This window comes from Phalangium opilio, unplaced genomic scaffold (genome assembly GCF_054372755.1).
Source record: "Phalangium opilio isolate 3A_F unplaced genomic scaffold, DU_Popi_V2 ptg000091l_1, whole genome shotgun sequence".
In the NCBI taxonomy this organism is placed as follows: domain Eukaryota; kingdom Metazoa; phylum Arthropoda; class Arachnida; order Opiliones; family Phalangiidae; genus Phalangium; species Phalangium opilio.
The window spans coordinates 1,812,380-1,884,468 of record NW_028324196.1 but is presented as its reverse complement, the minus strand read 5'-3'; the positions used below and the strand labels follow the sequence as shown (position 1 = coordinate 1,884,468).

General features: G+C 36.8%; 1 protein-coding gene and 3 long non-coding RNA genes across 6 annotated transcripts; 2 read left to right on the top strand and 2 right to left on the bottom strand.

Annotated features, from left to right (window-relative positions):
• Positions 1-25,042: 25,042 nt before the first annotated feature.
• LOC149644107 (uncharacterized) lies at positions 25,043-26,910 on the top strand. Its single transcript, XM_089850513.1, has 5 exons — positions 25,043-25,775; positions 25,838-26,017; positions 26,073-26,144; positions 26,360-26,503; positions 26,566-26,910. Exons 1-5 carry the CDS (start codon positions 25,723-25,725, stop codon positions 26,828-26,830), a joined length of 714 nt encoding a protein of 237 aa, XP_089706639.1. The 5' UTR covers positions 25,043-25,722; the 3' UTR covers positions 26,831-26,910.
• A 16,512-nt stretch (positions 26,911-43,422) lies between these two features.
• On the bottom strand, positions 43,423-47,775 carry LOC149644106 (uncharacterized). 2 transcript variants are annotated; one of them, XR_016372064.1, is made up of 2 exons: positions 47,641-47,775; positions 43,423-47,484 (listed from the first exon to the last, which is right to left on the bottom strand). It is a non-coding gene; the product is annotated as an uncharacterized LOC149644106 (long non-coding RNA). The 2 variants fall into 2 exon arrangements; XR_016372063.1 differs by having other exon boundaries at positions 43,423-47,507; positions 47,641-47,770.
• LOC149644105 (uncharacterized) lies at positions 47,501-47,794 on the top strand. The gene is made up of 2 exons (XR_016372065.1): positions 47,501-47,628; positions 47,697-47,794. It is a non-coding gene; the product is annotated as an uncharacterized LOC149644105 (long non-coding RNA).
• Positions 47,795-54,573: 6,779 nt separating this feature from the next.
• LOC149644104 (uncharacterized) lies at positions 54,574-55,617 on the bottom strand. 2 transcript variants are annotated; one of them, XR_016372052.1, is made up of 2 exons: positions 55,262-55,617; positions 54,574-55,186 (listed from the first exon to the last, which is right to left on the bottom strand). It is a non-coding gene; the product is annotated as an uncharacterized LOC149644104 (long non-coding RNA). The 2 variants fall into 2 exon arrangements; XR_016372053.1 differs by having other exon boundaries at positions 55,267-55,617.
• Between the last annotated feature and the right edge of the window lie 16,472 nt (positions 55,618-72,089).

Genomic DNA, 72,089 nt, shown 5'->3' with positions numbered 1-72,089 from the left:
TTTTAAAAAATTATCACGTTTTTACAACTACAAGTCATCGCTTCCTTCAAACCTTTCCGCAAACCCCGTTTCTTTGCGAGTGTTGCGCGCTTCAACTGATTTAGCTTAATTTTGTAAAAATTCCTAACTGCTTTGCCCCGGCAATTAAAAAAAGTATCATACAACATCTTTTTAACTTTCCCTCTAGACTTAAAAATGTCACCGCCACCCCCATAACATGTCAAAATATTTACTAGCTTCACTGCTTTGAAGCTCATTTCCCAAGATAGTTTTTCTATCAACGTTTTTAACTGATTTTTCAAAATGAGACTTACAAATATTGTTTATTAAATCAAACATTCTATAAGCATTTGTAGTTAAATACATCAAACCTCCACGGCTTAAGAGATAAGACCAATAAGCAAATGATCGCTCTGGAATATCATAGTTCACTTTTTTGACAGAATTTTCAAAGAGCTCCAGAAGTTGCGTATCATCATATTTTTTGGCCATTTTACATAAAATATAACCTCTTATATGATGAACAACCCAAGTTTCTTTCTGAGAAATCTTTTCTTTGGATAAGTGTTTACTAGACTGCTCTAAATCTAATTTTTCAGCATTTGGGTCGATGTGATCTGGCTTTAAACGCACCCACTGTACTAAAACCATAGCTATCAATCTACGTAGCCATTTACAGACTATTAACTGTTGCGAATTTATGGTTAAGTTTGTAAAATTCTCAAATACGTTAAATGCAACCAAAAACTCATCTATTAAATCTGAATCTAGCCTCAATTTCTTTGCGTGTGTTTCAAAAGATATTTTATCATCTATATTATTGCCGTTTGAAGTAGAAAGCTTTTTGATAACTTCATCTGAAAATCGTATACTCTGCGGATTCTTTACAATATCTGCAATTGCCACATTTTCGCCATTGGTAGTAAATATAGAATTTTCCATAAACTCGCAGGTATTTATTATTAAAATTTCTTCTTGAATGATGAAGAAAGCTTCGTTTAAATCAAGGAAATAATTTATGTTTAACTGATTTTAATTTCATCAAAGTCGTTTATATCAATTTAATTTCATCGTGAGGGCTCAAAGTTTCTTGAAATATACAGTTTTGGAAGTTTAGGCTTTTCAATTTTTATATCAGCTTTTATTGCAGTTTCTTGGAATTTTGGCTTCGATAAATCCAAAGGAATGTTTATCGGAATATTTTTAAATGCTTCTCTAGCCTACTTTATGACGTTTCTACCAACTCTTTTCTCTACGCTTATGCTTGCAGATTCTTTCTTAGAGTTATTATTTTCAATTTTTGCCCTCTTCATTGAAGAGATAGGGCCCCAGTAGCACAAGCCTTCCGCATAACAGTCGGTTAAAGGTCGAATAGTCGGTTTACGGTCCAGTCGGCTGTACCATGCTTATTCCGACACTTTTCCGACTCATGAAGCCGACTGCTTCTTTTAGTTGGCAATTCCGACATTTATCTGACAGTTGGAACTGAGATGATTTAAAGTAGGTTTGCCTACAGTCTAGAAAATTCCAACTTATTTTTTGCCAATTAATTACCGACTCTCTCGCGCTAGTCGGTATTGTGACGTTTAAGAAGAGTAAAATTAAAAGCAAAGTTATGCTTCGGCCGTTTAGTAACCGACATTTATCCGACAGTTGGAACTGAGATGGTTTAAAGTAGGCTTGCCTACCGTCTAGAAAATTCCAACTTATTTTTTGCCAATTGATTACCGACTCTCTCGTGCTAGTCGGTATTGTGACGTTTAAGAAGAGAGCTTGCCTACCGTCCTAAACATGTAACCCATTTTTGCCAATTGATTCGGTATTGTCACGTTTAAAAAGAATAAAATGAAAAACGAAGTTGTTTGTAGGCCTTCTTTTTCCGTGGGACGGTTTTTTTTACTTTTACTATTCCGCATATGCCACCAAATTTTTTTTCTTATATATTTAACTTATACTATATTTCGACCCACAAGCAGAAGTTGATAATACTATACTTTTGGCAACACTAGAAACTTAACGTTACAAAAAACTGCAAAGCAAGAAAACACATCTGATTTTCTAGTTTGAATTTTCTCTCCTGTAATTTCTCGGGTCAGGTGACACGCCTCTGTTCTATTGGCGTAACTAAGGTAACGCCATGCACGTCATCATCGAAGAGGGCGCTGCTAGTGCGAAAGCAAGTCAGCCTTTCCAGTATCTCTGACGCGGCTGGGTCGTTAGAATGTTTAAACGAGATTTTTGTGGTCGAAAATGATTAGTTCTAGGCTTGCTAACTTCATCGCTAAGGTTCTTTGTCACACTATATAAACTATAAACGTCTTCGTTTGTCACGTAAGGTTTGAATTTTGTTATTGAATTATCAATTTATCTACCTCTTAGAGCCAGTTTTATGCATAAGCTTTTGCTTTTTACCTAGCTTCTCATCTGCTGGGAACCACACCCCTATAAAGTGAAACCAAAACTTAAACGTTTATGTATACCTTCAGTTTCTTTGATTGAAGCAGGAGCAGATGACAAAGGAGTCTCGGACGCTAGCTTCCATAATGTAGAGGGCAATGGGATGCGCGATCGTCACGGTTATTAACAAAAATCATTACGCCAGTGCCCCCTCTCGTAGGAAATTTGAGCTTTATTTTCCAACCAATAGCGTGGCTGCAAAGTCTCGAAAGGAGATCTGGGAAATCGCGTCTGGAGCCTCTCTTTAAAAATACGTATCGTCTGCTTATAATTAGCCTAGGCTTAACGAGTATTAGAGTTTAAAATGGATTTCAACGGCTTTTTAATCTTTTTTTTAGACTAAAATTGATAATGAAAAGCCCAGCGAGTAACGTATGTACACTATTAAAAAACTAAAATGTGTTTCAGTGCCAATTTTTTCTTAATTTCGTCTTGAATTAAATGATAGCTACAAGAGGTTGGGAAAAGAAATCACTCACGATCTTTTAAAACCCAAAAAGTAAGAGACTGATTTCGTTTCCAACCTCTTGTAGCAGTCAATTAATTCAAAAACATACGGAATATTTTGGCCCTAAAACACATATATAACATTGTGTTTCGGCATCTTTTAAAACCTTGCTTTATAATTTGAAAACCCGAGCCCAATCATTCCAGTGGGCACAAATTGTTAATTAAGCCTTGGCTTACCTGGGTTTCTCTGCTAGTTTGGACTTAATTTACTATTTAGTAGGTTTAAAGTCACAAAATGTAGGCCTAGTCTTATCTTTTATCTTAATACCAACGGTTACAGCTGTTTGAATAAAGTATAATTATATTGTGTATATTTATGTCGCGATCGGATAAGACGAACCTCAGTAGCCACCGTTAGTCCGTTATTACAAAACAAATTCCCAGCAGACTTTGGTGCCAGATATAATCCACCAAAAGCATCGTCTGCTATAATGTCTGATAGCGCGCCTATGGCAAACGATACCGCTACAGCTGTGACGTACGCGGGTGCCATTGCCTTTTATATTGTGGAAGCTAGCGTCCGAGACTCCTTTGTCATCTGCTCCTGATTGAATATAAAAGAAGCAAGTGCTTTGGGGCACTCTGAATTCAAAAACCTTATATATTAAAGATTTTTGGTTGTGAAAATAATACTGAATTCCAAAATAGATCTCAATTTGTTTTAGTTAACGAATGTTTTTGCCGTTTCAAACATTTTAAGAGAAAAATGTGTGAAATAATACCCTTAAAAAATCTGTAAGTGTATATCAGGGTTGCCACAGTACCTGGAAATCCTGGAGAAGTCAGGGAATTTAAAAATGGGCGAAAAGGTCAGGGAAAAGTCTGGGAATTTTAAAAATTTTACCAAATTCAGGGAATTTGATTTTAGTTGGTAAAAGTATTTATTGAAAGAGTAATGAAAGTTTCTCCTTAACCTCTCTTAACAGTTAACACAGAAAACTCCATGAGCAATTCTTAAAAATGTCTAGAATTTTTTTATAAAGTAAATGCCTTCAAAAAAGCTCTTCTGAAAATTCCGTGGCAACCCTGTATATTTTTCATTAAGATTTTTGTAATTTAAGAGATAGTAACTGGCCACATCGAAGATATTAACAATGAATATTAATAAATGCTTTAATTGATGTAAATATTATACTCGCCCTGAAAAATTTAACGTTTTGTTAAAACCAATTAGCTAGGCAGCTAATATTTCCATTCGACTAGTCGTGTAATATCGAATGCATTGTTTAATATTTGAAATTGTTAAAATTGACTTGCATGTTACTTGAAATATTCAAAGTACAAATTCTTAAGTGTTGTTCATTGAAAATGTATTAAAGAAATTTCAATACTAGGTATCAGTATCCTTTACTATAAGCGAATGAAGCCTCGAGTTAAGGCTTGATCGTGGCAAAAGCGTCGGACCTCTTCCTGACAGGCGGTTAAGTCGACCCTCAAACGTGTTGGATGAGGGTCGAATTTCATTCGTGTCGTAACAGTCGGTGAACCAGTGGGCCGTCGTCCCACCGGGCGGACATTTCGATTCTCAAACCCTTACTCTACCTGCCCTTTACCGACGATTTACCGTTCCTATACTAAAAAGCCGCGAAATCGTCGGATTGAGCGCGGTTTTAGGTAGGCATAATGACGCCGACATATAGTCGGCCAACAGTCGTTTTATAGTCGCCTCCTAAGAGTCGGAAAACCGGCGGGCCGTCGTCCCGCCGGGCGGACATTTCGACTCTCAAACCGTTTCTCTACCAGCCCTTTACCGACGATTTACCGTTCCTATACTAAAAAGCCGCGAAATCGTCGGATTGAGCGCGGCTTTATGTAGGCATAATGACGCCGACATAAAGTCGGCCAACAGTCGTTTTATAGTAGCCTCAAAACAGTAGGAAAACCGGCGGGCCGTCGTCCCTCCAGGCGGACATTTCGACTTTCAAACCATTACTATCCCGACTTATTAGTGACTTTTTACCAACTCGTCGGTGACACGCAAAGCCGAACATGTAGGCCCTACGTCGGCAGTGCTACTAGGGAATCACAAATCTGGATCTCCAACGAACCCAAGTAGACGACATTTTTGAAACCGTAGATGGAATGGAATTTCAAGTACTAGAAACGCAATCCCAAAACGATCCTTCAACATCAGTGCTTCCTGAGACATCAGCACAAATCATTAGACTGTTAGATCCGCAGCCATCCACTTCTTCAGGTTTTCGTGGTATTTTAACTTATCGAAGAAAAATTAATCTGGAAAATGTGAAAAAAAAGAAAAAAACAGAGACTCCCCAACATCTAACCAGTGTGGAATTCCTGGAGCATTTGAAAAGAAAAGAACAAGAGAAAGAAAAAATAGAGCAAGAAAAACAAAACCGAAAAGATATTAGGTTGGCAAAACAGAGAGAAAAAGAATTAGTGAAAAAAAGGGCTCCCAAAAGGAAAAAAACTTAGGGTAGCCATAATACAGCAATGGCTTCAGCAATCCCCGGGGAAAACTGTGACTCGCAGTCGCAAAACCTTGTGGGCATAAATTCTGGCAACACATTTGTGCGACCATTGAAAAAGAAATTTGTGCCACCGTTCAAAAAGAACTTGGAGACATAATTTTCCAAAAATATTTGAATCTGCGTTTGTCTACCTTATGATAACACTGTACTTATATACCCAATATGGTTTTTCATTAAAATTTGTTTCATGAGTTTTCGTTGTCAAACTCCTATTTTTCGTATTTATATTAGGGTGTTCCAAATTAGGACGGGGTGTTCCAATTTAGGACGGACCGTTCCAAGTTAGGGCTGAAATCGACCTTTTTTAAAACCCATTTTGTAGGAAAAGTACACGTCTTAGCAATCTGAAAATGGGTGCAATCGATCGGCAATAGTTCAAACTTATTTAATTGGTCTGCTTTTTAACTTCAGTAACTTATTTGGTACTGGAAAGTCTGACTTTCCAAAGAACTTGAGAAAAAGTTCCAAGATAGGGCTACTGACCATACATACCTAATTAAGCTACTCTACAGTCATAAAATAGCTATCTAACAGATAGAAAACAGAGGGGAAACAGTAATTCCCGTATGAAATCAGGTTGTTTGAAGGCTTATTACAGGTACCTTTCAGATTTTTTATATGTATGTTACAATCAGAAAGAGGTAAGTTTGTAGGATAATTGCAGGCGCGTTTCAGATACTTTGTAGGATAATTGCAGATGCATTTCAGATTCTTTGTAGGATAATTGCAGATGCATTTCAGATACTTTGTAGCATCGTTGCAGGTGCGTTTCAGATACTTTGTAGGATCGTTGCAGGTGCGTTTCAGATACTTTGTAGGGTCATTGCAGGTGCGTTTCAGATACTTTGTAGGGTCATTGCAGGTGCATTTCAGATACTTTGCGGCATCATTGCAGGAGAATTTCAGATACTTTGTAGGGTAGTTGCAGGCGCGTTTCAGATACTATGTGGGATAATTGCAGGTGCGTTTCAGATACTTTGTAGGATCATTGCAGCCGCGTTTCAGATACTTTGTAGGATAATTAGAGGCGCGTTTCAGGTACTTTGTAGGATAATTGCAGACGCGTTTCAGATACTTTGTAGGATGATTGCAGACTCGTTTCAGATACTTTGTAGGATGATTGCAGACGCGTTTCAGATACTTTGTAGGATGATTGCAGACGCGTTTCAGATACTTTGTAGGATAATTGCAGCCACGTTTCAGATACTTTGTAGGGTCATTGCTGGTGAATTTCAGATACTTTACAGGCGCGTTTCAGATACTATGTAGGATCATTGCAGCCGCGTTTCAGATGCTTTATAGGATAATTGCAGCCAGGTTTCAGATACTTTGTAGGGTCATTGCAGGTGCATTTCAGATACTTTGCAGCATCACTGCAGGTGAATTTCAGATACTTTGCAGGTGCGTTTCAGATACTTTGTAGGATCATTGCAGGCGCCATTTAGATACTTTGTAGGATAATTGCAGATGTGTTTCAGATACTTTGTAGGGTCATTGCAGGCGCGTTTCAGATACTTTGAAAATTGCAGGCGCGATTTAGATACTTTGTAGGATAATTGCATATGCATTTCAGATACTTTGTAGCATCGTTGCAGGTGCGTTTCAGATACTTTGTAGGATCGTTGCAGGTGCGTTTCAGATACTTTGTAGGGTCATTGCAGGTGCGTTTAAGATACTTTGTAGGGTCATTGCAGGTGCATTTCAGATACTTTGCGGCATCATTGCAGGAGAATTTCAGATACTTTGTAGGGTAGTTGCAGGCGCGTTTCAGATACTATGTGGGATAATTGCAGGTGCGTTTGAGATACTTTGTAGGATCATTGCAGCCGCGTTTCAGATACTTTGTAGGATAATTGCAGGCGCGTTTCAGATACTATGTAGGATAATTGCAGACGCGTTTCAGATACTTTGTAGGATGATTGCAGACGCGTTTCAGATACTTTGTAGGATGATTGCAGACGCGTTTCAGATACTTTGTAGGATAATTGCAGCCACGTTTCAGATACTTTGTAGGGTCATTGCTGGTGAATTTCAGATACTTTGCAGGCGCGTTTCAGATACTATGTAGGATCATTGCAGCCGCGTTTCAGATGCTTTATAGGATAATTGCAGCCAGGTTTGAGATACTTTGTAGGGTCATTGCAGGTGCATTTCAGATAATTTGCAGCATCACTGCAGGTGAATTTCAGATACTTTGCAGGTGCGTTTCAGATACTTTGTAGGATCATTGCAGGCGCCATTTAGATACTTTGTAGGATAATTGCAGATGTGTTTCAGATACTTTGTAGGGTCATTGCAGGCGCGTTTCAGATACTTTGAAAATTGCAGGCGCGATTTAGATACTTTGTAGGATAATTGCATATGCGTTTCAGATACTTTGTAGGATAATTGCAGACGCGTCTCAGATACTTTGCAGCATCAATGCAGGTGAATTTCAGATACTTTGTAGGGTAGTTGCAGGCGCGTTTCAGATACTATGTGGGATAATTGCAGGTGCGTTTCAGATACTTTGCAGGATCATTGCAGGCGCGTTTCAAATGCTTTGCAGGGTCATTGCGGGTTTTCTTATCAAGTATTGCGAATCGGTCGCCTTATATACCCTAAATTTCCAAAAAATGTTAAAGAGGCTTAGGCTTGAGTTCAAACGTCAACAATAGCTATGTTTAAAATGATTTTAGGAATAAAGTTTCTTAAAACGATTTAACTAGAATTAAGGTAAATTAATGACGATTAAATTAATAAATATCAATTGTATTTATTTAAATATTTAACAATAGCCTCTAAATTGCGTCTCAACTTGAAGAGGTTTATTTTGGATTCTCAACTTGTACACATCCCTTACAAAAATATTAAGCTGTAATTCATCTGCATACAAGCTTTTTTATCGCTACCACGCTCTAATATGTATACATTAAGGCAAAATTTTCTGCAGCTCAAAAACGGGAAAAATTCACAGCATTTCTAGAACTGCAAATTGACTGCCGTTTTTACATTTTCATTTTGTTAGCTGTTAACTGCCTAGCCTGGCAGAAATATGCAGCGCAATTCTGCAAACGCTATGCAAAAGTAGAAATACCAGCTGCTAGTTTAAAACTGTAATTTGTCCGTTTTTATAGACATGTTACAAGTCTGCAAAAGTGATGGAAATGTAGAAATCCAGCTGCTAATTTAGAACTGTAATTTGACCATTTTAATAGACATGTTACAGGTCTGCATACGTGAAAGAAAAGTATAAATCCAGCTGCTAATTTAAAACTGCGATTTGACCACATTTATAGACATGTTTCAGGTCTGCAAAAGTGATGGAAAAGTAGAAATGCAACTGTTAGTTTAGAACTGTAATTTGACCATTTTTATAGACATGTTATAGGCCTGCAAAAGTGATAGAAAAGTAGAAATCCAGCTGCTAATTTAAAACTGCAATTTGACCATTTTTATAGACATGTTACAGGTCTGCAAAAGTGATAGAAAAGTAGAAATCCAGCTGCCAATTTAATACTGCAATTTGACCCCATTTATAGACATGTTACAGGTCTGAAAGAGTGATGGAACAGTAGAAATCCAGCTGCTAATTTAAAACTGCAATTTGACCACATTTATAGACATGTTACAGGTCCGAAAGAGTGATGGAAAAGTAGAAATCCAGCTGCTAATTTAAAACTGCAATTTGACTACATTTAAAGACATGTTACAGGTCTGCAAAAGTGATGGAAAAGTACAAATGCAGCTGCTAATTTAAAAGCAATTTGACTACATTTATAGATATGTTACAGGTCTGCAAAAGTGATGGAAAAGTAGAAATCCAGCTGCTAATTTAAAACTGCAATTTGACTACATTTAAAGACATGTTACAGGTCTGCAAAAGTGATGGAAAAGTACAAATGCAGCTGCTAATTTGAAAGCAATTTGACTACATTTATAGATATGTTACAGGTCTGCAAAAGTGATGGAAAAGTAGAAATCCAGCTGCTAATTTAAAACTGCAATTTGACTACATTTAAAGACATGTTACAGGTCTCCAAAAGTGATGGAAAAGTAGAAATGCAGCTGCTAATTTAAAAGCAATTTGACTACATTTATAGATATGTTACAGGTCTACAAAAGTGATGGAAAAATAGAAATTCAGCTGCCAATTTAAAACTGTAAATTGACCACATTTTGAGCCATATTGCAGGTATTCAAAAGTAGGACATTTTACTTGAATTGAATACCTGCAATGTGTCTATAAATGTGGAATAGTTACAGTTTTAAATTTTAAGCTAGATTTCAACTTTCCATCACTTTTGCAGACCTGTAACATGTCAATAAATATGGTCAAATTACAGTTTTAATTTGGCAGCTGGAATTCTATTTTTGCATCACTTTTTCAGACCTGTAGCATGTCTATAACTGTGGTCAAATTACAGTTTTAAACTAGCAGCTGTTTTTTCTACTTTTGCATCGCGTTTTCAGAATCGCGCTGCATATTTCTGCCAGTACAGACAATGAACAGTTAATAAACAGAAAATGAAGAAACGGCAGACAATTTGCAGTTCTGGAATTGCTGTGAAATTTTCGTGTTTTTCGAGCTGCAGAAAATGTAGCCTTAATGTATACATATTACAGCGTGGTAGCGATAAAAAAGCGCGTATGCAGATGAATTACAGCTTAAAATTTTTGTACGGGTTCATAGCTTCACAGAGCTATATTTTATTGTAGAAATTATTTTCATTTTTAAACAGAAAGCGAATTTACAATTTTATTTCATATTTTACCACAAAAGTGGTATTATGTTACACTTTCAAGTCTCTACTTTCAAAATATCAAGTTTTTAATATAATTGAACCAAAGTTTCTATTTTTAAAATCCATTGAAATATCACGAAAACTCAGTTTCGATATATCAATAATTTTGCCTTGTCGAGCTTAATTGCCCGTTTTATGACATCACTATGACGTGAGGAAAAATAGCGCGGAAATCCTATACGTGTTTCGAGCTTCTCGCCAGTCTAAACTCTGGGTCTGATAGCGGAGAGAGTGGCAACATCTCACGAGAAAAATATATCTGAGACGTCGGCCTACGGGAAACTTTTTAGCCTTTCATAAAAAGATGATTTCAAATAATTTCATATGAAGCATTTTCAAATGCATATTGCAAAATAACCAGACATCAGAGAAATAAAAGCAAATATACTTTTGAATTCACATTCTCTTTATACTCAAAACTGTAAGTTTCACGATTATTTCATTTTACAGCGTTGTTATCGAAGATTTTACGATTGAAGAAGTTTTGGATTCGTAATTTGACGCAGAATTGCCCAGAGTATGTCCCAAAACATTTGAAATTGAACCCTACTTTTAAGATTCGATAAACAGTTTACCTTCATACTCAGGATACTGATGTGCTTTTGTATCCGATGATGATGGCGATTTGTGAAAAACGGGTAAAAAATGGGATTATCGCTCACTCCTTTCCACTAATATTCGAACCAGTTATCATGATATCTGGAACTCCTGAGGCAAAATCGGTCTCTTCGGGGCAGCTTTTTGAAACAGATCAATACGTATGTACCATAACACTAAATTAGATTCTATATTTTTTAGCGGTAGTTTATTTTAACTTATCGCCGTTTTAAGATTTTTAAGTGAAGTTCGCTATTAATTTAAGATTAATTAAATATCTTGTTCGGTCTGAACTACGAATATGAGGTTTAAAAAATTTTTGCAATGTCTGGTGTTACGTTAAATTATTGGTTGGACCCAGGGTTTATGTTCTTAATTTTTGGACTTTCTGGAGGAATGGAATGTCTCAGGTTACACGAAAACTACTCAACCATCCAGCAACAGTAGGATTAATAGGCCGACAGATTGCTCGGGAAAAGGCCAAATCGGGGTCTGAAACGCCCTCCACCCCCGCTGGGGGTTCGGTGGCACGTGGCACCCAGTTGAAGAGGCCTAGAACGGAGGACTCGACTCCCTCGCCCAGCACCTCGCAGGCGGCGGCAAAAAGGGCTAAGTCCTATAGTGACGCCGCCAGCGCAGAAAAGATGACCATCGTTAAAAAAGGCTATCCGAAGGCGGTCATCACGGAGGAAGACGTGGGTCCAATCCAGAAGGCGATTCTAGGGGTGCTGGATGGGATACCTTCGGGGAGCCGTCTACCGCGCCTTGCGCATTTTAGCCTGACGGCCGGGGCCCTGGTATACTCCTGTGAGGATACGTTCACTGGTCAATGGCTGAAGGAGAACACAGCCAACTCGGTGGTGGGGGATGCGGTGCTCTCAGTAATGAGACCTAGCGAACTCCCTAAGCCAGTTAAGGTAATGTTCCGCACCAGGGACCAGATCACCAAAGAGCCGGCGGTGCTGTTCCGGCGCCTAAAGGCCCTTAACGATGGCTTTGCAACCGAATATTGGAAATGCATTCGGACATACGTGGACAGGGCCGTGCGGTACTGGGTACTGTCCATCGATGGCTCCTCGCTGGAAGCCATTAAGAATGCTGGTTTCGTGGGCTTCACTGGAGTGGACAAGGGTTCCTTCAAACTCCTACAGCACACGGAAACCACCAAAACCACTGCAGCCGAGTCTACGGCAGGGGGTGGGACTAGCGAGATGGGGGATCTCGCTGTGGAGCTCTCTGGCGTCGCTCTAGGCACAGAGGGGGAGGGGGGGCTCATTCGGAAGTTTGTTCTTCCATGGATGAGTCCACCCTACTGGAAGAATCGGATGGGACCCTTCGGGGTTCAGCCGATGAGCGTTCTAGTGGTCCTGGTGAGGGGGAGGATCTTGGGACTGGGAGCTTGCCTGTCAGGGGGGGAGGTGCCACTGGCCCTCTCGGGACTGATGAGGTGTAGCTAGGTCCCTTCTGAACCCCTCTCTTAGGGACCATGGGGACGCTACGTGCGATTCAAATCAATCTGCACCATAGTAAGGCGGCCTCTGCGGTACTCTGCAGGAGGTTTGCTATAGAGGGTCTTGATCTGGCCCTCATACAAGAACCGTGGATATGCCATGGCAAAATCCTCGGTCTTGACGCGGCAGGGTCACTATTTTATGACCATACTGCTGCTAGACCTAGGGCGTGTATTCTGGTTCGGAGGGATCTTTGCTGTATCTCTCTACCGCTGTACACGTCCCAGGACACGGCGGCCGTGAAGCTAGTCCTGGCCACTGGGAATGCCAAGTTGACTATCACGGCCGCCTCTGCTTACTTTGCCCACGACGCGGACTCTCTCCCGACAATTGAGGTGATCAATTTGGTCGATCAATGTGAAAGGAGAGGGGACAAACTAATCATTGGCTGCGACGCCAACGCTCATCACATCACGTGGGGCAGTTCTGACTGCAACAGGAGAGGTGATGATTTACTAGAATATTTAGTTGGTTGTAAACTCCATATTCTTAATCAAAACAATGAACCCACTTTTGTTACTTCTAATAGAAGGGAGGTCATTGACCTCACGCTAGCCACGGAAAACCTCGCGTCTTCCGTGTCTAACTGGCATGTGTCTACTGAGCCGTCTCTGTCGGATCATAGGCACATCTGCTTTACTGTCGCGACTACCTCTGTCCCGGCGGGGACGGAGGTACGCAATCCAAAACGGACCAATTGGACCGGCTATAAGGAAGACCTTATCCTACGCTACGGAGATGGTCACACCCCTAAACTCACTTCACCTTACGAACTTGATAGGGCTGCTGGTGACTTAGAGAGCTCTATCATTGAGTCGTTTCACCGGAACTGCCCACTCAAGACCGTTAACCGCTCGAGGCTTGTCCCTTGGTGGAATGCGGATCTCAGCCGGCTTCGGAAATACACGCGCAGGCTCTTCAACAAAGCCAAGCGCACGGGAGACTGGACTGGATACAGGCAGTCCCTTAATACCTACAACAGGGCCATTAGAGCTGCTAAGAAGGACTCTTGGCGGACCTTCTGTGAGCAAGTCTCCAATGTCCCTGCCACGGCTAGGGTCATGAAGATCCTAGCGCACGACAACACACATCGTCTTAACACTATTAAGTTGCAGGAGGGTGTGTACACTAAGTCTGGGGCTGAGACTCTCAAGCATATGCTGGAGGTCCACTTCCCTGACTCCACTCCAATCAATCCAACAAACCCTGACTCTCTATACCCTGTTCTGCACAGGGCGAAGAGAGAGGACTGGCTTGTAGCCAGGCAGGTTGTTACGATTCCCAAGCTTCGTTGGGCTGTCAACTGTTTTGAGCCCTACAAGTCTCCGGGACCCGATGGGGTCTTCCCTCGGCTTTTGCAGGAGGGCTTAGACCACATCGCCTCTCCGTTATACAAAATCTATAGACTTTGCACTGCTCTCGGTCACATACCTTGTGATTGGAAGCGATCTAGGGTCATCTTTATTCCCAAGCCCGGGAAGGTTTCCTACCTCGAGGCGAAGGCATTTAGGCCCATATGCCTGACCTCCTTCTTCCTCAAAATCCTGGAGAAGCTGGTGGACAGGTACATTAGAGACGAGGTACTTTCGGTAACTCCTCTCTCTTCTTCACAATTTGCTTACCAAAAAGGTAAATCAACTGAGACGGCCCTTCACGGCCTCACGAATTGCCTGGACAGGGCATTCGAGTTTCAGGAAATTTCACTGGCCGTCTTCCTCGATATTGAGGGGGCCTTTGACAAGGTCTCTAGCTCGGTTATTACTGAAGCTGTTAAGAGATTTGGCATCAGCGACACTCTTGGCCGTTGGATCAAGTCCATGCTTACCGACCGCGAGGTGTCGGCGTCCCTCCTTGGGGACTCTCTAGGGGTGACTACCAGCCGGGGCTGCCCTCAGGGTGGAGTGCTCTCCCCCCTGTTGTGGTGCCTGGTGGTGGACGAACTCTTGGAGAGACTCGGGGGTGCTGGGGGCTGTAGCTGCTTCGGGTATGCGGACGATGTAGCAATAGTCTTTACCGGGAAGTTCCCGGATACTGTCACCACACTTATGAGATCTGCTCTCTCTAGCGTGGAGCAATGGTGTCAGGCGGTTATCCTTTCCGTTAATCCTGATAAAACTGTCCTTGTTCCGTTTACGAGGAAGAATACTAAGGATCTGTTCAATGATATCTCCTTCTTTGGCCAGGTCCTGACAAAGTCCTCCGAGGTAAAATACCTGGGGGTGACCTTTGACTGCAGACTCACATGGAAGCCGCATCTTGATCGATGTATCAAGAAGGCCAAGATGCTTTTCTGGAGGACCAGGAGCTCAGTCGGCCAGACTTGGGGCCTCAACCCCAAGGCTGTACACTGGCTCTATACTGGGATCATCAGACCCATACTATCTTACGGGGCACTTGTCTGGTGGACAAGGGTCCGGCTGAAGACGGTGCAGGCTGCCCTGCGCAAGCTTCAAAGGCTTGCCTGCATTGGTGTTACAGGGGCCATGAGATCGACCCCAACTGCTTCCCTGGAGGTGCTTCTTGACATGCTACCTCTTCATCTTTTCATTGAGGAGGAGGCTGTCATGGGGGCCTACAGGCTCCACGTTAATGGCTGTTGGGTTCCAAGACTTTGGGATTACAGCCATACGAAGCTCTTTCGGGAGTACGCTGCACTTGAGCCGTCGTTAACGATGTGCTCTGACAAAACCGTTACCAGCTTTGATTTCACTAAGCCATTCAGCATCCACTTTCCCAGTCGGGCCGAGTGGACTAACCTGCTGCCTCTTGGCACTGGGGGTGAAACTATTTGGTTCACCGATGGTTCCAAGACTGATTCCGGCGCTGGCGCCGGCTATTACTGCCAAACTACAAGGGTCGGTTTTTCTGCTTGCCTGGGCACCTTTGCTAGTGTGTTCCAAGCGGAAATTGCCGCGATCTGTTATTGCGCAGACTACTGCATTAACAAAGGGTATAACGGACGGACTGTGAGGATCTATTCTGACAGTCAGGCCGCCCTGAATGCGCTGGACCAGTGTCAGATTACCTCTCAACTGGTGCGTAGCTGCCTTGATCTGCTAGCGCAACTGGCGTCCTGCAACAGGGTTCTGTTGTACTGGGTGCCAGGGCATAGCGGTTATTATGGCAATGAGCAACCCGATAGATTTGCGAAAAGGGGCGCGGAGGCCAAGCTCTTGGGGCCGGAGCCGGCCGTCCCCATCCCCTACGGGCATGTCAAACGGAGCCTGCATGACAGGATGACTGTCATACAAAACCAGCTCTGGCATGACATGGATGGCCAGAGACAGACAAAACAGTTAGTCAATGGTCCCTGCAGGTCTCGTGCTAGAGACCTAATTTCGCTCAGCAGATGGGATATTAGGCTGGCCACCGGTCTTCTGACCGGACACTGTCGGCTAAATAGGCACCTCCATCTGATGGGTCTTGCTGACGACCCCCTCTGCAGGTCGTGCCAGGAGAAGGAAGAAACATCCGCTCACGTACTTTGCGAGTGCGACTTCTTCGCCTCGCTTAGACTAGAACATTTTGATTCACACACTGTGGAGCCCTCGCGGGTCTCCTCTTTTACGGTGGAGCGAATTCTTCGCTACGCTGCGGCTACGGGCCTATTCAAGGCCTGATTATGAGGTTGCACAATATGCCTTTGGCATCGGTGCTAGGGCGTGAGCCCCGCCTCATCAATAATAATAATAATAATGCTACAAACAAGTTTGAAATTGACAATCTCGGATCGTCTTTATGAAATTTTAAGGATATCCGAATTTCATATTGGGATTATGACAATTTTGAGCTAAATGTTAAACGGACATAAATCAGCATTTTTAAAAATTTTGTAAAATTGTCAATTTGGTCCTATTTCTGGAATTTTTAGGGGGGCGCCTCGCGTTTCAATAAATGATTGTAAAAAATTGTATTATGTTAATTACAATAAGAATACAAACTTTTAATGATTTACGTTTTTTTGAAGTATCATTATAAATAAATGTCTGATTGAGCTAAAGTTATGGTCCCCTATATATATATATATATATATATATATATATATATATATATATTCCACTACATTCCTAAACATGAGATGGCATTTAAAGTCGTTCTCAAGTTTGACGTTGGTTGTGGCAGTTTTTAATCGAGCCGAGCCGCCGTTTTTTTGACTCGAGCCGAGCCGAGCTTTTAAAAAGCTCGCTCAACTCGGCTCGTGAACAGTCCTAGAAGCAAGGTCTAAAAATAACTTCTCCCCGTCCTCTACCCACTAAAGTACCTAGGATCTCCGAATTGAATAATTAAAATTTTGCCATTAACGCCTCGCTTTCAATTAAGCACGCCCACTAGTCACACTCGAGTTTAGTCTAGTCCTGATATAGTCAATGTCGAGTTATATTCAAACATTTTAACAGTAATAAAATTAATTTGTGTGATGCGAAAGCTTTGGTGATAAAACGTGCGTTCAGTCCTTAATTATTTTTCCTTATTTTATTACTCTAATGTTCGCCTTATAGACAAGAGGGTGTCGTGATAAAAATGATGTGTTTAGAAAAATTGGAAACACAATACCTTAGGGAGGGCTTAAGCCCCCCAAAATCGAGACCCTGGCGACGCCACTGAAGGTTTACAGCACATTTTAAGAGCTTATAATAAAATAAACTCGATAAACATTACGCTTTCCAATGTATTTGTTGCACCAAAATGAATAAGAATCATTTTAACTATAAATAACAAACTAAGAGATTTTTTTAAGGTATTTACTTTATGAAAACAATTCTAGACAGCAGTTTTAAGGATTGCTCTAGAGTTCACTCTGTGTTAAGAAGAGAGGATGAGGAGAAACTTTCATTACTCTTTCAATCAAGACTTCTCCCCAGAAATTTTACGCACTAAAATCAAATTCCCTGACTTTCCTGAAACTTTTAAAATACCCGACTTTTTCAGGTTTTCCAGGATTTCCAGGAATTGTGGCAACCCTGTACTATGAAATAATTATTTTCAATAAAGTCTTAGGCATTTTCAGCCAGAATGCTAGGGGTGATAATGTAGTCAGCCGCCTGTTGCTTAAAATTTCAATTTTACAAAATTAATTGGAAGCACGGTTAATGACTTTGGTGTTATTTTAACAATGTAAATTATTTAACGTTGACGCTTGTCTGACCATTTTACGCTGGCCTTGAGAGATTTCCTCAAAACAGTCGTCGTCTTGACCTCGAATTATTTTTTTCATACATTGACGAATTTGCTTTGGGAACACATAATTGCTTGGCTCGCGGTCAATCTTGCACAAACACAGTTGGATCTTTCGTCTGCGTCCAAGATAACTTTTAGAACAACCCGATTATCAATGCCCAGCCGGCTTCGAGTATCATCCTTTACGAGACAAAGATGGTAAGTTAAAGGCCGACTTCCATCGAAAAAGAGTTCTAGCGAACTAAAAAGCGAGCATCGAGACTAACAATGGAGTAGCGACCGTGCCGATTTTCGAAGCCCCGCTGGGTCAAAAGTTCGAACTGTTCTAGCTAAATTAAAGCCGTGCAATATGGTTCTAGCACGGAGCTTTTGTTAACAGGGAGAGGAAACTTCCTTCGCCTCTAGAACTGTAAACGCTCTTCGGAAACGTAGACACTATTTGTTCAAAAAATGTGGAACGTATTTTAACCCTCCTCGGTTTTCGCCGGTAAAAAAGGGAGCCTATGTAAACAACAAAGATGGCCGCCTTCACTCGTTCGTTAAAAGGCATAAGCCTTGGTGTTTTAAAGGTTTAATTTTTAAATTTTGAATGAACTGCGATTCCAGTCTAATAGTTAGCTCAAGGGGGAAGGAGGAGAAATGTGTATACCGTAGCTGCATAAGCGATTCACGGTACAAATAATCTATTAATGGCAAGGAATTGAAGTTCCACCAAGAAAATAACGTCAGACTTTGTTTACGTGGGCTCGGGGTGCGCGCGATTAGCGAAAGCGTTGCGCAGAACCGAGGTACGCTAAGGGCTAGGGGGGAAAGTCCGAGTTTCCTCTCCCTGTAAATAGAAGCTCCGTGGTTCTAGCGAACTGAAGATGAACAATAGAGAATTTCTTTCAGGGGAAAACAAAAATTCGAGGGGAAATAAATTTAAAAGGATTTCTATTGTTCATCTTCATTGCACGGCTTTCAGTTTGCGAGAACCCATCCATCTTTTGCCTCCCAGCGGGGCTTCGAAAACCGGCACTCGATGCTCGCTTTTTAGTTTGCTAGAATCCTTCTCGCTGCTGAAAGTCGGCCTTTAAAATCAGAACCTAATTTGAATTAAGAAATCATTCCAAAGTATATTCTGAATTTTTGGCTATGCAGAAGAATTAATAGAAGAATCGATAAAAAATCACTTAATTTTCTACTTCACCCTCCTTTGTTTATAGCATTTTTATCGAGAAAATAACATAAAAACCTTTAGGTTTGGGTTGCTTGTTGCTATTATAGTAATCGTATTGAATCGATTAATTTAATCATTAAATTTTAATTGGCATTAACTTAAACGTGCCAAATGGAGGGGGGACTCTTCGTATCATATCCAGGCTAAGCTAAGGTAAAAGGTACGCGTCTTTCAAGTGGTTTGTTGTTTTCGTTGACTACCTGTCCTATCTTCAAAATTGATAAGCGGAATTAAACTCAAAAATGTTTCGTATCTGATTAATTCTTGGGAAGAATGACCTTCTTCAGTTTTGGAAAGGTGAAGGATTAAAAACGATAACACCATCAGAGAGAATTTACGATAACACCATCAGAGAGAATTTACGATAACACCATCAGAGAGAATTTACGATAACACCATCAGAGAGAATTTACGATAACACCATCAGAGAGAATTTACGATAACACCATCAGAGAGAATTTATAATAGGGAGTGCAAACTGAGGAATATTATGTATCTAAAAAATCACGTGATCAAAAATTTGTGGCCAGGTCTATTTCCGGTACTATTTTTTTGGTCCATCGATAACACTTAAAACCTCCCTTCGAAGCGATGGCGACAGTCTCCTCGTAGATTTCAATTGTAAAATACGATTTCATCAATTTTAACTTGATTTAATCAATTTTAATTTGGTTTAATCAATTTTAATTTGGTTTAATCAATTTTAATTTGGTTTAATCAATTTTAATTTGGTTTAATCAATTTTAATTTGATTTAATCAATTTTAATTTGATTTAATCAATTTTAATTTGATTTAATCAATTTTAATTTGATTTAATCAATTTTAATTTGATTTAATCAATTTTAATTTGATTTAATCAATTTTAATTTGATTTAATCAATTTTAATTTGGTTTAATCAATTTTAATTTGGTTTAATCAATTTTAATTTGATTTAATCAATTTTAATTTGATTTAATCAATTTTAATTTGGTTTAATCAATTTTAATTTGGTTTAATCAATTTTAATTTGGTTTAATCAATTTTAATTTGATTCAATGAGTTTTAATTTTAATTAATCAATTTTTATTTTAATTAATCAATTTTTATATTAGTTACTCAATTTTATAATATTTTTCAAAAGCAATTTTTTTTGTGTTTTTCCTTTTTCCATTGAAATAACATTACCCGCCTTTGGCTTCATTGGCTTTTCTTAAACAATCTTTTGGACGTTAGGCTTAATTTGTGACCAAAATCCAGTCACATTTTACGCCATAACTTTTGAACGGCTGAACCGATTTTAAAATTTCAAAAAGGGTTCGTTTCCAAATGACGCGAGCTATGTGATGCATCTAAAAAATGTCACGTGACGCGAGGATTTTGATTGGTCGAAAAGTGATTTTTTGGTTTTTTAGTAGTCACGAGCCCAATAATTTTCTGATTTTCAAAAACAAGGTGTTGACCTATTCTTAACATTCACACTTAACTAATAATGTCAAAAATTTTGCGATACGACGATCCATCATGAAAATATCGTCGATTGAAAATGATCCGAAACTTATTTCCGCGACTGTACTTTGAAAAATATTACAAAAGGTTTGATATTGTCCTAAAACCGTCAAAAAAGTTTTGATAAACTAAACTCTTTTGATTATCATATTAATTCTATGAAAAATAAGAAACACATAACTTTGTCTGCCTAAAATAGTGACCCGAAAAGTACAAAAAAAAAATTTCTTCTTCATGGAACAACGAGGGGTCGGACGTTTGTCAAAGTCCCGTACAGTTCGTTTGAAATCTATTTAAAATCTCTCTCGAAAATCTCGAAATCCCGAAATCTTACCCATAAAATCTCAAAATCCCGAACTCTCACGTCAAAATCTAAAAATCCCAAAATCCTCGCCTTAAAATCTGAAAATCTCGAAATCTTTACCTAAAATCCCGAAATATCACATTAAAATCTAGAAATTCTGAAATCTTAACGCAAAATCCCGAAATCTCAGCCTAAATATCAAAATCTGAAAACCCCCACGCTTATAATACACGTTTTGCATAAAATTAAGAGGGAAACACACGGGGGTAAAACTCTGCCTTCCATCTCGCTTTTTAGCGCCTGCGCTATATAAGAGTACTGTATTACAAATTAGACTATTTTTGTCGATTTTTCTCCAGTATTCATTACGGTAAATTAAAACCAATTTATAGTCTAAAACCTAAACGTATATTTCAAAATCTCGAAATATCCTTTGAACACCGGAAGTTAATAGTAAATCTTGATATCCCCTGCAAATACCCAAAATTTCATCAAAAATCCGAAAATTTCCTCAAAATCTGAAAATCTCCTTCAAAATCCCGAAATCTGATTCGAAATCTGGAAATCGCGTTCAAAATCTGAAAATCTCATTGAAAATCCCGAAATCTTAAAATCTTGAACTAGATTTCAAGATTTCTAAAATCTCAGTCAGAATCTCAAAATCTGGGGAAAATCTCAAAATCTTGAGATGTCAAAATCCCGTACACTAAAATGCCGAACGTCCGACCCCTCAACGGCCATGCAAGTAGTAAGTTACCACACTTTTAGGCATGCAAATTAGCCGAAAATGATCCAAATTTGCATAATTCAGAAATCCCACTTTTGACTATGCAAATTAGGATCTAAATTTGTATAATTCAGAGATCCGACCTTAAACCATGCAAATGAAGCGAAAATGATTATAATTTGCATAATTCAGAATCCCACGCCTGTCAATCAAATGCGAGTCACGTGTGAGTCACGTGTGGTGTTGTGACGTAGGTAAAATTTGTAAGATATATCAGCAACAGGGTTTGAAATTATATTAGTTCGGGACAAAACGTAAAGCTATAATGAACTGGGAAAAACTACGGCTCGAAACTTTTAAAGATTACCCCGTTAGTAATATAAGACCGTCAGAGTTTGCGAAACATGGTTTTTATTATTTAAAGAAAGGCGACGCCGTTAAATGTTTTTATTGCGATATAACATTACATAGTTGGAAAGCTAATGATAAAGTAAATGAGGAGCATCGGAAATATTCCCCGGAATGCCCAATTGTGAAAGGGTTTTCGACATGCAACATACCTATACATTGTTCTATCGATGAGATAGGTAGAGATGTACCACCAACGGAGAAATACGTTTCAACTACAAGCAAACCCAAGACTGAAGAATATTGTAATAATAGATGTTGTATATTACGGGGTTTTGAGGTTGCAATTTCATATTCTTTTAGAGTTGGTACATTTCTTGTTTTTTTACCTATAACTATACCTATTGGGTTAATTACAGCATTGTGGACAAGGAATGACAGCTATGCGATATTAGGTTTATACCCTTTAATGTTACCATATATACTACCGGATTTATTTTTAATAAGATCAGGATTGTGTCTATATTGTAAAAAACAAATCAACAAGATTAATTTTTAAAAAAGGATTGTGTCAATGGTGTAAAAAAGAAATCAAAGGATGAAATAAATTTTTTAAAAAACAATGTTTATTTGTATTGATTACATCACGATTAAATTCTGCGATAAACATTCCAAAAATTTGGAAATAAATTTAAAAAGCGTGTTTCCATCTGTTCCAAGTCTTGACGATGATAATAATCAACAGCGTCTTTTGAAAACACATTAAAAGTGGGGTCATACGCTAATATTAGGTGTCCATCTCTATCTCTACCTTCCAAAATATCTGGAAGATATGGAGATCTTGTAATGAGAGTAAATTTATTTTTAAATTTTTCGAAAGTGAAAGTTAAAAACATTAAAGAATACCTATATCTATGCAATTCTTCAATAACTACGTTAATATATAATAACTTTAACAAATTAATAGTATAACTAATAGGTGTAATAATATATATATTCCAGGGGGTGTCATTGTGTTGTCTGTTCTTTATGATCAAACTAGTGTTGAATTCATACAAAAGTTTTATAATTGCAGTATTTAATACCGATTCAACACTAGCTTGATCGTGACAAACGTATCCTAGAACGTGCGCTGCTGCATTCGAATCTTGACATTGATCAAGTTCATTAGGGTCGTATTTATGTATACTTCCTAGTTTACATTCCGTACTAAAAACGTAGCGTCCACAATTTCTGGTGTCGATAGAGGCCAATTCCGCCCATTCACCACCATCATTTCGTGTGCGATAATATACACTTCGGTAGTAAGATACTTTAACGGTGTTGATAGTCCACAAGTTTTTAAACATTTCGCGACGTACAAGTTGATTAATAACATGCTTTGATATTTGATTGTTTCCTTCAAACTTTATACGATTGTTCTCAATTTCGATCAAACATAATGTACCTAATCGAGGTATCGCGTTTGCACCTTCTGATTTAATACTAATAGGTTTGTAACACACGTAACTCGAAAACCGATGATTTACATTTTTACGTGATTCAACAGCAAAAACGTTCGGTACGTCCATTTTGAATTTTTATTTCACCAAAAGGTTCACTATCTTGTAAAGTATAATTGACAGCGTTCTTTCTGGGGTTAAATTCTGTGAAAATAATTCCAAAAACTTGGAAATGAATATAACAGTTTTTGTTCTATTTTTTGCAACTCTAGGCGTGCATAATCAATAGCGTCTTTTGAAAATACTTTAAAAGTGGGGTCATATATTAAACCGATTTTATCTCTCAAAATTCTTGGAATATTTTTAGATTCTGTAAAGAGATTAAATTTTATTTTCATTTTTTCGAAAGTGAAAGTTAAATCCATTAACGAATGATTAAAGTTATGCAATTCTTCAATAACTACGTTAATATATAATAACTTTATCACATTAACAGTATAACTAATACGGGGATCACCATTAATATAATAGAAGTAATCATAATTGCCATTTTTATCCTTTATGATCAAACGAGTGTTAAATTCATACAAAAGTTTTATAATTGCTGTGTTTAATACCGATTCAACACTCGCTTGATCGTGACACACATACCCTAAAACGTACGCTGCTTGACTCGAATGTTGACATTGATCAAGTTCATGAGGGTAGTATTTATGTAAACGTCCTAGTTTACACTCCGTAGTCAAGATGTAACGTCCGCAATCCCTGGTATCGATCGAGACTACATCTCTCCAAAAATCATATCGGTTACGAGATACTTTAACAATGTTGTTGGTCCACAAGTTTTTTAACATTTCACTGTGTACAAGTTGAGCAATAGCATACTTCGATATTAGATTGTTTCCTTCAAACTTTTTACGATTGTCCTCAATTTCGATCAGGCATAACGTACCTAACCGAGGTATCGCGTTCGCAGCTTGTGATTTAATACAAAAAGCTTCGCCACACGCGTAACTCGAAAATCGATAATTTATATTGTTACTTGAACCAAAAACCATGTGATGCATGCATTCTCCAACCCCGGAATCCATTTTTTGAATTTTTATTTCACTAAAAGGTAAATGATGGTTCACTATCTTGCAAATCCTTACCAATCCCAATCTTCACCTTCAAGTTCTAGGAAAGATGGATTGGCATTTTGAAAATCTTCGTAAGATTTATTGCTGGCATTCTTTGAAAAAATCACTTCAGACACGTTATCAAGTGTTTCTTCGTCACAAAATTCATCGTTTATAAAAATACAGTATCGAGTCAAATAAAATTTCCTCTTAAATGTAGACAAGTTATCTGATAAGGATGATAATGAGTAATTGCCGAACCGTAAAGAATTGATTACAACTTTTATATATAACAGCTTCATGAAATTTGTGGTGAAGCTGTTAGATGTTGCGTAATTCCTACGAAATGGGTTTTTATACGTCAGCGTAGAGTTGAATTCGTAAGTGATTTTAACAATAGCCGTGTTAAGCACTGCTTGAACAGCGTCGCTGTCGTGACAAACGTATCCCAGAACGTAGGCCGCCTCTTCACGATGTTGACAACGCCAGTTTTGTTTTTTATAGTACTTGTGAATCCGACCTAATTTACATGTAGTAGTCGGTACGTGCTGACCACAATTTACTGTATCAATTGGTTTTAGAAATGTCCAAGCATATCTATAAGAATACCAAGATAGTTCTACAACATAACACTCAAACTTGTTTTTCAAAATTTCTTCGCAAACGAGTTTTCTAATCACGGTATGGGTTATTTTATACTTTTGCGCAAATTTCTGACGATTGTCTTCAATTTCGATTAAACATAATGTACCCAACCGAGGAACAATAGTTTTGCAATCGTTATCGACTTTTAAAATGTTTGATAGGTTGAACGAACAAATTTCCTTCATTTGTGTTTACGGAAAGAGCAGAGATAGTAATTTGGTTCCTCTTCACTATCCCAATATGAACACTCTTTTTCTTGACGTTGGTTTTTGTAACAAAACTGATTACAGTTTATACAAAAAAAACTATTGTCCAAAATCGCGTAAGCGTTTTCAATATTGCTAATTAACACTTTACCGTACTGTTTGTATATAGCCCGTTTAAATTTAACGCACTCGGTATTCACACAGTAATGAATTTCACCACCAATAGATGAGAAACTAGCAATATCGTCTTTTTCACAAAAAAGACAGTTTAGATCCTGACCACTCTGTAACTCAGTTTGGCCTGTGGTATTTAATTCCGAAAATTGTTTTTCATTCAAGTCTGAAAAGTAATAATATCTTATAAGAAACACGCACGTTGTGAGGGCCTCTTTTAAAATTATACATTTATAATATGCACCCTTCTTAAAACGACTGATAAATATTTTTCGATAGGGACGCTCATTAATATGGACCCTTCTTTAAAGTCGTTAATACATAAAAAACCAACAGTTAAATATTTTTCTAAGAAAACCAGGGATGACCTCGACGCTCATTACAAATTCCTAACTAGACTTCTTAAGCTAACAACCTTGAAAATTTCATATATAAACTGAACGGATTTCAAAGTTTCACATCATAACGCAAAAAAACTTTAAGTTTGAAAATATCTTCAAAGTCTAGAGTACTACTAGAAAAAATGTGTCCAGCAAAATCTTTTGACTCAAACGCTGTTCAACCGGCTGAGGAATTGTAAGTTATTTTAGCTAACAAGTTAAAATTATTTTTTAATACCGGATCTATTTTATATATAGCGCTCTACCCCAACTCTGGGATATCGATGATGAATTGGAAGTTGATCCAATCATCATCCTCGAGGAAGATGATATCCCAGATGGAGTGGAGGAGGAAATAAACGAATTAATCGCGAGTATTGATATGTTCGCCGAAGCGGACGACCCGGATGTGGTCTCTACGGAATCATCTGAAGAAACGTAAGTTTTTTTGTCTTATATCTAGCAAGATATATACTAATACTGTTTTATATAGCGCATCCGAAAGTGATGACGAGAATGAAAATGCATTTTATTCAGATACCGAAGATGTAGAAATTAATTTAGAGTAAGCTAAAAAACTATTTTGTTAATTTTAATCGAAATTAATATAGATTTTTACAGCGCCATGTATTCTTATATTACTCCCTGTTCATCCAGTAACCACTTCCAATATAATTTTCGTACCTTTTCCGGAATAATAAATACTAATACTATATCCTTTAAATTATTTTACTGCATGAACCACAACTGTATTCTCTACCATACATTAATTTGTCTCAGCTGGATGGAAGGACAATTCCATCCAGTTAATATCTATCAAACATCCACTAACTCTTACTACATTAACAACGCCCATCTTCCTAAATCCTACAATTACTTTCTACAAGAAGACCTACACGCCACGGATGACGAAATTGATCTAAAGTAAGTTAAAAAACCTTTTTTGTTTTAAAAAACCGATTTTACTTATATATTTTTTATTATAGCTACATGTACTCTCGAATCACCCCCTGTCCTCGCTGTAAAAACTACTCTCCAACGAACTATTCTCTGTCAATCCAATATCAACTTCAAACTACGCACTACAAGCTCTACTTCTGCAACCACGAAGACTGTCCTCTCTATCAATCAATTATCTGTCTCAACTACTATGAATATTACTTGCCTATTGACCTTCTTCTCAATTCTAGATTCGCTTCACCTCTCTATCTTAGAAATATTCCTAATTATGTCTATCAAATAAATGAATAAAATATATATATAAGTTTTTAAGAAAAAATGTCTCGTCATTTATATGAAGCTTAAACATTCTATTAAAAATCCCCACTAAAATACGAACACTGTAACTAATGTTTTTCAAGAGCCTCTCGAATATCAAAAATTAAAGCTAGGAAAGTTGTTATCCTTGACAACGCCTTATAATAATTCTTTAAATAGTAGAAATCTAGGGGAAAACTTTATCATTTTCTTTTAACGCTTCATCCGAGAAAGTCTTAAAAAACATGGGTATCCCAGAAGATAATCCTCAGCCGCAGTTACAGGAGATGGACTCTCTGTAAGCTAAAAGTTTACTAGTTGTTTTTAAGCTTCTAGTTTCTTAAGAGTGTTTTTTTATAGAACCCAAATACCGTTAGAAATTACCGCAGCTTTAGCGGTAGAAAGGGCATCTGCAGGGTAAGTGATATTTGTACCATTAAAAACTATAGTTAAGTAAAAGTAGCTATGTATTTTAGAATCTTCGAAACTCATTCATACGTATTCGTACCGTGCTGCGTTTGTAAAGGAAGAGAGGTGTCTGAAATCGATAGAAATATTTCAAAGGCTTTCTATTGTAGAACTCTATCCTGTCCCCGCTATAATAAGATAGTGGGTATTTGCTTCCCCGTTTTTATGGTTAATATTCATTACCCCTGTCGCGGCCATCCCGATGATATTAATACGGCATTTATGGAAATTTTTGATTATCCTTTAAATGTTTAACTCTTTTTCTAAAAAATATTAACTTTTTCCAAATATATACCATTTATTATTGTTGTATTTTAATTTTACATGTTATTAAAAGATTTTTTAAAATTCAATTAAACAGTACGAAATCATTTGTTGAATGCTTAAAACACATTGAATATTTTGAGGATTACGTAAATTATTTTCGTAAGATTTTAACAGATCGGTTAAATTTAACGTGCTGCAAAATGCGTGTAAGGTAGTTTTATACTCGCGTTTAACATCCAATAGTTTTTTTTCAAAATCACCCAAAAGAATTCGAAAGGTGAGTAGCATATTTTTTATGAAAATTCTTTGATTAATAATAAAGTTAATATGGGTTGAAATAAACCCGTTCATGGGGTCTTGCATAATAAGCGCAAATACTTCGGGTTTAATTGTTACTGGAACGCTTTCGTCATACGTAAAGACAAGACCCAAATTCGTAATAGATATATAGATGTTTTGACAACGTAAAAATTTAATTGACGATTTCTGCATACAGGCCGCGAATTCAGATTTACGTTTGTTCAAGATGTACCATATTTTATACGGTATTAAAATAAAGTTTCCACTTTCAACAATAACTGTTGGTTCTACGTCTCTTCCCCGCGGACAAACAGTTACCGTTACACCGCTTTTTGTTAAGTGTAAGTTCAAATCGCGAAACATAGCCATATTTTTATAAAAATAGTATTACTCACAACACATCACGGGTATTTTTATTCAGGAACGAGCAGTGCAGTTTCAAACATTTACTTTCGATTGACTTTCCTAACAAAAACTCGGGGTCTTTTTATAGTAAAATATCTCCACTTAAAAATTCCATAATATTACCCTTAAGCGATAGAAATTCTTATACCTGATAATTACGAGAAAATAAAAACCTTGGGAGAATTCACACGTGATTTTTGAAAGTATAATTTTGACCCTTCGACCTTTTTCCAAAAAATATCATCCATTTTAAGATCGGAGCACCTTTCCCCCGAAAAATCCCTGTTTAAATTCCCACACTTTTTCGTTTTTTATAAAACCATTAAATACCAATTAAAGCTTTCCATCTGTGTAGGACGTGTATTGGAAAGCGTCTTTTAGCCTTCTACATAAACTCCACCCAAATCGAAGCAAAAAATACTTCTCGGTAATTACACCCAGGTGTATCGTATAAAAAAGCAATTATTTTTTTGATACAATGTAATTTAAAAAATATATTTTGTAACCTAGGGGAATTCAGGTGTTCCAATCGTATATCTAATATCATTAAAAAGTATACCCGCAGCCAGATAAAAAAAGGCAATTATTTTTGATACATTGTAATACAAAAAATATATTTTACAACCTAAAAGTATCATTAAGTATAATTAACGACTAGAATTCTCGGTAAATTACTTTTAAAAAATATATTTGATAACCTAGGGGTATCCAGGTGTTTGAAATCGTATACCCATCATTAAAAAGTATACCCACAGCCAGCAATTATTTTTGTTACATTGTATATACCTAGGGTATCATTAAGTATCATTAACGACGAGAATTCAAAATATATTTTATAACCAAGAGGTATCATTAAGTATCATTAACGACGAGAATTCAAAATATATTTTATAACCAAGAGGTATCATTAAGTATCATTAACGACGAGAATTCAAAATATATTTTTATAACCAAGAGGTATCGTATAATTATCCACGAGAATTCCAACTTTTAAAAAATTTTATAGAGGCTATAATTATCTACGAGAATTCCTATCGTAATTATTACTGGGAAAAAAATATTTTTAACCGTATAATTAAGCGTTCCCCGCGCGCTAGCGCGCGGGGACGCCGTGTGTCACCCCCCTCCCCCGGGGGCGGCAGGGGACGGTGTATATAAACTCTCGGGATTTTCGGATATTTCATTCGTTCTTCACTCGACGTTCGTTATGGCATCTTCATCTTCACTCGGTAAGCGAAAACTTAATATATCAGATGATGAGGAGGAGATAGATATTTTTGAGCAAATTAAAAACGTTAAAGAGGAAAATACTATCGAAAAAACCGGCATTGTCCCTCGATACGATATTAAACGAGGTTTAGCTAGTTACGTGACTTCATTACCAGCGTCGCATGACGATTTTTATTTCGATATTCAAATATACAAGTACGAGGATATAAAAGATAGAGATAATAAAGATATTTGGCAATGCGATGGAAGAAGATTAAGATTTGTCGCGTCTAAAGATAGCGTCGAATGTAAACAAATTCGATCTATCGTGAACAAGATCGCCAAGCATATCATCGATAATCCCGACAAGATCACGAAAAATTATTCGTTTTTTAACAAAAACGAATAATTAATCAATATGGAATCCCAATATCTATTACTCGTATATCTATTAACGTATCTATATATACTATATACCCAATATATCAATTACTACTACTATTTAACATAAAAAAAAGAAGACAATTATTACATGGTGGATGGGATAGATATGAGACTCGAAGTTAATAGATTATCTACGTTCAAGATATGGTCTGTCGAAGGTATTAGCGTGGATGACATGACAGCTAGCGGTTTTTATTGCATTAGTCCTAAAACCGTTCGTTGTTTTTCTTGCCTTACCACCTTGACTGGATGGAGAGCCGACAATCATCCAATGGCTGTTCATGGCTACGAACAACCGTTATGCAGATTTGTTTTTCGGTCAGGAATGAGGTGTGGAAACGTTCCCATCGCTGGTCGTAATTTTTCCGAGGAAATTGAAAGGGACTACTCGGGACCGGAAAATCATCCCACCAGAAAACAACTAGCACCTTGCCCACACATGTTACAACACAGAGTCGAAATCGATTTAAAAGAAAAAGAAGAAAAACGAAAAAAAAATATATAAAACTCTAAACAATTTGATAAACTTACTCATTTAAAGATGAGTAGTTCGAGCGATTCCGAAAATGAAGAACCGCTAAATTTAAGCGTTAAAGCTAATCCTAAACAATTTTATACTTGCGAAAAAATATTAGATAAAAAATCAAGAAAATACAAATGTAATCAAGTAGAATGTAAAATTAAATTTAAAAATTTAGAACATATTAAATTAACCGAAGTAAACGAAACGTTTGTTAGTATAATTAATTCCATACTCTTTGAATTATTACGCAACCAGCAAGGATATAATAGAGTTAGATTTTGTATTCGTTCGGATGAGTTGGATAGTCCGATAAATTTAAGGTTTATGAATATTAATGAATTAACGGCTGAAAGAGTAATAGGAGCTATAAGTCAAGTTGCGCAATCAAATCGAAATTTCCATTTACAAAGCTCTTTAGTTTTTGACGTTATTTTTTTACATTGCGACGTACCCGTTGGACATCGATCAAAATCATTAAAAAATAGAAATATAGTAATTTTGGATACGTTTATAAAAACGAGTCCAAATTATATTTACATTGACAATACCGACAACTTATGTTTTGGAAGAGCTTTGGTGATAGGAATTTATTTGGCTGATAAGAGATTCGAAAAGAATACGAATGAAAAGTATCAACCAACGAACGAGTCAATTAATTATTTTAGAAAGATAAAAAAATGTAATCACCCCCTCCAAAAAGAAAAAGCGGAGCAATTATATAAAAACGCTAATATTTCTCCGGATACCGTTAATTTATTAGATATTCAAAATTTTCAAACTTACTTAAACGAATATCAAATTATTATATTCAGAGCTGATAATTTAGAAAAATATTTTGTCGGACCTTTCAAGGAAAAACAAATTTTTCTATTGTTAGTTAATGATCACGTGCATGTAGTTAAGGAATTGCATACAATGTTTGGCGGTATATCTTATTGTTCTAAATGTTTAAAAGTATTTCACGGAACTAATCAAAAGAATAATCACTTTTGCGAAACTCGAGTTAAATGTAGTAGATGTAGAACTTTAAATGTATTCCACGAAGATAAACTAATTAAATCTGTTAAATGTCGAAAATGCCATCGTTATTTTAAAGGAGAAGAATGTTTGAATTTTCATATATCTAACGGAACGTGCGATAACTTTAAAAGGTGTTTAAAATGCGGACTAGAACTGAAAGAAAAACACTCTTGCTCGAAACCATGTAAAAACTGTTTACGCGTACACGAGAGGAACCGTTGTTACGTTATGCCTCTTTCGAGAACGTACGAAAAAACCAGATATTGTTATTTCGATACCGAATCGATCGTTAAAAATAACGAACACGTCCCTGTCTTACTCGTAAGCGCTATGCAAGAAAATGAAGGGAACAATTACGAGTACGAGATATTTCGGGGGTTCGACTGCGTCGATAAATTTCTAAATTATTTATTCCGGACGAAAGAAATGGTTTTCCAACACGCGACAAAACGGCTTAAAGCAACTAAACCGGTTTTTGAAAATATTACGTTGTTAGCTCATAACAGTAAAGGGTTCGATTCGTTCTTTATTCTTCGTGGGTTATTAAAATTGAACATCATACCGGATATTGTTTTTGACGGAAGCAAAATGTTGGCCATTTTTTTGAAAAATCAAAAAATGAAATTTATCGACTCTTTCAATTTCGTCTCGCAACCATTAAGATCGTTCCCCGCGACGTTTTCTTTGGGCGAAAATAGAAAAGAATTTTTCCCTTACATATTCCACACCGAAGAAACTTTGGATTATGTCGGTCCACTACCGCCGAAAGAGTATTTTCAACCGGAACATATGAAAGAAAAAGATTATAAAGATTTTCTCGAATGGTACGCGACGAAATCGAGACAATCGGTCTATAATTTACGCGAAGAACTGGAATATTATACTATCATGGATGTTAAGGTTTTACAACAGGGTATGGATAAATTTAGACAATTGTTCGAGAAGGAAACTGGTTTCGATGTTTTAAATATGAACGCTTTAACCATAGCGGGGGCCTGCACGAATATTTTCCTTCATAAATACTTGGAAGAATTTACGCTCGGAGTAGTACCGTGTAACGGCTACAGGAATAACTACAATCAAAGCAAATCCGCTTTAAAATGGTTGGCGTGGGAAGAAAAAGAACGCGGAATAAAAATTCAATCGGTTCTCTCGTTGGAAGGGGAAAAAAAGATTGGACGATACCCGGTAGATGGTTATTCTTCTCAACCCGAAATAATATTTCAATTTGACGGAGATTTTATTCACGGATGTCCGAAACATACGAAAGGAGGCGAATGGAATCCGTTATTGCAAGATACGTTTAAAAATTTATACGAGAGAACTCTGGATCGAGATGATGATATCATGTGTAACGCGCCGAACGCTGAATATGTTAGAATATGGAGTTGCGAGTTTGACGAAATGTTGAAAAACAGAATCGAGGTAAGAAAGTTTTGCGATTCGTTACACTTTCGAGATCCGATAGGACCAAGATCGGCATTATACGGTGGTCGTACTGAATGCTTCAGGCTGTATCATAAAACCAAACCAAACGAAAAAATTCTATATTACGATGTTTGTAGTTTGTACCCCTTTGTATGTAAAAACAGAGACTATCCTAAAAATCACCCGGAGATTATTACGAGAGATTTTTCATTCGATTTGAATCATTACTTTGGGGTAATGTCTTGTAAAATATTAGCTCCGAAAGACGCTTACATACCGGCATTACCAATTCGAACCAGAAAAAAACTATTTTTCGCTTTGTGTCGTACTTGCGTGGAAAACGATATACAAACAGCCTGCGCGCATAACGACTCCGAGCGAGCTTTCGAAGGGATTTGGCCCACCCCAGAAATATACATGGCAGTCGAAACCGGTTACGTTATATTGGAAATCTTCGAGGTTCACCATTACCCCGAAAGGTACACCTATATCAAGGATAAAGATCCTGGTTTTTTCGGCAGTTACATTAATACATTTTTGAAACTAAAAATCCAAAACTCTGGCTGGCCTCGCAACGTTACCACCGACGAGGAAAAAACGGAATATTTAAGACTAATTAAAGAACGAGAAGATATCGAGATTAGACCCGAAGATGTAACAAACAATTCAGCTCTACGCGCGTTGGCGAAATTAGCTTTAAACTCGTTATGGGGTCGACATTGCTTAAACAACGATAAACCAAAATCGGTTTTCGTCAAGGATTATCAAGATTTCATTAAAATTATAATGGATCCGACATTGGAATTAACGGATATGCGGCCAATTAACGACGATGACGTTTGTTTAATGACCTACAAATTCAAAAAAGATTTTTGCCCGACATATTACAAAGGATCGGCAGTGTTGGGGAGTTTCGTTAGTTCGTACGGTCGGATCGAATTATTTCGAACTCTGAATAAATTAAAAGAAAGGGTTTTGTACTGCGATACGGATAGTATTATATTTATTCACAAAGAAAGTGACGAATTTCTTCCACCCGTCGGACAATTTATGGGTGATTGGACCGACGAAGTTCCAAATGGGTATATATCGGAATTCGTTACTTCGGGTCCGAAATCGTACAGTTACAAAACAAATACCGGGCATTGCGTTACGAAAATGAAAGGAATTTCGTTAAACAGGAAAAACGAACAGATAATTAACTTTGATTCGATCAAATCGGCTTTAGACACTCCGGGAACTAGTTACACTTTGGAAATCCCCTTTAACGTTGTGCGTGACAAAGCTCGCGCGAAACTACTTTTAGGAAATCTGAAAAAAAGTTTCGGCGTGACTTTTAATAAGAGAATAATCGCGGACAATTTTTTAACATATCCGTTTGGATACTCGTTAAAGCAAGATGCATCGTGAAAGTCTACGTTTAAAATCATTCAATGGTCATTGGACTTCCAATTCGTCGGAGTTGGAAGTTATCCCCGCGGAACTAGCAGCGTCGGGTCTCTTTTACTTAAACGACGGCTTAAAAACCATGTGTTTCAGCTGTCATAACTTATTCGATTGGGGAGGATCGAATGAGACTAATCCTCACGAAGTGCATCAAAAACAAGCTCCATTTTGTAATTATATTCTCGGACTCGATATTACTAACGTGAGTCTGGCTGATGAAGAAGGGGAAAAGAGAAGATTAAAGGAAGAAATCGTGGAATATTTTGACGAATCCATCAAAACGTTTACGTCTAGTTTCGTCGATTTAATTCTCGAATCGTCGATAGATGCTTTCAACACGGAATTTCAACTCTAAAAGAAAAAAAGTGACTTTCGACGATATCCCCGTGGTTTTTATTATTCCGTACGAAGATCGCGTTAATTGGAGAGAAATAAACAAACTCCAATTTCAAAAACGGATTGACGATTTTAATAAACTTTTTGAGAAATGTTTGATGCTTGTAGAATAAAATTCCAAGCCCCCATGCAAATTTTACTGGCCGGTAGTACTATGGCTGGTAAAACGACGTGGATATTTAACCTTTTGAAACACGCCCATTGTTTGATCGAACCACCTCCGGACAGGATAGTGTACTGTTATAAAGAATATCAACCGAAATTTGACATTGCGAAAAAAGAAATTAAAAACATTGAATTTATGGAAGGACTCCCCCCGGATGATTCTTCCTTTTGGGATGAAAGTATTAATAATTTTCTAATAATAGATGATCTGGCATTCTCTTGTTATAATAGTTCCCATATCGCTAATATATTTTGCGTCGGCTCTCATCATAAAAATTTATCCGTCGCTCTTTTAACTCAAAATCTTTTTGGTCAAGGTAAAGAGAGTCGAACCATTAGTCTTAACTCTTCGTACATAATTGTTTTTAAAAATCCGCGAGACGGGTCTCAAATAACTTACTTGAGCAGACAAATATTTCCGAATAATAAAAACCTCGTAACTAGAGCGTATGATTTTGTTACCAAGGGTACTCCCTATTCTTACTTGTGTATCGATTTAAAACAAAACATTCACGATGATTTGCGTTTAAGAACAAATATTTTTCCGCATGAAGGAAATATGATTATTGTATGTGATGACAAATAAAATTTGTATATAAAACTATTTATCGTTTCCGTATGTCTTTTATTTCGCGTTGGAACGTTCGAGGAGTTGGAATGGTTAAGAGAAAGCGTAAATCGAGTTTGTTAAAAAAAGTATTAAAAAGAAATTTTAAACGAAAAATTCGAAAGAGAGGACGTCATCCGTTACACAGACATTTACCATTTTTTCGTGGATTGGTACGCGCCAGTCAAAGTGGCGGAGGAAAATTAACCAAGGTACTGAAAAAAGCCAAGCAAAGTCAAATCAAAGCCGTTCACAACACGTTTTATAATTTGTTAAAGGGAAATATTCCTTTACCCGAAAAGGATAGAATTTATATTAAAAAACATCGAGTATATATAAGAAAAATCGCTAATAAAAGAGGTCTGGCTAAAAACAAACGGAAACTTCTTATAAAACAGGCGGGAGGATTTTTACCCGGGTTAATAGCTGCTTTGGTACCGACATTGATATCTACCATCACTTCATTAGCGAGATGAAACGAATGGTATTACTACCCGAATCCGCTGTTTTATCGGGAGCTGAAAAAGAAGCGACAGAGTTGGATCGTGAAATGAGTCGGATTTTAAAACAAAACACCTCTTCGGAGGATAAACTTCGACATTATTTATTAACTTTACAAAAGTATTTGACTATGAAGAGCCTGATAGAACCTCCTAACGTCAACGTTGCAAATATTCCACCAGTTTTCCAAGTTCAACAACAACAACAACCCGTTCAACCACCGCAATTTCTAACACCTAATCCGTTTTCAGTATTGCAACAGCCTCCTTCGCAACAACAATCACCTCAAGGGACCCCCCTGGCCCTCTCAAGGTCAACGCCGAGGTCACCCTCGAGGGTGCCCTCGACGATTAAGAAGTCATTCCCACGACCTAAACTCACGTCGACTCCGAAAACGAAGAGACATCGACGATATACCAGAGGTGTACCGGAGGCGGAGGAGGGTGATGATGGTGATGATGGTGACGGTCATCCTTATCGCCCGAGACGTCTCCTTACTGGTATGAAATTGCGAAAAGTCAAAACACCGATAAAATGGTCTAAATGAAAATGTACCAATTTTTTTAAAATAAAAAATATTTTATTTCATTTTTTCTCTTGATTCAATAAATGTATACACATATTTAACATAATAATCACGTCGTTGTAAGGTTTATCTTTCACGTCGTACAATTCTCGTATTATTTCATTAAAAGAAAATCCGTGACACAAACTTGTTAAAACAAAAATAACGTGTCCCCCGCATGTAAATGAACTATTCGGCTGTATTTGACAATTATTGTAATACCAATTGGAAGCGTAGCTTGATAGATTAAAACCGTAATAACTAGGGTCTTTACCGTACGAGCAAAAGAAATAACCGTTATCGTTAGTATCGATATAGACTCCTAACCAATGCAATCCTTCGTTTGAGGATGGTTCCGAATTGACCACGAAACAATAGGGTTTCCGTTCTGGTGGGTCGGGTAAAATATCTTTCGGGAACACTCCTATGAAGTAGGGTCTCGTTCGAGGATCTGTGCTTAAAAAAAGGTTTAATTCTTCCGTGTTCATTTAGCAACTTTTTGTAATTCCGGCTCGTAGAATGATCCTTTTATTATTTCGTCGTTTTCGTCTTTTATTATGTAAGCAGTTGGAGTACGTAGTAGTACTTTATGCACGACAAAAATTTCATTCGTCCAATATCCAGTGTATCCTTTACCAAAAGCGCCTTTGTCGGACGTAATTCTCACCAAATCACCCTTTCGTAATTTTGGCTTGTTGCTTGTACGTTTCTTCTTGTAGTATAATCGTTTCCATATTAAATGTTCGTTATTTATATTTACGTTTTTCGGAGCTATACCGATTGTTGAATGAACAGTGGCGTTATATCCATTTACAATTTTTTGTAAATGTTTCGTGTAATTATAATTGTTATTTCTCGTCATTAATCGAAACATTCGCGTTTTCAATGTTCTATTCCATCTTTCTATCATGGCGCATTTTAAATTTCCGTAACTAGCGTACCAATGGATATCCTTACTTTTAAGATAGGCTTGCACTTTTTTGTTTTTAAATTCGCTTCCTTCGTCAGAATTTAACCTCGAAGGTGTACGTTGCTTAAAGATTGTGCCGAGAGCTTTTATGATTTCTTTCGCCCCCTTCGTTTTTAACGGTAAAGCCCACGCGTATCTCGACAAGACGTCAATGACGGTTAGAATGTAACGATATTTGTTATTGTATTTGGACAATTGGGGTAGATCGATTAAATCGCATTGGAAAACCTCGTTCATACTAGTGACGTACGTTTGGTTTCTAGGATATATTTTTCTTCTGGGTTTATGTTTCGTATACGCGGGTTGGGAAATCAACCATTGTTCGATATCTTCCTTTGATATATTTGGTAGAGCTTTTTGTAATTTTCTCACCGATCCTAAACTCGCGGGATTTTGCGGATCGTAATATATATTTTCGATTTTACGCGCTATTCGTTTACTAACCATCTTTGAAGGTATTTGGGAAATAAAGAAAGAAACCATCTGTGAATAAGCTTTTTATTTATCAAACGTAATTGTAAAAAACATCTCTTTTCAATTCCGTTACATTGTCAGTAATAATAAGAAATAATTGATCCAAATTTTCGTTCTTCTCTCCAAATCGTTTTTCAAACTCATTCTTCAGGTTCGTCTTATTTAACATCGATATCGCTTGTAGGATATTCAAGTCAGTATTCGAATTTGAGGTGCAGGATACGTGGTGTTCGATTTCGCCTTGGCAATTTAGATTACCGCAGCAGTTGGTCTTTTCCAGTAAATTTTCGGTAATGTCTCGCAAAATCATTGTTCTGAATAATTCCTTGGTATTGGCTTTTATTTCCAATTGCCGGTCCAATTCCGGTTTTATTTGTTTCAATCGACTCCACGTGGTTTTATTTAAACAAAATCCTTTACACGTAGCCATCCACAGTAAATCGTAGCGATGAATATTCGAATTTTCGCATACGTATTGTCGAATGTCGATATACTTTGTTCCGGTTCCAGATACGTAACCTTCAACTTGAAAATTTTCCGGTAGGGTACTGTGGAAGCGGGGTAAGACGTCTTGGAAAAACAAGTTTATATAATCCACCAGCAACCATAAGTTTTGATATACTTTGTTACTAATTGTAACCATATACTCCGTTCTCGCATTATCGGAAATGGAAATAATTAGATCATCACCAGCTTCGGCTATCTCGATAGTTTGTTTATCGGAGAGATTGTACTGTTGTTGTTTCATGATTTTCACGCGATCATTTGACGCTAATTCGTTGAAGACGTTTAATTTTATATTTCTTTCAACACCTTTTTAATTTCCTTAAAATCCCAACAATTACCGACGATAGTTACGTGTCTTTTGTTATTTCTAACTGTTACGAGAAGATTATTATCTTTTCGAGTTGGTAAATAAACGTACTCGTCCATACTCTCACTCTAGTTTGTACAAAACGTTACGATCCCTCGTTATTAATAACTCGTTTTCGAACTCGGCGTATACTATGGCTGTTACCGCAAACGTGAGTGCTTTGTTAAAACGTATAGTCAACCTTAAACTACCGTGTTTTTCTAAAGAACAATGCTCGGCACTAGCCTGCTCTTCCGGAGTAAAATCAACAGCGTATAAAGTGTTACCTCTAGGATAATCAAAAAGACTAATGTAGTTTCCTTTATTTTTCCCATACATATCTAGAGCCGTAAATAAGGAAGCGTATTCCCTACAGTATTGATCGTGAGTAAAATCCGGTGTGAAAGGTTGATCTGGATAATTTTTATTCCCTACTGTAACTGATAAAAAGTTCAAATCTAAGTGTTCGAAATAAAATGGATTTTGAGATATACGCCCATTGAAGGCTGATGTTTTAACGAATCCGATAATCATTCGATTAGGAATTCTACCTAAAAATAGGTTTTCTTTAATCGTGTCACTGTTCCCTGCTTCGATACTAAAATACTTTGCTACAGTTTGATTAATGGGATACACACACGGTGTTTTTTCCAAAACCATAGCATGCGCTAGCATAATTTCAGAGTTTGGTTTTATTTTCCGTACAAATAAAGAAGCTGATTTAATAACGATTTTATAATTAGTAATTGGATCAGCAGCAGCAGCGCCAGGTTGATAAATTATTGGAAAAGTATCCGCTGATCTAATAAATTTAAACTTTATATCAACGTTGTTCAATAAGAACTTGTTCATCTTACATACATCAACGTGTAATCTCCCTATCATTTCAAATATTTTAGATGCTCCGGTTCTGGTTCTTCTAGATTTCATTCCGCTATTCTCGGCATGGTGTGAATCGGCATTTGTTAGTTTTGTATCTTTGTAAAACATTTCTAATGCCAATTGCGTGTCTTTAGCTTCTTTCCCATAATTTAACATTGTTTCGAAATAAGCGATATATGGGGCTAAATTATTCACGACTTGAACCTGAGTATCGTTAAACATAACTTCTATTTGATCAAATAAACTCCATAAGGTTAAATTAACCGGTCCGAGTTTATCGTTGCCCGCGATTTCTACCCATTTATTATCAGTTGTGTTAAATCCTAATATTTGAGCCTTAACGTACAGTTTAATTTTTGAAGTGTCTATATAACTATCGGGAGTTCCGGGAATAAAAAATTCCAATGGACCACCATCCGTTATAGCATTAACAGTTTGTAGTTGTATGTCGTTACTGGCCACAATATTCAAATTAGTGACGGGTTTAGCGAAAAAATCTAATTCCGACATCATTCCTTCCATTTTTTTTGAATAACTTTATTTGTCACTGTTTAAACGTAAACTATTTACTACTCGTGTAAATTCCCTACTTTTATACCCCCCTTTGATTTTTAAGGGTACTTCTTTAAGCTAAAAAATCAGTCTTCTTCCTTATTCTTCTCACTTTTCTCTTTCCTAGCTTACTGGTTCTTCTTCTTCTTTTACGTCTTCCACTCCCAAATTGCGCTTCCCCTATTTTATCACCCGCTTTATGTAATAAATTAGACCCCGCAATTTTAATATTCTTTTTGAAAGAGCTTTTAGGATCTGCTCCCGTTGATATGTCGCCGAACCATCTACTTCCGACACCTATCGCTTCTCGTCCAACAGCTTTTGCTGCTGGTTTGAGTATGGGGGTTATGAAGCGAACTAAACTCTTAAATATAGATCCCAAACCGTTTCCTCTTTGAAATACTGGTCCAACAAACGCCCCGCCCGATTGTTGTAAATAATAATTATAATATCTATTCCGTACAGACATTATTAGTGATTACGGATCCTTCTAAAATGTAAAGTCGTAACAGTTTTTCCGAGTTTAAATGGAATTTTCGTTCCCGAATCTGTCGTTATATCTATCTCAACTAAATTAAAATTGGGTGTACGTACTGGATAATAATTAATTGGATTGAATGTTAACACGTGAGGTTTATTATCTCGACTGTTTTCAGGTCTTGGAATTGTACGTAAAAGCCCACCCCAAGAGTCACCTATTACCTGGGGGTATATGAGACTCGTATAAATGAATAAAGTTTGTACACCTCTATTTATATCTCCGAGATGTTTACTTTCCGTATTGTTCCTCAACGGAGTGTCTACTTGACTCTTATCAAATCCCAACATGTAACCTAATCCGGGATTATCTTTTGGAAATGTAATTGAAAAATAATCCATATATTTTACCTCATTTACGGTAATTTTATGCCATGGGGTGTTCTCTTTAACAATTCCAACCCCGCATTTGATTGTTACTGTTCCTGTTTTATTATACACAAAATCGAAATATTTTCGTTTCGATTCGGGTAAAACCATTTTCATTGCTTCGAGTACGGTATCTATACTTTCATACGTACCGTGAGGTATCGTATAAGCTTTCGTTTCGATTGATGCTTTATTAACATCTTTATTTACGTCAACGGGTCTATTTCGGTCCCTTGGAACAAATTGTTTGACTTGGAATTTACCCAAATTTCTGGTATCTAATTGATCCCGTGCAGTGTCTAAAGGATTACTAGCTATATATGTTTCCCGAACAATCCATCGATCCCAATCTAATTCCGCTATTCCAAGTACTTTTCCATATTCTTTAGGAAACTTAATAGCCGTTTGTTTGTCTCCGTTAATTTTAATTTGCATAAATGTCATTCCCTCTTTCATCATTAGTTCAAAATTTATATCATCCCTAGCTTTTGTTGTTATTGACTGTTTAAACGTTTCGAATAATTTTTGGTAAATACTTGTAGGTTCGTCGTTCGGTCCCCTAACTATATTACCCAATTTACCACAACCCCCTTCCCCAATTTCATACTCATAATCAAGATCCACCGATCTAACGACAAATTCATCAAAACAATCAGTGATGTTGTCCCACTTTGAAGGCATATTTATTTCCGACAATCCAACCTCCCAATTTCCATCCGATAAATTATACGTTGTAGGTAGTTCCGTTCTATAACTTGTTTTAGTATTTTCAGGATATAATTGCATGGAGGCATTACTAGGTAAAGTAATGTAAAAGGAATCGTAAGCGGGTGCTAACATCGCCATGTTTACTTGTCGAGTTATTTATTGCTAATGACGTATTCATCAATTTACTAATTGCTTTTATTAACATTTTTGATTGACAGGTGTGCTAATACAAATTCTGAGCGCATATGCAAATTTTGATCATTTCAGGCATGGTTAAAAGTGGGATTTCTGAATTATGCAAATTTGGATCATTTTCGGCTAATTTGCATGCCTAAAAGTGTGGTAACTTACTACTCATGCATTGCAGCAGATTTATTTAATACTTAGTAACTGATTCCGTACACCTCATAGACGGGCTTTATGGCTTTAGGATTTTAATTTTAAGTCATCTTTTAAAATGGTGGCCCGAAAAATAATAAAAATGTCGCAACGGACTGACGGCCAACTAGCTAAGACCCCGGGATAGTGTAATGTTAAAATATACATGGAAGAAAACATGTATACAAGTATAATTCTAATTATAGCGTTGAATACGTTGAGGTATCAGAAGAGGAAATTACGGCAATAAATTTAGCGAACGAACTCCCGCGAGTACGTAAAATTTTGGTGTTTCTACCACTCAACATCGTTATATTTTTCGTATAATATCTTTTCAAGGACCTTGATTTTTTATGGTACCCAACGATTCTGGACCTTCTATCAGTTCGTTTTCGAGACGGTATTGCTGCATTTGCCAAGCCATCGCACGCTACACCTCTTGTAATGATATCAACTACCCCTAAATCCAACTCCGAAACAAATCTAGATCTTAATGTTCTAGACGAATGGGTAAGACCACAAGCTATTAATTCCAAAGCCTAGCGTCCCAATCCAACCTCGGCATCGTAGTTTTCATTGGCTACGACAATAGCGCCTTATTTACAAGGCCAGTCCGCCGGGAAGTTATTCGAGTGTATTTAATCATCTTTTGAAAAATGCTTCCCCATTGTCATCATCTTAAGCGACACTATTTACTCCCATGTGTATTTAAAAGGGATTTTTTTTTAAATTTTTATCGCTAGCGATGGTTTAAGTAGAAGCATAGCTGATTATAAAAAAACGTCTTGGTTTGGACCAAGGCCGAAAAAACAAACGATATGTGTGAGGTTTATCATTTGACTGAAGTTTCAGATATTGCAATTGTTTTAGTTATTTTTATCCATTTAATCCTTAATCAGTATTAAATTCAATCAACTGATTTTACTGTTAATCGATCCATTCCCTCTAAATTAATTGAAAAAATTACATATCTACGCTTTTTCAAGAACAATTACATTTTCCGAAAACATTTTATCATGAAATTAATTATTTTGAAGGGAGTACGTATTGAGGTGTCAATATAGAATATTTGAAATATTCTACTGACTTTCTTAAAAGAGCAGGTGAACTTTGACATAATTCGAAAGGAAAATGTAAATATTTAATAGTGGATTCCAAACAAGGGTGTTGCACTAATTTATACATTTAATTTCGTATAACGAAATGCTACATTTCTATTGTCGCCTCTATGAAGAAATGATTGCACTGCAATTTCCCTCTCCGTGCTTTAGAATTTCTTGGTCATGATTCAGTCTTCATTTGAAACGTCACCACCCCTTTCTACATTGTTGGCGCTATTGTACACCGGTTACGTATTACGTGTAATCCTTTTAGTACGCATAAAGACCATTTCGGAAAACACACAGGGGCGAGGCCACCATTGGGGTATTCTCCCTCACACCAAGGGTCACCGCCAGACTGTGCCAAAGTTCACTACAGGCAAGAGGCTAGTCAAATCTCACTGCCTATAGCGGTGCTTCTAGGCAAGAGAGAGAGAAGACCTCAATGGTGGTATCACCCCTGTGTTTTAATTATCTGTATGTAATTTCCAAAATGGTCCACTCACTTACAAATGTACACCGATTACACTGAGTTATCGGTCCTTCAGGCGCTAGCGAGTGTCAGGCCACAACCGTAATCATTCATGTACACGAATGTTTTATAGTTTTAGGTTATTAATGTTGGCGGGCAAGTCCGGAGAGTCATGTACCGTTCACTAATGTGAAAAGGTCTCGAACTATATGATAATATTGGCTGAGTGTGTTGCGACGGCTCAGATGACCCATACACTGGAACCACTGGTGATCGTAAAACTGTATATATTGGGAATATGAAGGAATGGGGGGGGGAGTTACATCAAAAGCGCATACATTAAAATAAAATAATAAATTTTTTGTGTGCTACAGAGTGCCACCTACTCAAAGAAACCACACACGATAAACGTTGATGCTTTGTCTTATGAGGACGACATTAGTTTATAAATAAGTTTGAGCAAAATAAGTTATTTATCATAATTTCTTGAACATCAGTCTTCTCAGAAACTTACTACAGATTTAAACTTTTTTGCTGCAAACTTCAAAATTTGTCAAGCCAGCCTTAATTAAAACTATGACCGTCAATGTGCTTTCAAGTTAGTAATCATCGACACGAAATCCCTTCAAAATAATTAATTTCATGATAAAATGTTTTCGGAAAATGTAATTGTTCTTGAAAAAGCGTAGATATGTAATTTTTTCAATTAATTTAGAGGGAATGGATCGATTAACAGTAAAATCAGTTGATTGAATTTAATACTGATTAAGGATTAAATGGATAAAAATAACTAAAACAATTGCAATATCTGAAACTTCAGTCAAATGATAAACCTCACACATATCGTTTGTTTTTTCGGCCTTGGTCCAAACCAAGACGTTTTTTTATAATATCTGTCACTTCAGTCTTAATGTAATTAAAATTTGAATAATTTTATTTTTGCTTTACCGTCAAACATTTGGGGTTGATCTATTTCTAATTGCTTAAAGAAGTACTTAATTATCGTTAATTACATTTAACTTATATCCAATAACATTGATTTTGATATCCATATAATGTTGTACCATAAGTCTATTATGGGGACCTTACATAATAGACTTATGGTTGTACATTATTTATGAAAGAAGTTTAAAAACGACGGTATTTGAAATATGGAAGAAAAATATTTGTTTCGTAACACTGTATACACATACAGTATTGTCGAGATCAGACCAACAGCATTGAATGTTGCCAGATTAAATTGTTGCTGGTGATTTTACGAACTATGTTAATGATATATTAAAATTTAAATGGAAAAGTTACATTTTGACACATTCCTAACCCTAAAATTTTGTATTTGGAGCCTATTAAATGCATTATAGTGATAATGTAATTAATTTTAGTGTTAAATAGGAAAACGTTTAGGCTGAAAGAACTCGCGTAGTTTAATCTTATTTTCTTATTTCAGTTAAAGGTTATCTATAGTTACCCAAAAAACCTGTTGTTTTCGATTAATTTCACGTTAAATATGGTTATTAAGTTGAAATTAACGGCTTATCTTCTTTTATTAGTGTTATTGCAGTTTATTATACGAGTTTGAATAAGAAATTCTCCTAAATTGCAAACTTTAGAGGAGTGCCTGTTTGACTCTTGCGGAACAATCACTATTTTGCCCCAAAACTTTTAAATATCGCGCCTTTTCAATGGCTCTCTTTTAAAAATGGGAAAAATGCTTTTAAATGACAATTTAATTAATCGTAAGAATTCAACAGGAAAATGGAGGCTGGGTGAAAGATAAGTGTAGTTTTAATTTTAATTTGTTAGTTTAATTATAAGGTATCTATGAATTTACCCAAAACATTCGTGTTTTGGGCTAATTTCACATTAATTATACTTAAGTTTAATTTAACGGCTTATCTTGTTTATCTAGCGTGGATTTCGTTTATAAAACAAGTTTCAATAAAATATTAACTTTAATTGCAATCACCCTAAAATTTTAATGTATGCGCTTCTGATGTATTTTAACGATCATTTAAATTAATTTGAAAGTGAAATAGGAAACTACTGTGGCTGTACGAAAAACTTGTGATGTTTTAATCTTAATTTGAGCGTGGTTCTCGTGAGAGTGGATTAAGCTTAAAATTTATTTGAATTTTTTACCCTAATTGCAATGTTTAGTGCAGTTTAATATTTTTTCCGCAAATTCATTTTTTAACCCAAAACTTTTGAATTTCGCGGCAATTATTGTACTTTAAAATAGTTTAAATTAACTTAAGTGTCAAATAGAAAATATTCGACTTTACCAATGGCTCGGGTAGTTTTAATCAAAATTAAAGAGTTATTTAAAAGTTATTTGAGCCTTTATCCAAAAAATGTATATTTTGGTTTAATTTCACGTTAATTATGTTTAATTAACGTAGGACTGTTTTGGCACTATACATTTAGTGTTATAAAATGAGTTTAAATGTATACTTCACCTTAATTGCAATTTTTAGTGGAGTTTTAGATTCTCATTTTACCCTAAAGTTTTGAATTTCGCGCCTATTAAGGTACTTTGGAGATAATTTAAATTAGCTTATGTGTGGGGCTTTACCAACGGCTTGGGTAGATACAATCTTAATCAAGAACATCATTTAAGAGTTATCTGAGTTTTCATCCAAAAAAATGTATATTTTAGTTTAATTTTACCTTAATTACAGTTAATTACGTTGAAATTAACTTGTCGTCAGTGCTCATTAAGCTTATAAAATGTCTTTTAAAAAATAATTCACCTTAACTCTAATGTTTAGAGGAGTTTTTGATTATTTCCAACAAATTGCGTTAAATTTTTATCATATCCTGAGCTAGGTTTGTGGTAACATAAAGATTATCTATACAATATGTTAATGAATGATGTTATTCTATAGTTTAGCTTTAATATCAGTAATTAAATCAAATACCTTTACAATTCATAGCAATTTAAACCAATAAACAAACGGCAATGTGGACTGTGGAAATAGAAAACAACGTAACCCTCCGTTTCTAACGTGGTTAGGTTGAGAGAATCTGGGTTGTAAACATGAAAATTATTTGACTAATTAAATTATATAACGACACTGTCCTCCTGGATTAACCAGCACAACTATTTCTTATGAATTAAACAATCCACTGTTAGTAACAAGTAGTTTATAAAATGATAACGTAACATCACTGTATGACTGATTCAATAGGATCAAAATTGTTTTAACGAATAATCTGGTCCTCTACATTGGTTTAGTTTCAGGAATTATACCACACACATTGACAATTAGTAGCATTTTAGTGAGATTAACAAATAATGAAACCGTTTATACCAGTCCTCAAATGAGAATGTTGACTTAACAGCGCTAACATTAACACCACTCTTTTAACTGCCGAAGGGAAAACAAATTGGAAATTTTGTCATCTTTCCTGTAATATTTTGAAGTCGAATTCTTCACAGGGTGAAAACACTACCGTTGATTTCTAAACCATAATAATTTGGATATATATGCCATTTTTTACTGTCATAGATACAGTATTAAGTTACAAGAAGCGTAAAACCTTGGCCCTAGGGTTGGGATTTGTAGCATGAATCGAAGCAGACTACGTATTTTGTAATTCCAAACAGAGCTGGAAATTAGCTTTCTAATAATCTTTAAAAGGAAAGACACTATAAACACTATATAACATAGAGTAACTAAAATACAACTTAAGCCTTGGCCGTAAAGAACGTCGAAAAGCTTACTTTAAATGATATAAAAACCTCTATTAACTGTAATTATTTACCTGAATTACTTTTCTAGACGAAAATTCGACCTGATAACGACGTATTTCTTATTAAGGGTGCTACAGTTAATTAGAAAATACATATAAAGGTGCTCAAGCTCGGACGAAATACAAAAGTAATTTGCTGGAGTCTACTGCTAAGAAATTAGGAAAATCAGCAAGAAAGCCAACATTTACAATTAGTCAACGTAACTTGTTAGCACCCACAAACCTAGGACCTTCTAGTTGTCAACGAGAACGAAATGAAGAAAATAGGTTTAAGCGCGCTATAAGGTTAGGCTGACATCTGACCCAAAAGTAATTTTTTGACTTACTACCTTAATTAGTTAAATTACAAAAATTAGAATTCATTAATTAAAAATCGAAACCCGTAAGTTTCCCGTTTAATAAATGCTTGTTAATTTAGAAGTATTCCGAAAACTAACTTCGCTATACTTTTTCCGTATGGCCTATGACCATTTCGTTAAAAAAACGAAAATTTTTTAATGCTTTTTCTATGGGACGCTAACCCTAAAAGGTGTGACTTTTTCTTTAACATTACGGAAGGGTGTCATGTCATATCTACAAGGGCCTACCGGCCCTGTAGAATAGTAACTCCCCATACTGGTACAACATAGACAGTTTTCATTAAAGGGGAATTTTGCCGTTCCTCAATGTTTGCAGAATGTTGAACAGCCTAGAGACTGCAAAGAGAAGGGTAGCAGTTTTGTTTGAATCGATATTTGAGAAACTAGCTTCAAATAGGGACTAACAACACTGAACTGAGAGAGGGGGGTTAGCTCCATTAGTGAATAAGATTTTTATTTGCACGTGCATCATAATGTCAGGATAATTTATACTTTGAAACCAATCATCAGGTACTTTTGGGAACACTATCATCAATTTTATCGATATCCTTTTTACTCTCAATATATATTTGGTCGGATCGAAAAAGAAACAAAGTATCGTTGCACGTTTTTACGAGGAGATTTGGAAAGCGTTGATGGCATTTTTTCATGACAGTATGTATGTAGGCCTAACATCGCGTATTTTGAAGATGAATTTTCAGTTCTAATATGTAAGAATAGTAGAACCGAAAATTGTTCACAAATCTTCGAAAATGCTGTCTGTTTGCTTGCGAAACACAGGGCTCGCATTATTCATTTTAGCAAATTAAATACGTGAGGAAAGAAATTAGTTTTTAAAATTCATCGGTTTAACTTTGCTTGTAGCTTACGAAACGATGCCAAGGAACTTTTTTTTGCGACTTATTTGCGTCATTTGGGTTTGGGCGACATTTCTTCTCGTAATTCAAATACAGAGCGTCATGAAATCTGACTTTTCTTTTGTTACGTACAATTATATCAAATCCGTGGAAGAATTTGGTCCTGGAAGTGTATGGAAGCCAAAGTGCATCGAAGGGCAATCTGAAGATCGCCTCTTGAGTTTAATGGTTTGTAAACATCCTATAAATTCCAACTGATGACAATGTCAACAAAATAAATAGTGACAACTTCGAATTAATTTGTGGCCCAAGTTGAGTAAATTTATGATTTTACTCTTTATTTGAAGGCATCAACCAGTGAAAAGTTCAAATACATCGAGAAAACCCTTGATCGTTTTTACCAAAGCACCATGGGATCTGACGCATTTTACTTTGATATGACGACAAACGAGGTCTACCTTTTTTTGAAAGTGCTTTTCGTCGATGCTTTTGGAATTACGGTCGATATGGGAGTCGTCACTAAAGAACTAATTCCCAAGCTCTACATTTCCAAACCAGTTAGCGAAGTCTATTTAACACACTTGATTTCCTTTAAAATGTCAACTGACAGAGAATTCAACAGGATTACTAACAAGTTGTGAGTATTTTCTAGAGGCCCACAAACAAAAATCTTGGCACAGTAGATAAAGCTACACATCTTGGGCTGTGGTTCATTGTCGAGGTACAATAAAGGTGGGACTTAACGCGTTAAGAGGCAAACTGTACTTACACAGACAGTGTTCCTTCAAGTCTCCAGAAAATTCATGAATAAAATCCTGACCTCAAAACCTCAAAGGTTTCTAACATAAACGACAATTTAAACATTACTGACCTGCGGATATTAACCAATGCCAATCTACAAGCCAGACTTAACACAATATTAATAGTGTAGTTTATGGACGCGGTCCTGCCTATTCTACCCCGAGAGATTATATTTTAAAGTTAAAAATTGTATATTTTGGTAAAATTTGAGTTTTGCGTATTTTGTTACATACCACTTTAGCCAAGACTCGATTATGGAGACACACTGGTTTGAGAAGCACAGGGAAGTGACTAAATTCTTACTGGATTTGATTGAATGGGTTCAACCGGAGTCAGAAACAAGCCCTATATCGTTCAAGGGCACGATGGCGGTGTTCCGACTCTACGCTTACGGAAATATGCTGGCTACAATAATACTAAATATCGAAGCGGCTACCTTCTTTCTAACCAACAAATCTTGCCTCTAATATTGTTTTAAAAGGAAATGAGATAACTAATCTTTGGCGCAAACAAATCAGAGTGATTTATATTATATCGGTTTCACATTTTAGCAAATTTTTGCTCGGATCAGGTTTAATATATTAGCATGAATTCATTCATTAAAAAATTCATGATATTAGATATTAGTGGATCAGTAACGGTTTCTAATTATGTAAAAAACACAATGTCACTTCACAAAAGAAATAGGGTTGAAGTTATTATATGAAAAATATATCCGGCAAGTTGTGAACTCGAAAAAATGTAAAACAAAATTATTATAGATGACAAAAAATTATCACCTACACTAAACCAGGACTGGAATAGATGCTCACTAACAATAATATTTCACTTCATAATGTCTCATCAAGAATCTTGATTGAAACTAACAATGTAGAACAAGCGGATTATAACATATTATGTAAATGTGGCTGAACTTAATGTTGACCTGATATCTAAATTACCGCTAAAACGGTGTAACTTTTGAAACCATACTTATAAATTTTTGATGTATGTGAAAAGGTTTAAGCACTTCTTGAAGCTTTCCAGTCAGTACAGACTGAATTCAAACCAAATTAAGTGTGATATTTCACCTAATTATTCCTGTTAATCACTATTGTACATACAAACATATCAAGAAAATTTCATGGCGATTGTACACGCGCCTATTTCTCTAAGTAGCCAGAGTTTTTACCTCTCCGAGTGACGATGACGTCACGGAGAGGTAATGCACTGACCGTGTCTGTGTGTGTGTGTGTGTCTGTCTGTCTGTCTGTCTGTCTGTCTGTCTGTCTGTCAGACCCCACGTGACCGCGTTCGCAGTTTACAAATCGGAGCAAACGTGTTCGCCATTTCCGAACTGCTTTCACAGTCACGGAAATGGCTCCTCTACTTGAGTTCTCACACCACCATCTTCTGGTCTTTGTCCATTCCACACGGACACCAGTCTGTACTTACCGGCTTCTAATCACCATCATCTTTTGATCTTCGTCCATTCCACATGGACACCAGTCTGTACATACCGGCTTCTAATCACCACCATCTTCTGGTCTTCGTCCATTCCACTTGGACACCAGTCTGTCCATACTGGTTTCTAATCACCACCATCTTCTGGTCTTTGTCCATCCCACTTGGACACCAATCTGTACATTCTGGCTTCTAAACACCACCATCTACTGGTCTTCCGTCTATTCCACATAGACACCAATCTGTCTCATGGGCTTCTACTCCATTATCATCGTTTGGTTTTAGTATATACGCGGCGATCAGCTAGGGTTACGAGAAACGTCTAGCCTCCCTAAGGTGGGATCGACCACCGAAGGTTTTCGCAATTGCGCTTTTTCCTTACTATTATAATGGAAACGAATCGTATATATACCCCAAAATTTGAAGAAAGCGGGAAGAGGGGTACCCTTCACTGTAAACGTCAATATTAGCAAAGTTTGAGAAGATAATAGGTATAACTTTATTTTAAACGATTTAACTATTATTAATGTTAATTATTGAAGATTAAAATAATTAAAAATAATTAAAAATAATTATATTTATTTAAATATTAAAGATAATCTTGTTTCTCAACTCAAAATTATTACGGAAAGAGTTAAAAAGCAGTCTATGTTTTTGTCTGTGTGTGTCCGTCCATTGTTACACTAGTGCGTCGTGTTAGCAGTTAGCCTTGTGTTGATGTGTTAAGAAATCATACAGAACCTTAATATTCCCTTTTTCCATAATATAAAGTGAATATGTGGAAGTATTTTTCGTAATTATGATGCATTTAGTACTTTTGTAGCTTTAAAGCTCTGTTTCATTTTGATATTCCAAAGATTTTTTTAATATTGTTGTTTGAAATGGCTGTTTATATATTACTTAAGCTATACTACATCTGTATATACAATAATCCTTGGTTGAGTGATTTCATGAAGAAAACTAAGACCTAGACTCCGGCGGGTATATTAAGTATCATCCGCAATAGGCTTAGTGAAACAAAGAGTAAATAATTGAGGCCTGAGGTGAAGTAAACTTTGGGCTTTGATTTTCGTGTCTGAAATGAAGAGACATCAACGGTTCAGAGTGAGCCGAAAGTTAAATACACTGTTAAATAATCAGGTTAAGATTTTATAATAGAAGAAAAGATCATGGTGGCAATTAGAATAGTAAAAGGGCTAATGGTAAACGGGTAGTAGCTACAGACCTTTTATTCTCTTTATGGTGCGCATCGACTATCAGTGCGTCTAGCTACAATTTAGCTTTGGTGTTATTTAACGTTAACATTCATGTTGGCAAACTAAGAATATTGTTGAGGTGAGACAAAGAAGATACACGCCCCAGGAATGGAAAGTGTAGCTTCCTCTAGTGTAAATTTTTGTCTCTCCCCTCCTAGTACGCTCCAAAGGCAGGCTCGGTTGACCGAGGTATTTCCGGCTACATTGAAATTGCATAGACCGGAAGTTCCTTGGTCAACCCAACCCCGAGACATAGCTTCCATTCCCGGAGCGTATATTTTCTTTGGGTGAGACGAGACGATAGTGTTTACACTGCAAACCAGTTGTGAATGTAGCTATCAGAATATACGGTAAACAGCTGAAGCGTAGACTTCATTTCCTGATCTTTTCCCCATTGACTGATTTCCATGTGTCCAAGATTTATCCTTATTGGATGTAAAATGTCGTCTGCTATACTGTATTATTCGCTATGCTTGGAATACTGCTTCAATATTTCGTAAATTTTTACTTCAAAAAAATGAAATAATTCCATATCTAGGTAAATAAGTTTGTAGTAGTAGACCTCTTGACTCGGAGAGGTAATATTTTGGTTTTCCCAACTTGTTCTACTAAACCACTAAAACGCATCTGTTGTACATTCCGCATCTCTAAAGCAAATGAACAATTTTGCCCTAGCCCTAAATCATTGGAACCCTTTTGATCTATCCCTAAAACGCTTGAACCATTATGTCCTATCCCTACAACATATGAACACTTTGGCTCTATGCCTAAAACATATGAACCCTTTTATCCTATCTCTAAAACATATGAATCCTTAAGTTCTGCCCTATCCCTAAAACCATAAGTTCTAAAGATATCTTCCATAGCCTATATACTTATGCTAAAACTATTCCAGAAGAACTTGAATCCTTGTGTCCTATCCCCTAAAAAATGTGCTATTGACCTATTCTTGATTACAGGCTACTGTCTGAATTCTCAAATGACCTTCTTAAGGCTTATTGTGACTTCACACCATTTGACACCATATAATATACTCAAGTTCAACTATGTGTTCAAATAAACAATTTGTGACTTCACACTATATAAATATACTGAAGTTCTAGTACATGTTCAAATAAACAATCTTATGATATTAACCTTGCGTCATAGACAATTTCAATAGCCTTGAATTTTGAGAAACACTACTGTAACTTTAGATAGCAGAAGGGTATTAAATGGGTAGAAGTACGCATAGGGCGGTAATGTAAAGCTAATACCAAGTGTCATAGTGTTTTAAGATTTCTCAGCACCCTTTTTCCCCTTATACTTCCCAGAGTTTTCCAGGTTTTTCCCATATATGGAGTATCCTGTGGAGCAAATGTTAACGAAGGGTGGGGACAAATAGGACTATCACATAATCAAAGAACATCCCCATATCTCTAGTAGAACCAGAAATATGAGCCTCCAAAGTTTAGTTAAATGTCAGTCCTATGGAGGGGAGGTTCACGAACATTTTGCTTAATTACTCGGCCCCTGTTTGACGAAACCCCAAGTTTTAGTATCGTTTGATGGGGGCAAATATGACTATAACACACTCGAAGGACATCCCGTATCACTAGTAAAACCAGAGTTACGAGCCTCCAAAGTTTAGTATAATTTTAATCCTATGTTCATGATCATTTTGTTTAATTAGGCGGCCCCTGTTTGACGCAAATTTCCCTGACCCCAGTAGCAGTGCCGACGTAGGGCCTACATGGTCGGCTTTGTGTGTTACCGACGAGATGGTAAAAAGTCACTAATAAGTCGGGAGAGTAATGGTTTGAAAGTCGAAATGTCCGCCTGGAGGGACGATGGCCCGCCGGTTTTCCTACTGTTTTGAGGCTACTATAAAACAACTGTTGGCCGACTCTAAGTCGGCGTCATTATGCCTACCTAAAGCCGCGCTCAATCCGACGATTTCGCGGCTTTTTAGTATAGGAACGGTAAATCGTCGGTAAAGGGCTGGTAGAGTAAGGGTTTGAGAATCGAAATGTCCGCCCGGTGGGACTACGGCCCACTGGTTTACCGACTGTTACGACACGAATGAAATACGACCCTCATCCAACACGTTTGAGAGTCGACTTAACCGCCTGTCAGCAAGAGGTCCGACGCTTTTGCGACGATCAAACCTTAACTCGAGGCTCGATGGTTTTGCGACGATCAAGCCTTAACTCGAGGCTTCTTTCGCTTATAGTAAAGGATACTGATACCTAGTATTGAAATTTCTTTAATACATTTTCAATGAACAACACTTAAGAATTTGTACTTTTTATATTTCAAGTAACATGCAGGTCAATTATAACAATTTCAAATATTAAACAATGTATTCTATATGACACGTCTAGTCGAATGAAAATATTAGCTGCCTAGCTAATTGGTTTTAACAAAAAGTAAAATTTTTCAGGGCGAGTATAATATTTACATCAATTAAAGCATTTATTAATATTCATTGTTAATATCTTCGATTTGGCCAATTACTATCTCTTAAATTACAAAAATCTTAATGAAAAATATACACTTACAGATTTTTTAAGGAAAAAGAAAAACATACAATTCTAAAGGGTATTACTTGACACATTTTTCTCTTAAAATGTTTGAAACCGCATAAAAATTCTCAAATTAAAACAAATTGAGATCTATTTTGGAATTCAGTATTATTTTCACAACCAAAAATCTTTAAAATACTTAATATATAAGGTTTTTGAACTCCAAGCGCCCCAAAACACTTGCTTCTTTTATAATCAAACAAAGAAACTGAAGGTATACATAAACGTTTAAGATTTGGTTTCACTTTCTATGGGTGTGGTTCCCAGCAGATGAGAAGCTAGGTAAAAAAGCAAAGGCTTATGCATAAAACTGGCTCTAAGATAAATTGATAATTCAATAACAAAATTCAAACCTTACGTGACAAACGAAGACGTTTCTAGTTTATTTAGTGTGACAAAGAACCTTAGCGATGAAATTAAAAGTTAGCAAGCCTATAACTAATCATTTTCGACCACAAAAATCTCGTTTAAACATTCTAACGACCCAGCCGCGTCAGAGATACTGGAAAGGCTAACTTGCTTTCGCACTAGCAGCGCCCTCTTCGATGATGACGTGCATGGTTTCATTTTACTCTTTTAAAACGTGACCATACCGACTAGCGGGAAGGAGTTGGTAATCAATTGGCAAAAATGGGTTACATGTTTTGGACGGTAGGCAAGCCTACTTCAAACCACCACAGTTCCAACTGTCGGATAAATGTCGGTTACTAAACGGCCTAAGAATAACTTTGCTTATTATTTTTACTCTTCTTAAACGTCACAATAACGACTAGCGCGAGGGAGTTGGTAATCAATTGACAAAAAATGTGTTGGAATTTTCTAGACGGTAGGCAAGCCTACTTCAAACCACCACAGTTCCAACTGTCGGATAAATGTCGGTTACTAAACGGCCTAAGAATAACTTTGCTTTTAATTTTACTCTTCTTAAACGTCACAATACCGACTAGCGCGAGAGAGTCGGTAATCAAGTGGCAAAAAATAAGTTGGAATTTTCTAGACGGTAGGCAAGCCTACTTTAAACCATCTCTGTTCCAACTGTCAGATAGATGTCGGCATTGCCAACTAATAGAAGTAGTCGGCTTCATGAGTCGGAAAAGTGTCGGAATAAGCATGGTACAGCTGACTGGACCGTAAACCGACTATTCGACCTTTAACCGACTGTTATGCGGAAGGCTTGTGCTACTGGGGGAATTTTACTAAAAAATATTTAATTTCCATGAGGTTTTTGTCAACTAATTCATTGATTTTTCCGGGTTTTTATGAACCATGTAATTTTGAAAGCGACGACGGCAAACTATATTTACCTCCCTTCTTCCTTTTATTAACCAATAGGGCTGTGCTAATAGTGGTTTTTCAAATTTTATCGAATAGTAAATCAATTCGAAATCCGAATCGAGTACTCGTTCAAACAAATATTACTTGTTTTTCAAAAAATCTGGTTCGTGTACCCCTTTTTTCAAAACTAGAGCTCGAAAATTTGATTACTCGGTTTCACCAGACGAATACTCGTTCGTTTTCTAAATACCTGTAGGAATCTAAAATGTTGTAGTTCTCGCATACATTGGAATTTTTTCTTTCGCTCTAGTTCTAGTACTTCGTGAGAGAAAAATAAATCACGGCGAACTGAAAAATCGCGTTAAAATTCCTACCAAAAAACAGCTTTATTTTTTAATAGAATTCTCGTTTTCTCTTCGAATTTAACCCCTAATGGCCTGTCCAGACTGACACATTTTTCTAATTCGCATCTTCGCTTTGCTTGTTTGCAAGATCGCGCTACTGGTCCCAATGGATTTTCGCTACTTTGCGTCCTCACCTCGAGAAGATTTTTCTTGCGATTAGGCCAAGAATTTCGCACCTTCGCGAGAAAAGCACCAATCGTAGACGAGAGGAAGGCGGGGGCGATTAGCTTCGTTTTTCTCTTTGGACAACGTCGATTGAGAAGGGCAGATGGCGCAATGATTGCTAAAACTTTATTGGCTCTCAGAATGGGAAAAGCAAATTTTTTCCGTGTATCAGAACAGAAGTGCAAATGTTTTTCGTGATCTGTTGCGAAGATGCGAATAGACGAAGGCGCGAACACGCGAGCTTTACTCTGTTTAGAAAATTGTATTCGTACTTAAATCGGTTATAATTATTCCTTTTCAAATAATAGCTTCGTGCTTCGAAAACTCGTTTTCTCCAACTGGCAAATTCGATTCTTTTCTAATTTAACTAATATTATTCGAGTATTCGCACAGCCCTGACCGAAACACGAAAGAGCATGGGCTTCGGCTAGAGAGAGAAAGGGCGCTGTAGGAGGGAAAAGATAGAACTATTTTTCCCTCTTTGAATTCCACTAAAAAAGACTCGCAAGTGGGGAAATATAGTAACGAAAATAGGGTACAACTACTTTTGGCTAGCCGTGGGAAACGGATGGGAGGAAGGGGAAAACTGAAAACCGTTAGAGAAAAAATTGAATTGCAAGCTTTAACACCTAGGCGGCAGCACATTTTATCTCACTTTTTGGGCGAAGTGAAGCTAATCTCAAGGGGCTCGAGCCCAGGAGAGTATTCCTTTAACCTATTGACGGGCTGAATGGTCTTTTGGGTTCGATTTGTTTCCATATTTTTAACCCGACGGACTGGGCTGACGGGCAACGCCGAGGGCCTTCGCTCCTAGGGTGCTACAAAAATATTAGTCATCAGTAAAATCTACCCGTTCTTTATCATTTTGATGGAAGTTCTTATTACACGCGGGTAAACGCTAGTTTACATATGTAGTGCCGTCTAAAATTTTTTTTTGCACATTAAAAAAATGCGCAGTTATTCACAATGATCAGATGTTTTTAAATTTCAAAGTACTTTTCTATCTTATCTTATATCAATTTGAATTATCATTCGTTATTGATTTTGCTACTCACCAAACTTTGTTCCTTTTGGATAATTTATGTTCGTAACACGATAAGACTTTTTTTGCATTTTTAATTTTAAAGTCAGGCCCATACTCACCCTTAAAAAGGAAAAAAATGAAACGGATTTTGAAATATTATTTAAGTAGTTTTTATTATAAGATACTGGCGATCGCTTAATTTACTATGCAAATGCTCAAAAAAGAAACAAAGAGTTTTAGATGAGCTTTGGTTGTTGTAAGCAGCTCGAAATTGCAGGCTTTTCGTGTATCGGCTATGGTTTATTCTCTATGACTTCTGTGAAGAGTTTGTTTTGTGTAACTTCAGGTAAGTTTATTTTTTTTAATCTTTTAGTGGAATGCACTATTATAGTATTGGTTATATTCAAGGTTTTCAACGGATGATATTTACCGGCTGGTTGATCTTCCGCGATTACCCGACTATAATGCTTGCCGAAACAGGACGAAGACCGATAATGTTGAGGCATTATGTGTTTTGCTTAAACGGTTGTCTTACCCTAATAGGCTTATTGACCAAACAAGCACAATTAATCGCTCTAAAGCTGAGCTTTCTTACATCATCAATGAAACTTTGTATCATATTTATGAGAAACATCGACATTTAATACAACAGTTAAAAAGACAATGGCTTTTAAAGGAAAATTTACAAAGGCACTCGGCGGCAATTAATGCGAAAGGTGCCCCGTTGAATAACTGTCGGGGCTTAATTCATAGAACTGCTCGATGAATATGCCACCCCACTTGCGAACAAAGGCTTTTTACAGTGGACATAAACGCATCCATGCCCTGAAGCACCAATTAATTTTTTTGACCTGATGGGTTAATTGTGAACTCATTTGGCCACATTGAAGGAACGGACATTATTCTCACGTGCTTCGTGTAAGTAGAATTGTAGAGGAGTTGGAAACACTGTGTGAAGAAGATTTTGAAATATATGGTGACCCAGGTTATCCTCTTCGAAACTACCTTACTGTTCCTTATAGAGAATGTAACGGTCAGAACTGTGCCAATTTTGTTTTTCATCCCGTTGTAAACTTTTATTACCATGCTAAAAGCCCCGTTTTGAGAGAAACCTCTTCGCTCTTCTACTGACCTTCGCTCGAGGTATCCCCTATGTTGTTATAAGCCTATATTGAAAGTTTTATTGTTCCTTTTTCGTTTTGCCGCTCTTTAGAGCAGGGAAAACGGTTGTTCCGCCCTCTGTTGGCTGGTCAGCTGGCTGGATATGTTGTGACTGGATATGTTGTGACCTGATAAATTTTGTCATAAATGAACATTTCGAATTTTAAATTTCCCGCGAATTTTCAACTTGAAATTCACCCGTAGTCCACGTTACACCTCATAGGTGGCGTAACGTATTTTATTTCAATGGAAATTATTTTTCTGTCGGTGCGGGGCCTCGAACCTGCGATGTGCCGATCCATACCAGACGCCAGTGAAGACGCCGAAGACTCTACCAATCGACCCACGCTCGCTTAGTACAAAACCCGAGTTAAGTTAGACTGTAGAGTAGAGAGAGGTAGAATTATGTGGATCCCCACCCACCCTCTCCTTCCCGACGCGCGCCAACCAGCTGCAGCTGGATTTTGTAAGTGGGAGAGGAGAGAGTATAGAGAATGACTGCCTAGCGCGTGCCAATAATTTTTCGCAATGTGATTTAAATCAATGAAACATACTCATTTAAAGTTAAATAATTATAATTAGCTAATATGATTATTATATTTAAAAAAAATTATATTATTAAAGTAATAAATTTAACGATAGTTGTTGAGAGATTCAATAGAGGGCAACATGAGATGTCATAAATACTAGTTTGTTTTGGTTTTTTGTTGTCTCTCTGCCTCCTATATTGCAAGGTCCAAGGCTTAACGGATGATCGATGATTAGATAGTTTAATCAGGTGTTTAAATGTAACTTAATCCCGGCGATACCATTAATGACAAACGCAATCAACATACTCATGGTTAAATTAAAGTTAATTAAATTGAATTGCTCAAAGATAATTATAAAATTAAATCAACAACTCAACTATCTGCTCAACGATATGCGATCATTAAAAATATTAACAGTAAATTCATACCCCTTTTTCATGGACAAATAAGGTAGAGAGGGCCAAGAATGGGGGAAACTACGAGTCTCGAGATAGGGTATTTTTGATACTCATGAAACTAAAACTTGGCATTTGATTTCATTCACCGCTCTATCACCTTTGTTTGGAATAAGTAAAGTTCAGACCTCAAATCATTTTAAATTAACTCTTACGCAGTTCCCAAGCTTGTTAAAACCCGTTAAAAAAAATGCAAATAAATAATGAACTCCTGAAATTTTGTAAAACAATTTTATTCAATAAATTTGTAAGATTCTATCACATTTTAAGGAACTTAAAAATATCACTTCAGCCTTATTTGCGCTTTTACATTCCGTCCTTTTTATTGCATTTCAAATAATTTGGAATTTATAATCTTGGTAAAAGATTGTTAATAAATTTTTGGTCTTTAGGCACATCAATAACAAAACAGTCATCTTCCAGCTTAGAATAAATTCCAAAGTGACATCTTTGAAGTCCTAAAAGGGCCAAACTAAGTTGCACTTGCCCATAATACATTTGTTAGGGTTTCAAAGAAAATGTTCCGTCCTTCTTGAGGACTGTTTCTAAGTTTCCTTTTTCACCAATGACTGGACACTTCATTTCGACCAAATTATCGTTGACTATTCCGTCAGGGGAACACCCCAAGAATGGATAAGAAGGGTGACTTCAAAACCAATAGAGAATATGCAGCCAGTATGAGCTACAAAGATGGCGGCCACTGTTAAGGCGGGGGAGCCTAGTTTCTACGTTTTCTCTCTTTTTTTGGGGAGGAATACCTGTCAATCTTTGATTGATTTTGTATGCTTAAAGGATTTTTGGTAGGAGTAAATTTATAAAGACCATAATATAATGTAAAAAGTTATTTTCTTTAAAAGTTCTAATATTAAAGATAAGTTCTCAATTTGTAGGCTTATAAATGAAGATTTGACACCCTGTCAAGCCATCGTACGTCTATCTTATATCACCTATTGTTCACTGTCAAACAATGTTAGACGTGTTTAAACATGTCGGAAATCAGCTGCGATGGCCTTTGCTAGTACCCTGTATTGTTAGTCAATAATTTCGAAAAATCAACTGTCCTTGACCCCCTTGAGAGGAGGAAGAGAAGGGGGGGGGTAGGACCCAATGGACCTCAAATACGACGCCTACCTAATCATACTTTAATTACGATAGAACAGACCAAAACATATCAGGTGGTCGTGGATAAAGTTCGCGTTTTCCCCGATTATACTACAGCACCTTATGGTTACATTAAATAATTTTAAATTTGTAAAATTGTATATATTTTAATTGACTGGTGCTTTGTCTGCAGACATTTTTATTAACATAAATTAGTCTTCATTGTTCTTGTGAGATAAATATTTCTCACCTTATATTATGGTCTTTATAAATTTATTCTTACATTTAAGCATACAAAATCAAATATTGACAGGTGTTCCTCCAAAAAAAAGAGAGAAAACGCAAAAACTAGGCTCCCCCGCCTTAACAGTGGCCGCCATCTTTGTGGGTTTTCCAGGTTTTTCGTCACGAATCCCATCTTGCCCAGACCGTTTTGAACAGAATTAGGGACTCATTTGCTCAATCTCATATTCAACCACCTACTCCACAACCAAATCTCAACAATCAACTGTAAGTGAAAACACCGAATAACTTTATCATACCTTCAAAGTCAAAACTAAAGATCTCGAAAAATTAGTTTTAGAACTCTACGCGAGAAAACGACTTAACGCGTTGTATATCAAAGAACAACTTAATGCCTTGCGTAAGATTTAAAAATAATATCTCACGCGGTAATCTAAAACACGATCTCCGACATTGGTGGACATTCTTTGCGACAGGTCTTTACGGCTTGAGAGGTGATGACCTAATCATCTTTATCGAGAGATTTTCTTGGAAGCCTGGGGTTGATATTTAGCCTGAGGGTATATTGACTGATGCTTATTTTATTGTCCTTTCTTCAATTGGCTACATACCAGGTGGTTTAGGACCTTAAAAGGGGGCTTGGCTAAACCATTTGTATTGTTATCAATGGAATCTGTATTTGGAGTGATTTATGACTCACACAAACGTGTTAAGACATTCCATCGGCTTTTTTATTTATACGTAACCATGTTCAGACGTTCTATGGTAGATCGTGAAAGATAGGCTTATGCTATTTTAGGCTTATTCTATGGTAGATCCTGGTAGGCCTATATGCTGTATTAGTTCTTAAAAGATAGGCTTTTGCTAGGTATATTCTTTGGTAAATGCTGACAAAATATAGTCTTATGCTAGGTTATTCTATGGTAGATCCTAAAGAAAGATAGGCTTCTGCTAAGTTATTCTATGTTAGATCAGGAATGATTGGTCTATGCTAGGTTATTCTATGCTAGATCCTGAAACACAGGCTTATGCTAGGTTATTCTAGTTGTATAGGTTGAAGAATCAGAGTTTGATTACTAACGGTTTTTCATACGATTACTACTAAAATACACATGAATATTGATTAAAATACTGGCATTTATATAAAACTACCTAAAAGACACGATTTTTACCCTGCACAAGTGTCTTATTAGAAATTAATACTGAATTCCATACGAATATTACTAAACTACAAGGGATTTATATAAAATACATGCAAAAGTTATAGCTGAATTCTGGCTAAAATACACATGAATATTTATTAAAATACTGGCATTTCCTTAATACTACCTAAAAAACACCAATTTTACCATACACTAGTGGCTTATTATAAACTAATGCTGAATTTCATACAAATGATACTAAATTACAAGGGATTTATATACATTACATGCAAAAGTTATAGCTGACTACTACTAAAATACACATGAATATTTATTAAACTATTGGCATTTCCTTAATACTACCTAAAAAACACCAATTTTACCATACACTAGTGGCTTATTATAAACTAATGCTGAATTTCATACAAATGATACTAAATTTCAAGGGATTTATATACATTACATGCAAAAATTATAGCTGACTACTACTAAAATACACATGAATATTGATTAAAATACTGGCATTTATATAATCCTCCCAAAAAAAAACAATTTTACCCTGCACTAACGAATACGGAATTTCATACGAATATTACTAAACTACAAGGGATTTATATAAAATACATGCAAAAGTTATAGCTGAATACAGGCTAAAATACACATGAATATGGATTAAAATACAAACATTGTTATAATGCAAAGTGAAACATACCCTTTTTTATGAAGCAAAAGTTGATTTATATTAACTATGATGCTTCCACAATTCTATTTCATCTCGAAAGTCACTGCTGTACCTGATTTATATCTCTGGTGAATCATCTTTCCAATTGTAACACGGGCACAAGTCCTTAATTCGGTATTTAAACTCACCGCACAGAGTACAAAAGTTTCGCTCGTCAAGAAGATGTCTTCGCTTTTTTTGGGTCGACATACGGATAAGGTTTTTAGACTGAACTAAAACACAACGTCTGAAGTGCGCACAATCACGTGATGTGCAGAAATAATTTAATTGGCCGCAGTCAGGCACGTCTTTTAAATTCCCATCACAATGAGGGCAGTGTAGATGACTCGTACGTGGCATGGGGACATACCCTAGTTTTTTGAGGTTTCCATGAACATTTTCGGCCATACCGAAAGAGACGTGGTCAGATGAATGAAATATACCGGAATATTGCTTATTATGCTAAAAAACTTACCGATCTGAACATTTCAGAGTAAAGTATACACGAATATGGCTAGACCGTTTCATATGTTTTCTATTTAGCACACATTTTAAGGGACATTTTTACAAAAAAAGAATTACATATTACGTAAGGTGCATCGGAGGAAACACGGGTTTTCACCTGTGAAGCGTTGTTTGCGAGGCCCAAATTGATTACATTTAATACAATTAAAATCGAGGGACGTTTCGTCAATGCAGTCTTCGCAGACCGAGATGCTAACGCATAAGATGGCTTGATGCTCGAGTATCTACCCGTTATACGAAGGTATTTACTACCCCCCCCCGCAAACCAATTTATTGAGATGTTTACCCCCAATAAACCCCCCCATCTGTGACGTATGCATTAGCTTTGAAAATATTCTTATTTTAATTAAAGAGGACCATTATAAAAAATGTACATTATACAAACTAACAATTACGAAAACCGTTCTCCTTTATGATCTATTATTTTGTATGCCAATAAGAAATCCATATTTAAATGCAATAAACTTAACTTTAATTTTTTAAATTTTACACTATTAGCATAAAATTTATACTGTCCTAGTTATGGTATACGAAATCAGCGTATTAAAGGCACTTTTCCAATGCTCACGGACGATGACGGGCTAACGTGTTTCTTTGATGATCATAGAGACAGGTGACACGTGTCTCACCTTCTATATCCATGGCCTTTGGACAATCCACGTCATTCAAATTTATGACTTCTTTATTTAAAATATTAAAAAGAAAGAAACATTTTTGATTACCCTTGCAATATATACGGTCTGCGAACCGGGTACCTAACATGAGACAGCGACGAAGATTATGATAAGGCGTTTCTCCTCATCCAAATGAGATTCCGTGTAAATTTCTGGTGATGTAGCTATTGAGTCGTTGTGTAGACGAAGGAAGCGTAGATTGACTATAAGGCGGTAAAAATGTCCATAACACTATTTCTGGAAGTTTAGTAACAGTAGCACAACTTAGTTCTTTAACTATCAGATCGCCTGCGAGGTTCCATTTTTCGTCCTTCCCGTGTAGATACTCAAAGTCAACTAGTACAGATTTCATGTTATCTAGAAGGTAGGTTCCTAAATGATGATTCTCCAAATGGTTGGAGTGCGGTTTATATACTTTTCAAAGTCCTTTCACTAAGTATATTAGCTATAGAATATAAATCACATGACGGAGGGGGGTGGCATGCTGAAACACGTATGACAATAGCTCTTAAGAGGTCCAATCGTTGTCCAAAAATTGACAGTAGGTATAACAATAGAACTGTGTTTTCGACAGAAGATTAAAAATGCAGAGACAACAATCTCTTTTTAATGTCAGGCGGTCAAACATTCTCCACAAAAGGTATATTGACAGATGTCTTAAAAGGGGATGTAAAGGTAAATAATGAGCCCTTGGCTAAAATTATTAGACAGATAATTATAGTTTTGTTGAACCCATGTACCCTTAAAGCATTAACGTCTGAAGTACTGTACCAAGAATGCGTACGAGATCTTAGATAAATCTTCAAACGTTTCTTTGTGATATTGTGTATACTAGTTTTTAGGTAACGTTTCAAAAACTTTAACGTAAGAATACGCCTACAGTCAAACCATTCAGCAGTGAGAAAAAATAGGCATTTCAACGTTTCTTATTGTATTGTGCATACTAGATTTAGCTAAGGTTTCAAAAACTGACATAAAAATACGCCTACAACCAAACCATACAATTCAACAAAAGGATTAATTATAACAAAGGAATTGATGCGTCATTCCATTAGTGGGTTTTACGACAGTAAACTTTGGTCTCCGAAGATGCATTGTTAAGAAAAAATTTCTTCAATCAATCAAATATTGACAGGTCTATTGAAATGCTAGGAGTAATAGACAAATAGGTCAAGATTACTATTGTATAATTTATTTACTGGTAAACTATTATGGAGTCAAGTACAAAAAAGTCGTCAAGAATACGTCAGATCTTGGAGATTAACCCTCCAAAAACTACTTATTGTATTATTTATTTTATTGATTTTAGGGGTACTGGAATTCCTTAATCTCTGGTTTCTGAACGTTGACATAAAAATACGCTTACAGTCTAACAATGGGACAGTCAAGGTCAATAGAGTAATTCGCAAAGCACCAAGGGCGAAGGCATCTTCATTTATAGTAATTATAATAAAAGAATTTAGCTTGAATAAGAAAAATATATCGTTGAATTGTTCAATCAAATATTGACAGGCCTATTTTTTTAAAAAAATGGGTCAGTAATCCATAGGAATATAATCAACAGGGAAGGGGGAAAAGTATTGGATAAATAAGATGATCGTATAGTTGTTCAATTTATCTATCCATAGATCACTAGGTAGAGTAGGATGGAAGCACCTTACGTATAACCAAAGGAGAAAATGTAATAGATAATAGCTAGGCATCCTAAAATACAATAGAACTGAAGGGTGGAGAAGCCGAGAAGATATATTCAGCAGGGGAAAGGTGTGGAGGATGTTCGACAAATAAGATCTAACCATAGATTAATAGGTTGAATTGTAGAATGACGATCCCTTAAGTATAACACAAGGAGAAAATGTATTAGACAAATCACAAAATGTTACTGTTTCGTGTATTCTGTTATATAACCATTTATAAAATCAATATCAGTTATAAAAGTATAGAAAAACATTTTTTGATAATTTTTTTAAACTTTAATTTTTTATAATTTTTTTCTTAACTTTAATTTAAACTTTTTTCCTTAACTTTATTTTAAACTTTTTTCATTTCTTTTCTTAACTTTATTTTAAACTTTTTTCATTTCTTTTCTTAACTTTATTTTAAACTAATTTTTTAACAAAATACTTTTCAAACACATCTGCACAGATTTTTTCAGGTTTTTAGTACTTTTTTTCCTTTTTTAAACATTGTAATAACTATCAAAGACTTTCGTTGTTGAATATAACGATAATCTTTATTAAAGTGTATTAGATATGCAAATTTATTATAATATCGCCAATCTAAAAGAACATATTCTTAAAGATAGTGTAAAATTATCAAATTTGCAGGAGGAAAAAATGGTGAAGAAGGGCAAGTGTATTATCCCTCCCTCTACAGAGGAAGGGATAACCGCCTTCAACCTGAAGTCGGACTATTATTATTAGATTACCGATGACTGGTAATTAAGCTAAATTACCGACGACTGGCCATTCAGCTAGATTACCGACGACTGGCCATTGAGCTAGATTACTGACGACTGGTAGTTAAGCTAGATTACCGACGACTGGTAATTAAGCTAGATTACCGACGACTGGTAATTAAGCTAGATTACCGACGACTGGTAATTAAGCTAGATTACCGACGACTGGTAATTAAGCTAGATTACCGACGACTGGCAATTAAGCTAGATTACCTGACGACTGGTTATTAAGCTAGATTACCGACGACTGGCAATTAAGCTAGATTACCTGACGACTGGTTATTAAGCTAGATTACCGACGACTGGTAATTAAGCTAGATTACCGACGACTGGTAATTAAACTAGATTACCGACGACTGGTAAATAAACTAGATTACCGACGACTGGCCATTCAGCTAGATTACCGACGACTGGTAATTAAGCTAGATTACTGACGACTGGTAATTAAGCTAGATTACCGACCACTGGTAATTAAACTAGATTACCGACGACTGGTAATTAAACTAGATTACCGACGACTGGCCATTCAGCTAGATTACCGACGACTGGTAATTAAGCTAGATTACAAACGACTGGTAATTAAGCTAGATTACCGACGACTGGTAATTAAGCTAGATTACCGACGACTGGTAATTAAGCTAGATTACCGACGACTGGTAATTAAGCTAGATTACCGACGACTGGAAATTAAACTAGATTACCGACGACTGGTAATTAAGCTAGATTACCACCGACTGGTAATTAAGCTAGATTACTGACGACTGGCAATTAAGCGAGATTACCGACGACTGGCAATTAAGCTATATTATCGACGACTGGTAATTAAGCTAGATAACCGACGACTGGTAATTAAGCTAGATTACCGACGACTGGTAGTTAAGTTAGATTACCGACGACTGGTAATTAAGCTAGATTACCGACGACTGGTAAATAAGCTAGATTATCGATGACTGGTAATTAAGCTAGATTACCGATGACTGGTAATTAAGCTAGATTACAGACGACTGGCCATTCAGCTAGATTACCGACGACTGGCCATTGAGCTAAATTACCGACGACTGGCAATTAAGCTAGATTACCGACGACTGGTAATTAAGCTAGATTACCGACGACTGGTAATTAAGCTAGATTATCGACGACTGGTAATTAAGCTAGATTACCGACGACTGGTAATTAAGCTAGATTACCGACGACTGGTAATTAAGCTAGATTACCGACGACTGGTAAATAAGCTAGATTATCGATGACTGGTAATTAAGCTAGATTACCGATGACTGGTAATTAAGCTAGATTACAGACGACTGGCCATTCAGCTAGATTACCGACGACTGGCCATTGAGCTAAATTACCGACGACTGGCAATTAAGCTAGATTACCGACGACTGGTAATTAAGCTAGATTACCGACGACTGGTAATTAAGCTAGATTATCGACGACTGGTAATTAAGCTAGATTACCGACGACTGGTAATTAAGCTAGATTACCGACGACTGGTAATTAAGCTAGATTACCGACGACTGGTAATTAAGCTAGATTACTGACGACTGGTAATTAAGCTAGATTACCGACCACTGGTAATTAAACTAGATTACCGACGACTGGTAATTAAACTAGATTACCGACGACTGGCCATTCAGCTAGATTACCGACGACTGGTAATTAAGCTAGATTTTAAACGACTGGTAATTAAGCTAGATTACCGACGACTGGTAATTAAGCTAGATTACCGACGACTGGTAATTAAGCTAGATTACCGACGACTGGTAATTAAGCTAGATTACCGACGACTGGTAATTAAGCTAGATTACTGACGACTGGTAATTAAGCTAGATTACCGACGACTGGTAATTAAACTAGATTACCGACGACTGGTAATTAAACTAGATTACCGACGACTGGCCATTCAGCTAGATTACCGACGACTGGTAATTAAGCTAGATTACAAACGACTGGTAATTAAGCTAGATTACCGACGACTGGTAATTAAGCTAGATTACCGACGACTGGTAATTAAGCTAGATTACCGACGACTGGTAATTAAGCTAGATTACCGACGACTGGAAATTAAACTAGATTACCGACGACTGGTAATTAAGCTAGATTACCACCGACTGGTAATTAAGCTAGATTACTGACGACTGGCAATTAAGCGAGATTACCGACGACTGGCAATTAAGCTATATTATCGACGACTGGTAATTAAGCTAGATAACCGACGACTGGTAATTAAGCTAGATTACCGACGACTGGTAGTTAAGTTAGATTACCGACGACTGGTAATTAAGCTAGATTACCGACGACTGGTAAATAAGCTAGATTATCGATGACTGGTAATTAAGCTAGATTACCGACAACTGCCCATTCAGCTAGATTACCGACGACTGGCCATTGAGCTAAATTACCGACGATTGGCAATTAAGCTAGATTACCGACGACTGGTAATTAAGCTAGATTACTGACGACTGTTAATTAAGCTAGATTAACAACGACTGGAAATTAAGCTAGATTACTGACGACTGGTAATTAAGCTAGATTACCGACGACTGGTAATTAAGCTAGATTACCGATGACTGGTAATTAAGCTAGATTACAGACGACTGGCCATTCAGCTAGATTACCGACGACTGGCCTATTGAGCTAAATTACCGACGACTGGCAATTAAGCTAGATTACCGACGACTGGTAATTAAGCTAGATTACCGACGACTGGTAATTAAGCTAGATTACCGACGACTGGTAATTAAGCTAGATTACCGACGACTGGTAATTAAGCTAGATTACCGACGACTGGTAATTAAGCTAGATTACTGACGACTGGTAATTAAGCTAGATTACCGACCACTGGTAATTAAACTAGATTACCGACGACTGGTAATTAAACTAGATTACCGACGACTGGCCATTCAGCTAGATTACCGACGACTGGTAATTAAGCTAGATTACAAACGACTGGTAATTAAGCTAGATTACCGACGACTGGTAGTTAAGCTAGATTACCGACGACTGGTAATTAAGCTAGATTACCGACGACTGGTAATTAAGCTAGATTACCGACGACTGGAAATTAAGCTAGATTACCACCGACTGGTAATTAAGCTAGATTACTGACAACTGGCAATTAAGCGAGATTACCGACGACTGGCAATTAAGCTATATTATCGACGACTGGTAATTAAGCTAGATAACCGACGACTGGTAATTAAGCTAGATTACCGACGACTGGTAGTTAAGTTAGATTACCGACGACTGGTAATTAAGCTAGATTACCGACGACTGGTAATTAAGCTAGATTACCGACGACTGGTAATTAAGCTAGATTACCGACGACTGGTAAATAAGCTAGATTATCGATGACTGGTAATTAAGCTAGATTACCGACGACTGGTAATTAAGCTAGATTACTGACGACTGTTAATTAAGCTAGATTAACAACGACTGGTAATTAAGCTAGATTACTGACGACTAATAATTAAGCTAGATTACCGACGACTGGTAATTAAGCTAGATTACCGACGACTGGTAATTAAGCTAGATTACCGACGACTGGTAATTAAGCTAGATTACCGACGACTGGTAATTTAGTTAGATTACCGACGACAGGTAATTAAGCTAGATTACCGACGACTGGTAATTAAGCTAGATTACCGATGACTGGTAATTAAGCTAGATTACAGACGACTGGCCATTCAGCTAGATTACCGACGACTGGCCATTGAGCTAAATTACCGACGACTGGCAATTAAGCTAGATTACCGACGACTGGTAATTAAGCTAGATTACCGACGACTGGTAATTAAGCTAGATTACTGACGACTGTTAATTAAGCTAGATTAACAACGACTGGTAATTAAGCTAGATTACTGACGACTGGTAATTAAGCTAGATTACCGACGACTGGTAATTAAGCTAGATTACCGACGACTGGTAATTAAGCTAGATTACCGACGACTGGTAATTAAGTTAGATTACCGACGACTGGTAATTAAGCTAGATTACCGACGACTGGTAATTAAGCTAGATTACCGATGACTGGTAATTAAGCTAGATTACAGACGACTGGCCATTCAGCTAGATTACCGACGACTGGCCATTGAGCTAAATTACCGACGACTGGCAATTAAACTAGATTACCGACGACTGGTAATTAAGCTAGATTACCGACGACTGGTAATTAAGCTAGATTACCGACGACTGGTAATTAAGCTAGATTATCGACGACTGGTAATTAAGCTAGATTACCGACGACTGGTAATTAAGCTAGATTACCGACGACTGGTAATTAAGCTAGATTACCGACGACTGGTAATTAAGCTAGATTACTGACGACTGGTAATTAAGCTAGATTACCGACCACTGGTAATTAAACTAGATTACCGACGACTGGTATTTAAACTAGATTACCGACGACTGGCCATTCAGCTAGATTACCGACGACTGGTAATTAAGCTAGATTACAAACGACTGGTAATTAAGCTAGATTACCGACGACTGGCCATTCAGCTAGATTACCGACGACTGGCCATTGAGCTAAATTACCGACGATTGGCAATTAAGCTAGATTACCGACGACTGGTAATTAAGCTAGATTAACAACGACTGGAAATTAAGCTAGATTACTGACGACTGGTAATTAAGCTAGATTACTGACGACTAGCAATTAAGCGAGATTACCGACGACTGGCAATTAAGCTATATTATCGACGACTGGTAATTAAGCTAGATAACCGACGACTGGTAATTAAGCTAGATTACCGACGACTGGTAGTTAAGTTAGATTACCGACGACTGGTAATTAAGCTAGATTACCGACGACTGGTAAATAAGCTAGATTATCGATGACTGGTAATTAAGCTAGATTACCGACAACTGGCCATTCAGCTAGATTACCGACGACTGGCCATTGAGCTAAATTACCGACGATTGGCAATTAAGCTAGATTACCGACGACTGGTAATTAAGCTAGATTACTGACGACTGTTAATTAAGCTAGATTAACAACGACTGGAAATTAAGCTAGATTACTGACGACTGGTAATTAAGCTAGATTACCGACGACTGGTAATTAAGCTAGATTACCGACGACTGGTAATTAAGCTAGATTACCGACGACTGGTAATTAAGTTAGATTACCGACGACTGGTAATTAAGCTAGATTACCGACGACTGGTAATTAAGCTAGATTACCGATGACTGGTAATTAAGCTAGATTACAGACGACTGGCCATTCAGCTAGATTACCGACGACTGGCCATTGAGCTAAATTACCGACGACTGGCAATTAAACTAGATTACCGACGACTGGT

What these genes read in the sequence shown, in the direction of transcription:
- LOC149644107 (XM_089850513.1), top strand. Translation starts at nt 25,723, where the DNA reads ATGTGTCCAGCAAAATCTTTTGACTCAAACGCTGTTCAACCGGCTGAG. An exon ending in GATGTAGAAATTAATTTAGA is followed by an intron (nt 26,145 to 26,359) that starts GTAAGCTAAAAA and finishes AATTTGTCTCAG; the next exon opens with CTGGATGGAAGGACAATTCC. An exon ending in GATGACGAAATTGATCTAAA is followed by an intron (nt 26,504 to 26,565) that starts GTAAGTTAAAAA and finishes TTTTTATTATAG; the next exon opens with CTACATGTACTCTCGAATCA.